The sequence below is a fragment of the Ovis aries genome, chromosome 1 (genome assembly GCF_016772045.2).
Source record: "Ovis aries strain OAR_USU_Benz2616 breed Rambouillet chromosome 1, ARS-UI_Ramb_v3.0, whole genome shotgun sequence".
Taxonomy (NCBI): Eukaryota; Metazoa; Chordata; class Mammalia; order Artiodactyla; family Bovidae; genus Ovis; species Ovis aries.
In genome coordinates this window covers 202054721-202126809 of record NC_056054.1, presented here as the reverse complement: position 1 = coordinate 202126809, position 72089 = coordinate 202054721, and the positions used below count along the sequence as shown (strand labels likewise).

Genomic DNA, 72089 nt, shown 5'->3' with positions numbered 1-72089 from the left:
GAGACGGGAACGGCTACCCACTCCAGTATTCTGGCCTGGAGAATTCCATGGATGATATAGTTCAGCTCAGTTCAGTTGCTCAGTCATGTCTGACTCTTTGTGACCCCCCATGGACTGCAGCACGCCAGGCTCCCTGTCCATCAGCAACTCCCAAGTTTACTCAAATTCATGTCCATTGATTCGGTGATAACATCCAACCACCTCATCCTCTGTCGTCCCCTTCTCCTCCTGCCTTCGATCTTTCCCAGCATCAGGATCTTTTTCAATGAGTCACCTCTTTGCATCAGGAGTTTCAGCTTCAGCATCAGTCCTTCCATGAATTCACGAATATTCAGTCCTTCCATGAATATTCACGACTGATTTCCTTTAGGATGGACTGGTTGGAACTCCTTGCAGTCCAAGGGACTCTCAAGAGTCTTCTCCAACACCACAGTTCAAAAGCATCATTCTTCATTGCTCAGCTTTCTTCACAGTCCAATTCTCACATCCATACATGACTACTGGAAAAACCATAGCCTTGACTAGATGGACCTTTGTTGACAAAGTAATGTCTCTGCTTTTTAATATGCTGTCTAGGTTGGTCATAACTTTTCTTCCAGGGAGCAAGTGTCTTTTAATTTCATGGCTGCAGTCACCATCTGCAGTGATCTTGGAGCCTAAAAAAATCAAGTTTGCCACTGTTAACACTGTTTCCCCATCTTTTTGCCTTGAAGTGATGAGACTGGATACCATGATCTTAGTTCTTTGAATGTTGAGCTTTAAGGCAGCTTTTTCACTCTCCTCTTCCACTTTCATCAAGAGGCTCTTCAGCTCTTCACTTTCTGTCATAAGGGTAGTGTCATCTGTATATCTGAGGTTATTGATATTTCTCCCAGCAATCTTGATTCCAGCTTGTGTTTCATCCAGCCCAACGTTTCTCATGATATACTCTGCATATAAGTTAAATAAGCACAGTTTCTTGACATACTCCTTTTCCTATCTGGAACCAGTCCATTGTTCCGTGTCCAGTTCTAACTGTTGCTTCCTGACCTGTATACAGATTTCTCAAGAGGCAGGTCAGGTGCCTCTGATATTCCCATCTCTTTCAGAATTTTCCACAGTTGATTGTGATCCACACAGTCAAAGGCTTTGGCATAGTCAATAAAGCAGAAGTAGATGTTTTTCTGGAACTCTCTTGCTTTTTCCATGATCCAGAGGATGTTGGCAATTTGATCTCTGGTTTCTCTGCCTTTTCTAAAACCAGCTTGAACATCTGGAAGTTCACGGTTCCCGTATTGCTGAAGCCTGGCTTGGAGAATTTTGAGCATTACTTTACTAGCGTGTGAGATGAGTGCAATTGTGTGGTAGTTTGAGCATGCTTTGGGATTGGAATGAAAACTGACCTTTTCCAGTCCTGTGGCCACTGCTGAGTTTTCCAAATTTGCTGGCATATTGAGTGCAGCACTTTCACAGCATCATCTTTCAGAATTTGAAATAGCTCAATTGGAATTCTATCACCTCCACTAGCTTTGTTCATAGTGATGCTTTCTAAGGCCCAGTTGACTTCCCATTCCAGGATGTCTGGCTCTAAGTGAGTGATCACACTATTGTGGTTATCTGGGTCATGAAGACCTTTTTTGTATAATTCTTCTGTGTATTCCTGCCATCTCTTCTTAATATCTTCTGCTTCTGTTAGGTCCATACCATTCCTGTCCTTTATTGAGCCCATCCTTGCATGAAATGTTCCCTTGGCATCTCTAATTTTCTTGAAGAGATCTCTAGTCTTTCCCATTCTGTTGTTTTCCTCTGTTTCTTTGCACTGATCACTGAGGAAGTCTTTCTTGTCTCTCCTCGCTATTCTTTGGAACTCTGCATTCAAATGAATACAGCTTTCCTTTTCTCCTTTGAGTCCATGGACTATATAGTCTTCTTTGGACTACAGTCTCCTTTCGGCTGTATAGTCCATGGATTGCAAAGAGTCGGACACAGCTGAGTGCCTCTCACTCATGCACTCACTCATAGTCAGAAAACATCTTCTCTATGATTTCAGTTCTTTGGAAATCATGGTACTTGAGGGTCTTTGTTAAGTTACGTATTTTTGCCAGTTTTCTATTCGTTCTACTGGTTACTGGGAGAAGAATGCTGAAGGCTTCAACTCTAGCTGTGGATTTGCCCAAATCTTCCTTCAATTTCATCGATTATAGCTTCTTTTATTTGAAACTCTATTGTTAAGTACATACCGCCTTTAGGATTGCTTTGTCTTCTCAGTGTATTGACTCTTTTATTATTATATAAAAAACCCCCCTTGCTTTGAAATCTATTTTGTGGGCTATTGATAAGGCTTCTCCAGCTTTCTTTTGACTATGTTAGCATCATAAATCTTTTTTCCATCTTTTACTTTTTACCTACCCATATCATTTTACTTAAAGTAAGTTTCTTACGGACAGTATATAGTTAAATTTTGTTATTTTATTCAATCTGACAATTCTGTCTTTTAATGACTGTGCTTAGACTATTTACATATAGTACAGTTTATTGATATATTCGATTTTAGGTCTACAGTTTTACTACTAATTTTCTTTTTGTGCCCACTTTTTGTTCCACTTTTGATTTATCTCTCCTACCTTTTCTTTTTTGATTTTTATTTTTTAGGATTCTACTTTAATTAAATTCATTGGATGTTTGGTTAAATTTCTTTATAGTCTTTTTAGTAGTTATTCTAGGGATTAACACAACATATCCCTAATTTTTCACAATATTGTTAGAATTAATATTTACTACTTCAAGTAGAATGGAGAAACTTTACCATCATATAAATCTCTACCCTTCCCACTTTATGATGTAGTTGTATATAATGCATTTATATGCACTGAAAACCCCACTCAACAATACTATAATTTTTGCTTCCAACTATCATGTGTACTTTAACAAAGTTAAGGGGAGAAAATACTCTACCAAGTTTATCCAGATTTACCATGTGTTTCATTCTTTCTCCATTCCTGAAATTTCAAATTTTCATCTAGTATCATCTCCTTACACCTAAAGAATGTCCTTTAGCATTTATTTTCTTTCTTTTTAGTTCTGCCTGTTTATTTCTACCAATCCATCTCCTTCCACCCCTACTCCTGCTTGCAGGCTCAGTTTTGTGACCCCCATGGACTGCATCCCACCAGGCTCTTCTGTCCATGGACTTGTCCAGGCGAGAATCCTGGAGCGGGTTGCCATTTTTCCCTCCTCCTTTAGCATTTCTTTTCGAGAAAGTCTGATGGCAGCAGATTTCAATTTTCTTTCACTAGTGAATTTCACCTTTATTCCTAAAGGGAATTTCTACTGGATATAGAATTTTAGTTTGATAGTTCTTTCCTTTCAGCACAGTAAAATCTTTGTATCAGCAACTTCTGGCCTCCATAGCTTTTGATAAGAAATCTGAAGTAATTCAAATCATTTTGTTTTCCTATATGTAATTCATTGTGGTTTTTTTTTTTTTTAAGAAGTATTGTTATTTTTTGACTGCACTGGGTCTTTGTTGCTGTGTGTGGGATTTCTCTTTCAAGAGGGAGGGCCTGTATGCCCATGGGCGATTCTTATTGGTTTATGGCACAGACCATCAAAAAAAATCTGTTTTAGTAAAAGTCATTTAATTTTAAAATTTCCTCCTAATCACTGCTTTAGCTGAATACTACAAATTTGACATGATGTATCATCAAGTTTGAAGTTTTCTAATTTTTGTTATAATTTTTATTTTGATCCATGTTAATTAAACATGTTGTTTAATTTCTGAATACTTGGAGATCTTCCAGATGCCTTTTGTTTGATTCTATTTTAGTTAAATTATAGTCAAGGAACATAGTCTATATCATTACTACTTTTTATTTATTTGTACCTTTATTTATTGTGCCTTATTCTATGGATCACTTGTGATGAATGGTCCATGTGCACATGGAAAGAGTGTATTCTGCAGTTGTTCAATGCAGTGTTCTATAAATGTGAAAAGATTGAGTTGATTGACAGTATTGTTCAAATATCTTATTTTTGCTGATTTTCTATTTGTTTTGTTCATTCTTGAGAGAGGAATGTTAATCCCCAAATATAATTAAGAATCTTAATTTTTTCTTTTGGTTCTACTGGTGTTTTTGTATGTGTATGTTGAAGCTGTTATTAATTGCACACACATTATGATTATATGTCTTCTTGATGAAGTGATCTTTTTTAAAATTAGTGTAATTTTGGCTGCGCTGGGTCTTCATTGCTGTGCAGCAGCTTTCTTTAGTTGTGGTGAGCAGGAGCTACTCTTCTTTGTGGTGTGCAGGCTTCTCATTGCAGCGTACAGGCTTCTCAGCGTGGTGACTTCTCTTGTTGTGGAGCACAGGTTCTGGGTGCATGGGATTCAATAGTTGCAGCACGTGGGCTCAGTAGTTGTAACTCACAGGCTCCAGAGCATGGGCTCAGGAGATGTGGAACGTGGGCTTAGTTGGTCTGTGGCAAGTGGAATCTTCCTGGACCAAGGGTTGAACCTGGGTCCCCTGCATTGGCAGCCAGATTCTTATCAACTGTGCCACCAGGGAAGTCTATTGATCCTATTATCATAAAATATAACTTTTATCTCTGGTAATCTCCCCCTGAAGTCTATTGTTTGATATTAACATAGACATTTCAATTTTCATAAGAATAAGAATCCGCATGCCAATTACGAGATGCAAGAGACACAGCTTCAATCCCTAGGTTGGGAAGATCCCCTGGAGTAGGAAGTGGCAACTGGTTCCAGTATTCTTGCCTGGAAAAATTCATGAACGGGGGAGCTTGGAGGGCTACAGCCCATGGGGTCACAAAGAGTCAGACATGACTGAGCAGCTAGCTCTAGATAACTACATAACTAAATTTTCATAAGATTAGTCTTTGCATGGTATATATGTTTCTGTCATACTTTTAATCTCTCTCAGTCATTTATTTATTCGGAATCTCTTAGATGGCATAAGTTTGTTCTTGTTTTTTAAACTCTAGTTTGACAACCTCTGTTATTTAATTAGAATATTTTATCATTTACAATTAATGTAAGTTTAGCTATGGCTTGTTTTAAACACACCATCTTGCTATGTTTTTCTATTTCTTTTTTATGTTCTTTGTTTTTGTCCTCCTCCATCCTTGCCTTTTCTGGATTATTATTTATTAGTGTTTTCCAGTATTCAACTTTGTCTCTATTATTTGATTATTTGCTATACATATTCTTTATCTTCTATTGTTAATGGTTCCTCTAGAATGTACATTGTTCATCTTTGAGTCATTATACTCTACCTTCAAATATTACAAATTCATATATAATTTTAAAAATTGTAATAGTTTATTTTCACTCCCCTGTATCCTTTCTGCTACTGTTCACATTCATTTTACATCTACATGCATCATAAACCTTGCAGTACATTGTTATTTTGTTTCTTCAAACAATTATTTTTTAGAAAATTAAAAAATAAGGAAGACAGTCTTTTACATTTGCTTCCATATTTACCATTTCTAGTACTCTTCATTTTTTAGCCCTTCATTTATTCATTTATATTACCACCTGACATCATTTCTTTCAGCCTCAGTTCAGTTTGGTTGTTCAGTCGTGTCCGAGTCTTTGCAACCCCATGAATTGCAGCACGCCAGGCCTTCCTGTACATCACCAACTCCCAGAGTTCACTCAAACTCATGTCCATCAAGTTGGTGATGCCATCCAACCGTCTCATCTTCTGTCATCCCCTTCTCCTCCTGCCCCCAATCCCTCCCAGCATCAGAGTCTTTTCCAACGAGTCAACTCTTCACATGAGGTGGCCAAAGTACTGGAGTTTCAGCTGGAGTAGCATCATTCCTTCCAATCAACACCCAGGACTGATCTCCTTTAGAATGGACAGGTTGGATCTCCTTGCAGTCCAAGGGACTCTCAAGAGTCTTCTCCAACACCGCAGTTCAAAAGCATCAATTATTTGGTGCTCAGCTTCCTTCACAGTCCAACTCTCACATCCATACATGACCATTAGAAAAACAAAAAGCTTTGACTAGATGGACCTTTGTTGGCCAAGTAATGTCTCTGCTTTTGAATATGCTATCTAGGTTGGTCATAACTTTTCTTCCAAGGAGTAAGCGTCTTTTAATTTCATGGCTGCAGTCACCATCTGCAGTGATCTTGGAGCCCCCCAAAATGAAGTCTGACACTGTTTCCACTGTTTCCCCATCTGTTTCCCATGAAGTGATGGGACAAGATGCCATGATCTTCGTTTTCTGAATGTTGAGCTTTAAGCCAACTTTTTTACTCTCCTCTTTCACTTTCATCAAGAGGCTTTTTAGTTCCTCTTCACTTTCTGCCATAAGGGTGGTGTCATCTGCATATCTGAGGTTATTGATATTTCTCCCAGCAATCTTGATTCCATCTTGTGCTTCTTCCAGCCCAGCATTTCTCATGATGAACTCTGCAAGGAAGTTAAATATGCAGGGTGACAGTATATAGCCTTGACTTACTCCTTTTCCTATTTGGAACCAGTCCGTTGTTCCATGTCCAGTTCCAACTGTTGCTTCCTGACCTGCATATAGGTTTCTCAAGAGGCAGGTCAGGTGGTCTGTATTCCCATCTCTTTCAGAATTTTCCAGTTTCTTGTGATCCACACAGTCAAAGGCTTTGGCATAGTCAATAAAGCAGAAGTAGATGTTTTTCTGGAACTCTCTTGCTTTCTCCGTGATCCAACAGATGTTGGCAATTTGATCTCTGGTTCCTCTGCCTTTTGTAAAACCAGTTTGAACATCTGGAAGTTCACAGTTCACGTATTGCTGAAGCCTGGCTTGGAGAATTTTGAGCATTACTTTAGTAGCAGGTGAGATGAGTGCAATTGTGTGGTAGTTTGAGCATTCTTTGGTATTGCCTTTCTTTGGGATTGGAATGAAAACTGACCTTTTCCAGTCCTGTGGCCACTGCTGAGTTTTCCAAATTTGCTGGCATATTGAGTGCAGCACTTTCACAGCATCATCTTTCAGGATTTGAAATAGCTCAACTGGAATTCCATCACCTCCACTAGCTTTGTTCATAGTGATGCTTCCTAAGGCCCACGTGACTTCACATTCCAGGATGTCTGGCTCTAAGTGAATGATCACACCATTGTAATTATCTTGGTCGTGAAGATCTCTTTTGTACAGTTCTTCTTCTTCTATTCTTGCCACCTGTCCTTAATATCTTCTGCTTCTGTTAGGTCCATACCATTTCTGTCCTTTATCAAGCCCGTCTTTGCATGAAATGTTCCCTTGGCATCTCTAATTTTCTTGAAGACATCTCTAGTCTTTCCCATTCTGTTGTTTGCCTCTATTTGCACTGATCGCTGAGGAAGGCTTTCTTATCTCTCCTTGCTATTCTTTGGAACTCTGCATTCAGCTGCTTATATCTTTACATTTCTCCTTTGCTTTTCACTTCTCTTCTTTTCACAGCTATTTGTAAGGCCTCCCCAGACAGCCTTTTTGCTTTTTTTCATTTCTTTTCCATGGGGATGGTCTTCATCCCTGTCTCCTCCGACCATAGTTCATCAGGCACTCTATCAGATAATTTCTTTTGCCATGTCTTCAAGTTCACTGGTCTTTCTTCTCTGTATCCCTGTCTGCTGTTAAATCTGTGCTAAGTGCTAGGTTGCTTGGGTGATGTCTAACTCTTTGCAACCTTATGGACTGTAGCCCAGCAGGCTCCTATGTCCATGGGATTCTTCAGGCAAGAATACTGGAGTGGATTGCCATGCCATCCTCCAGGGGATCTTCCCCACCCAGGGATGGAACCTGCATCTTTTTGTCTTCTGCCTTAGCAGGTGGGTTCTTCACCACTAGTGCCACCTGGGGAAGCCCACTATTAAATGTACCCAGTGAAATTTTTAATTCATATTTGTTTTTGGATCCCAGGATTTTTATTTGGTCCTGTTTGCAGTTTCCATTTTTTAAATTAAGATTTCCTAACTTTGCTTTGTTGTGTTGACCTGTTTCTTAATCTAGTTGACATGTTATAATAATTTAATAAATATAATACAACAGTTTATAATACTGTTTTAAATTCCTTGTTGATGTAACATCGTTTCCATCATTTTGGCGTGTATTTCTATTGATTAATTTTTCTTTGGGTTATAGATCATACTTTCCTTCTTCTTTCACATATCTAGCAATTTTTTATTATCTGATGGACATATAATGGGCACCTAGATTTTTATTTAACTTCTATGAAAGAGTTTTAGATTTTTTTCCATTTTGTCATGGAGTTAATTTGCTTAGGAATTAGCTTATTGCTTTGAGACTTACTTTGAAGTTTTGTAGCATGAGTCTAGAGAAACTTTTACTCTAGGGCTAAATTACTCCTTCTCCAAAGATGAAATCTTTCTGAATCCTCTATCAAGGCATCACTTTTTGTAAAGTGTTTTAACTCTGATCTCTCCTGGTCGCTCAGATGGTAAATAATCTGCCTGCAATGCAGGAGACCCAAGTTCTGTCCCTGAGTCAGGAAGACACCCTGGAGAAGGGAATGGCTTATTCTTGCCTGGAGAGTTCAATCTTAGTTTGCATTTGGACTTCTCCCATGGCCCAGATGGCAAAAAATCTGCCTGTAATACAGGAGACCCAGGCTCAATCCCTGGGTTAGGACAATCCCCTCGAGAAGGGCATGGTAACCCACTCCGGTATTGTTGCCTAGAGAATCCCATGGACAGAGGAGTCTGTCACAGAGAATCAGACATGACTTGACTATCTCCTAGTCCTGGATGAGTTCAGTAATCACTTAGCTTACAGTTGACTGATATCTGTTGATTCCCTGATGACTGCTCTCTGCCTGTCCTCTTGGAGTCTTGTCCCATGCGTGCATAGTTTAGTATTGGGCCAAAGACTCAAGAGAGTCCTGTGCAGACTTCTAGAGAAGCTTTTGGCTTCACTCCTTTATTTTTGGTACTTTTCCCCCATACATTCCAGGTAACTAAGTATTTCCGAGCTCTGATTTCTGTCTTGTAAAGTCAGGGAGACAGCTGTGCTCTTTTTAGACTACCGTTCCTTACACCACAGTCCAGAAATTAACTCCAGATAGAAAGAGAGACCATATGGGGCTCACCTTAATATTTTTCCTTCTCTCTAGCAATATCACAGTCTTGTATTTCCTGTTATGCAATATCTGAAAACAGTTATTTCATGTATTTTTTCAGTTTTTTAGTTGTTTACAGCAGGGGACTGGCTGAATATCAGTTCCTGTCATAAATCCTTGAAATATAATAAACATAATATATAGAAACATTAATCTTTGGCTCTCAGTTGATTTTATATTTTAAGTTTGAGAGGTAATAGAAATATTTTGCAATGATTTATATACAAAAAATGGTAAATTTTATTGTGTGTAAATAAAATTCAGAGAAAAGACAAAACAAAGACTTCTCAGTTAAAGTTATATTAGTAAGTATTTCAGGCACACAAAAATAGAGAATTATATAGGAAATGTCCCTATGGCTATCATTCTGATTATAAAATAAGACAACACAAATACCAGAAATTCCCTCTTTATCCTTTTCTCCCCTGCAAGGTTAATCACTATATTGAACATTGTGTTTATTATCCTAATAATGCTTGTTTTTATCATTTTGCTTCATATACATATATATAAATGTGGGTTTCCCTGCTGGCTCAGTGATAAAGAATCTGCCTGCCAATGCAGGAGACGTGAGTTTGATCCCTGGGTTGGGAAGATCCCCTGGAGATGGAAATGACTACCCACTCTACTGTTCTTGCCTGGGAAATCCCATGGACAGAGGAGGTTGGCGGACTACAGTTCATGGGGTCACAAAAGTGTCAGACACGACTTAGTGACTAAATAACAGCTGTGTGTATATATATATATATATATATATACACACACACACACATATATATATACACACGCATAATTACATTATATAAATATAATTATGTTATATAAAATATTATATAAATATAAATATGTATACATGCATACATGTGTGTCTGTGTGCATATACATATGTGTACCTATGTGTATGTATGTATACGTGTGTGTGCACACGTATATATATATATATATATATAATTTTACTTTGTATCTTAACAAATATGTTATTGTTTTCACTACTTTTAAACTTGACTAAATTTCATCCATCTAGCTGTTTTTAAATGATGTGATACTATATAGGCAAACCCACAGACATAATTATATTTATATAACATCTAACATTGGGGCTATACAGAAATGCACAGAGTTTACCAGACTCTACATTTGAACTAACTACTCTTCCCTCAAGAGAGAAAGCCAAGAAAATCACTGTCATTTATTCCTCTGTCCAGGGGTAGAAGATTAGTGAACACTCGCTCTTGGCAAATAGCATGAAAGGCAGTTTGCAAGGCTGGCCTTTTTCCAACAGCTGTAGTAAAGACTCATGTGTCGAGGGGTGATGAGAGTTTGGCCGCTCCCATTGCCCTGAGTCAGCAGGCCTACTGGTGCCTGGGGTCAGCATTTACTGGTTAGAGAGTGGCTGCTGGACACTCTGCTGCTTTCTGCTGGATGGTGTCCGGCAGAAAGTGAGTGTCTCAAGAAAACTGATTCTAGTGTTCAAATCCAGGCTGGACCATTACCTCTGTGAATATTATTAATTCCTTAATGATGGTCAGAAATACCTGTGATTCCTTCCCATATGACTCCTTTTTATGAGGTTCAGCCCACATCCTACCCATCCTTTGAGGCACAGGCACAAATGGCATCTTTCCTCATCCCAGACCCCATTCCCCAGTTCAAAATGATGGCTGCTGCTTTTGGCATTTATCTGTGCCTTTTTTATTGTTTTCTACATGTGCTGTATTTATTTCGGTATCTGTTTTGTTTCCTCTATGAGTCACCAACCTGCATATGCCAATTTCTCTTTATATCCGTCCATTTCCCTCTGACTCTTACTCTCACTCCCGAGTGAAAATTTTAACACAACTGTTTATTGAATGAATGACTTCAACAGATACTAATTTTTTGTTTCATTTTCTCACCATTAAAACTACAGAAATACACGGAAGCACTCTGTATACAACCACACGTTTGTATTCTCTAGTTTAATCTATAATTCCACACTTTTGGCTCAAGTAACTCCCCCCAAATAAGTCAATTCCTGTAATCACTAGCAAGACCACAGCTCATAAACACAGCCAGATTTTCCAGAATGAGTTTTATTTTCTCATAACCTTTGCTTATTCTAAGTAGAGTTTCGGTTCCTTTCTCATTATTCTTTTCAGCTATAACAACTCCCTCCTCTGTCCATTTCTTGATTTCCCAACAGGTCAGTTTTGATCACTAGTGAAAGAAAGAAAGTGAAGTTGCTCAGTCGTGCCCGACTCTTTGCGACCCCATGGACTGTAGCCTACCAGGCTCCTCTCTCCATGGGATTTTCCAGGCAAGAACACTGGAGTGGGCTGCCATTTCCTTTTCCAATCACTAGTAGAGTGGTTAAATTTCCTGAAATGCCACACGCTGAGCCAGAAGTTCTAAACAGAAACAAGAGGGACATCAAACAGAAGAGCCTGTTTTCAAAGTTCCCAGACCACATGAAATTCAGAAGCACTAACTTCTTTGCAGGTTAAGGAAAAATTCAATCAGAAAAAGTGATGAAAAGCATGTCTGCATTAGCACACAACCACACACAGTCATACTCACACATTTTTGCACATATATTTTTCTTTTTACTTAAAGCCAAGGATAATAAATTTCTGAATCATTCATGAAATCATTTCCTTCAGTTGGAATGTGTGGAATTCCCATTAATAAGTAAATAAGGAAGTAACATAATTTATTTATAATTTTTACTTTATAAAATAGATCTTGTCAAAATCCTTTTAAAATCACATAAAACTAAAATACGTATAAATAAAAACTCAGGAGTGTCTCCCTCTCTTCCTCTCTCAGTTCTTTTCCTCAGAGACAACCACCAACACCCCTTCTGATTTTTATTCAACTATTTCTTCTAGTTCCTACCTCTATTCTAAATATTAAACTTTTATTTTTATTTTCTACTTTCTCAGTTTCAGACATTATCCATTTCTTTTTGTATGGAAGTTGAAAACTTAGCGCGTTTATGCACATGCCGCTTTTCTTCCTCCGTATCCTCTCCGTATGGGTGTATCACAGATTTCAGTGTATTAATTTGCAGTGTTTGTCTTACTGTCAGCACTAGGTCAGTATTGTTCACTTCTGAGTCAAGTACTGTTTTATGAATGAGTTTATTTGCTGTCCTAACTTTTTCCAGCTTATGTGATGTAAAATTGACAAATTAAGTGTTGTATATATTTAAGGTGTACAACAAGATGCTTTGGTATATGTATTCATTTTGAAATGATTACCACAGTCTAGCTAGTTAACATACCAATTATCTCATATAGTTACCTTTATTTATTTATTTTTGGTGAGAGCCCCTGAGATCTATTTGTTGCTGTTCAGCCGCTAAGTCATGTCTGACTCTTTGCAACCCCATGGACTGTAGCATGCCAGGCTTCCCAGTCCTTCACCATCTCCCAGAGTTTGTTCAACTCTTGTCCATTGAGTCAGTGATGCCTTCCAACCATCTCATCCTCTGTCGCCCCTTTCTCCTCCTGCCCTCAATCTTTCCCAGCATCAGGGTCTTTTCAAATGAGTTGAATTTTCACATCAGGTGGCCAAAGTATTGTAGCTTCAGCATCAGTCCTTCCAATGAATATCTAGGACTGATTTCCCTTATGATTGACTAGTTTGATCTCCTTGCAGTCCAAGGGACTCCCAAGCGTCTTCTCCAGCACCACAATTTGAAAACATCAGTTCTTTGATGCTCAACCTTCTTTATGGTTCAACACTCACATCTTTACATGGCTACTGGAAAAACCATAGCTTTGACTATATGAACATTTGTTAGCAAAGTGATGTGTCTGCTTTTTAATACATTTTCTAGGTTTGTCATAGCTTTTCTTCCAAGGAGCAAGCATCTTTTAGTTAGCTTGGTGCAAAGGTAATTGTGGTTTTGGACCCTAAACTTTAAATCCTTATAACTAGGCTCAAACACATCTCTATTAAGCAAAATAGGAACCATTACAATCAATAGATTTTTGCCAATGAGAAATGTATATTTATTCCTATAGCATAAAAATCCTTGCTTTGGGATTCAATATACTCTTAGAAAGTATTTTCTGCATCCTGCTGGTTGTGGAAGCGTTTTCCCTGCAAAAAGTTGTTGAGATGCTTCAAGAAGTGGTAGTCAGTGAGAGGTCGGATGAATAGGGCAGATAAGGCAAAACTTCACACCCCAATTCCTTCAACTTCTGAAGCTTTGGTTGTACAAGGTGTGAGAAGAATTGAGTCCTTTCTGATGACCAGTGCCAGCTGTAGGTGTTGCAGTTTTCAGTGCATCTCATTGATTTGCTGAGCATACTTCTCAGATGAGATAGTTTTGCTGGGATTCAGAAAGCTGTAGTGGGTCAGGCGGGTAGCAGACCACCAAATAGTGACTGTGATCTTTTTCTGGTGCAAGTTTGGCTTTGGGAAGTGCTTTGGGGCTTCTTCTTGGTCCAACCACTGTGCTGGTATTGCTGATTGATGTGTAAAATCCATTTTTCATCACATATCACAATCCAATCAAGAAATGATTTGTTATTGTTGCATAGAATAAGACAAGACTTCAAAACAATTTTTTTGATTTGTGGTCAGCTCATGAGGCACCTGCTTATCGAGCTTTTTCACCCTTCCAATTTTCCTCAAATGCCTAATGAACATAGAATGGTCAGCGCTGAGTTCTTTGGCAGTTTCTCATGTAGGTGTCAGAGGATCAGCTTTGATTATTGCTATCCACTGGTCATTTGTTAACTTCTGATGGCTGGCCACTATGTTCCTCATATACGAGGCTCTCAACTGCTTTGCAAAACTTCTTGAACCACCAGTGCACTGTACGTTTATTAGCAGTTCCTGGGCCTAATGTGTTGTTGATGTTGCAAATTGTCCCTGCTGCTTTACGACCCATTTTAAATATGAATATGAAAATCACTCCAACTTACTTTTTGGCTTACATCATTTCCCTAGTCTAAAATAAATTTTAAATAAACAGCAAAAAATATAAAGTGAGAAATGGGAATTAAAATGATGTATAACATAACCACATTTATTTAAGAATGTATTCCAGTATCAAACGGCAAATATCAACAATGCAAAAACTGCTATTACATTTGCACAAAACTCATACTCTCTTAGCAAATTTCAAGTATTTACTACATTTTTAGCAATAGTTACCATGCTGTACATTAGGTCTCCAGAACTTGTTCATCTTATGTTTGAAAGTTTATACCCTTTGAGCAACATCTCCCCTTTCTCCCCTTCCCTCACCCACTTGTAATTACCATTTTATTCTCTGTTACCATGTTATTGCAAGTTGAGCATTTTAAGATTTCATGTATAAGTGATGCCATACAGTGTTTGTCTTCCTGTGTCTAGTTTATTTCACTTATCATGGTGTGCCCTGGGCTTATCCACGTTGTTACAAATGGCAGGATTTCTTTTTTATGGGTGGATAATATTCCATTATACACACACACACATATACATGCATATTACATTATATTTATTCATTCATTCATTAATGGACACGTGGATTGTTTCCAATCTTGGCTACTGTGAATAATGCTTCAGTGAACATGGGTGTGAAGATATCTCCTTTAGATGGTGATTTTATATCCTTTTAATAAATACCCAGGAGTAGGATTTGCTGGATCATAATTTTTTTGAGGAACCTCTACTCTGTTTTTCATGGTGCTTGTACCAATTTACATTCTCACCATTGGTGAATAGGGTTCCCTGTTCTCCACATCCTAACTGATACATGTTACTTCTTGACTTTTTGATAATAGCCATCTTAATAGATATGATATCTTATTATGATTTTGATTTTGATTTTCCTGATATTTAGAAATATTGAGCACCTTTTCATGAACCTTTTTGTTATTTGTATTCTTCTTTGAAGAAATGTCTGTTCAAGTCCTTTGCCCATTTTAAAATCAGGTTATTTTTCTATTAATTTGTATGAATTTCTTATATATTTTAGACATTAATACCTTATGGAATATATGACTTGCGAATATTCTCTCCTATTCTGTAGTCTGCCTTTTCACTTTTTTATTGTCTCTTTTGCTGTGCACAAGCTTTTTGCCTAGACGTAGGCCTGCTTGTTTATTTTTGCTTTTGTTACCCAAGCTTTTGTTGTCAAATCCAAAAAGATCACTGCCAAGACCAATATTAAGGAGCTTCTTCCCTATGTTTTCTTCCAGGAGTTTTATATCAGGTATTATGTTTCTGTCTTTACTCCATTTTGAGTTAATTTTTGTGAGCAGTGTAAGACTGGGGTCCAAGTTTTCTGCATATGGTCATCCAACTTACCTAGCACCATTAGTTGACAAGGCTATTCTTTCCCCATTGAGTGTTCTTGGCTCCCTTGTCAAATATTAACTGTTCATATATGCAGGGGCTTATTTCTGTTTATTCTGTCATTGGTCTATGTTTTTATATTTATGCCAGTATCATATTGTTGTAATTACTACAGCTTTGTACTATGCAGGGGCTTTCCTGGTGGCTCAGTGGTAAAGAATCTGCCTGCAGTGCAGGTGAGGCAGGTTCGATCCCTGGGTCAGGAAGATCCCTGAAGAATGAAATGGCAGCTCACTCCAGTATTCTTGCCTGAAGAATCCCATGGACAGAGGAGCCCGGTGGGCTACCATCCACCGGGTCTCACAGTCAGACACGACTGAAGCAACTGAGCACACTGAGGGTCTCTGACTTATAATTTTTCAAGTTTATGACAGTGCAAAAGCAATACTCATTCAGTAAAAACCACACTTCACATTTTGAATGTTTATATTTTCTAAGGCTAGGAATACGCAGTTCAATGCTTTCTCATAGTGCCAGGTATCAGTAAGCCACAGCTCCTATTCAGCCAGACAGTCTTGAGAGTAAACAAATGATATATCTGCAATCATTCTGTATTCATACAACTATTTTTTTTCACTTTCAGTATAGTATATAATAAATTACATGAGGTGTTCAACACTTTATTATGAAATAGACTTTGTGTTTGATGATTTTGCCCAACTATAGGCTAATGTGGGTTTCGCTGGTGACTCAGACAGTAAAGAATCTGCCCACATTGAGGGAGACCTGGGTTCAATCCCTGGGTCGGGAAGATCCCCTGGAAGAGAGAATGGCTACGCACTCCAGTATTCTTGCCTGGAGAATCCCATGGACAGAGGAGCCTGGCAGGCTTCACTCTATAGGGTTTCAAAGAGTTGGACACAACTGAGTGACTAACACACACACAGGCTACTTAAGTGTTCTGAGTATGTTTAAAGTAGGCTAGGCAAAGCTGTGATGTTCAGTAGGTTAGATGTATTAAATGCATTTTTGACTTATGATATTTTCTACTTACAGTGGGTTTATTGGAATGTGACCCATCATAAGTTGGGGAAGATCTGTAGTTTAAAACCAGAAACTGATGCGTCTGGTTTCATTCTTCTTCTTCATGATAGCTTTGACTATATTCAGGGTCTTTTATGACCCCATAAAAATCTTAGGATCATTTCTTCTATTTCTGTTAAAGATGCCATTGGAATTTTCATAGAGAATATGTTGAATCTGCAGTCCAGTTTGGGTAGTTTGGACATTTTTACAATATTCTTCTCATCCATGAACATATCTTGCCATTTGTTTGTGTCTTCTTCAATTTTTTTATGAAAGTCTTGTACAGTCATTGTACAGATCTTTCACTTTCTTGATTAAATTTATTCTTAAGTATATATATATTTTTGAAGCTATTGTTAATGAGATGGTTTCCTTTATTTCTTTTTCAGATAGTTTGTTTTGGTGTATAGAAGCACAACAGGTTTTGTATGTTGATTTTACACCTTCAAGTTTATTGCATTTGTTGATTGGTTACAATAGGTTTTTGGTTGAGTCTTTAGGATTTTTTAACGTAGAGTTATGTCACTGCAAATAATAGCAATTTTACTTTATTGTCTCCAATTTGTATGCTGTTGATTTATTTTTAGTGCCTATTTACTTTGGCTGTGGCTTTCAGTATGGTGTTGAATAAGAGTGCTGAGAATGAGGGATCTTAGAGCAGAAGCTTTCAATTTTTCACCATTAAGTGTAATGTTAGCTGTGGATTTGTCATATATGGCCTTTATTGTGTTGAGATATATTCCTTTCAAACCCAGTTTGTTGAGACTTTTTATTATGAAAGGCTTTTTCTGTATCTGTTGAGATGATACTGTGATTTTTATCTTTCATTCTATTTAACATGGTGAATCACATTTACTGACTTGAGTATGTTGTACCATACTTGCTGTTATGTTGAGTCTCTCAGTCCATGTCTGATTCATCGTAGCCCCAAGGATGGTAGCCTGCCAGGCACCTCTGTCCATGGAATTTTTTAAGAGAGAATACTGATGTGGGCTGCCATTTCCCTCTCCACAGGGATCCAGCCTGTGTTTCTTAAATCTCCTGCACTGGCAGGTGGATTGTTTACCACTAGTGCCACCTGATATCAAGATAAATCCCATTGGTCACGGTGTGTAATCCTTTAAATGTATTATTGAATTTGATTTGCTAATATTTTGTTGAGAATTTTTTTTGCAGTTTTTTTAAAATTTATTTAACTGGAGGCTAATTACTTTACAGTATTGTGGTGGTTTTTACCATACATTGACATGAATTTTTGCACCTATGATCATCAGGGAGAGTGGCCTACAGTTTTCTTTTTACCTAATGGCCTTTTCTGGCTTTGGTGTTAAGATGATGCTTATCTCAAACTGACTTTGGGAATGTTCCCTCCTCTTCAGCTTTTTCGAAGATTTTCAGAAGGATTGGCATTAATTCTTCTTTAAATATCTGGTAGAATTCACCAGTGAAGCCATCGACCCTGGGCTTTTCTTTGATTACTGATTCAGTCTCCTTATCCTTTCTACTTATGGTTTGTTCAGGTTTTCTTTCTTCATGATTCAGTCTTGGTAGATTGAATGTTTCTAGAAATTTATGGATTCCTTCTAGGTTATCTAGAAATTTATCCATTTCTTTTAGACTATTATGAGCAATTATATGCTCATAATATTTTATGAAATTATGCCCATAAAATTTTATGATTCTTTGTATTTCCATGGTATCAGTTCTTAATATCTCCTCTTTCATTTTGGATATTATTTGGGTCTTCTCTCTTTTTCCCTTAGGTAATCTAGCTAAAGACTTGCAAATTTTGTTTATCTCTTCAAAGTGCCTTCTGTCTTAGTTTATTGATCTTATCTATTGTTTTTGTAGTCCATGTTTATTTTTGCTCTGATCATTCTTTCTGCTCACTTTGAGTTTTCTTCTTCCTTTTCTAGTTCCATGAGATGTAAAATTGCTGTTTTAATTACTCTGGGATGAGATGGATGAAACTGGAGCCGATTATACAGAGTGAAGTAAGCCAGAAAGAAAAACACCAATACAGTATACTAACACATATATATGGAATTTAGGAACATGGCAATGACGACCCTGTATGCAAGACAGGGAAAGAGACACAGATGTGTATAACGGACTTTTGGACTCAGAGGGAGAGGGAGAGGGTGGGATGATTTGAGAGAATGACATTCTAACATGTATACTATCATTTGAATTGAATCGCCAGTCTATGTCTGACGCAGGATGCAGCATGCTTGGGGCTGGTTCATGGGGATGACCCAGAAAGATGTTATGGGGAGGGAGATGGGAGGGGGGTTCATGTTTGGGAATGCATGTAAGAATTAAAGATTTTAAAATTTAAAAAATAAAAATTAAAAAAAAAATCAAAAAAAAAAAATTAATTACTCTGGGAGTAATTACTCTAAAGTTTCCTTTTAGAACTACTTATGCTGCATTCCAGAAGTTTTGGTATATTGTTTCCCTTTTCATTTGTGTCAATATTTTTAAAAATCCCCTTTTGACTTCTTATTGAATCCATTGATTGTTCAGGAGTGTATTAATTTTTACATATTTTCAAAAGTTTGTTTTGTTCCTGTTATTTATTTCTAGTTTCACATATAATATTGCACATTGTGGTTGGAAAACTTACTTGATACAATTTCCAGTCTTCTTAAATTTGTTCAGATTTGTATGTGTCTTAACATATTATATATATATATATATGTATATATATATATATACACACACATATATGATATACTGGAGAATGTGCTGTGTGCAATTTAGAATATGTATTCCAGTGCTGTTGCATGTATGTCTATTATGTTCATTTGGTCTAAAGAATAGTTCAAGTCTAATTTTTCCATATTGATTTTCTGTCTGCATACTATACCTATTGTTGAAAGTAGGTTATTGACCTCCCTTTTGTTGTATTGCTGTCTGTTTCTTCCTTCAGACCTGTTAATACCTGCTTTGTATATTTAGATGCATTAATGTTGTTGTTCACTCACTCAGTCATGTCTGGCTCTTTGTGACCCCATGGACTGTAGCACACTGAGCTTCCCTGTCCTTCACTATCTCCTGGAGTTTGTTCAAACTCATGTCCATTGAGTCGATGATGCCATCTAAACATCTCATCCTCTGTCATCCCCTTCTCCTGCCCTCAATCTTTCCCAGCATCAGGGTCTTTTCCAGTGAGTCAGCTCTCTGCATCAGGTGGCCAAAGTATTGGAGCTTCAGCTTTAACACCAGTCCTTCCAATGAATATTCAGGACTGATTTCCTTTAGGATTGACAGGTTTGATCTTCTAGCAGTTCAAGGGACCCTCTCGAGTCTTCTCCAGTACTGCAGTTCGAAAGCATCAATTCTTCAGCACTCAGCCTTCTTTATGGTCCAACTCTCACATCCATACATGACTACTGGAAAAACCACAGCTTTGACTATAGGGACCCTTGTCGGCAAAGTGATGTCTCTTCTTTTTAATACACTGTCTTGGTTTGTTATAGCTTTTCTTCCAAGGAGCAAGTGTCTTTTAATTTCATGTCTGCAGTCACCATCCACAGTGGTTTTGGACCCCAAGAAAATAAAGTCTATCACTGTTTCCATTTTTTCCCCACCTATTTGCCATGAGGTGGCTCAGATGGTGAAGAATCCACCTGTAATGTGGGAGAACTGGGTTTGATCCCTGGGTTTGGATGATCCCCTGGAGGAGGGCATGGCAACCCACTCTGGTATTCTTGCCTGGAATCCCCAGAAAGAGAAGAGCCTGGTGGGCTACAGTCCATGGGGTCACAAAGAGTAGGACACTACTGAGCGACTAAGCACAGCAATGGGACCAGATGCCGTGATGTTATTTTTGGAATGTTGAGATTTAAGCCAGCTTTTTCCAGTCTCCTCATTCACCTTCTTTAAGAGGCTTTTTTGTTCCTCTTCACTTTCTGCCATTAGGATCGTGTCATCTGCATATCTGGGGTTATTGATATTTCTCCTGGCAATCTTGATTCCAGTTTGTGATTCATCCAGCCTGGTATTTCATATGATGTACTTTGCATACAAGTTAAATAAGCAGGGTAACAATATACAGCCTTGAGGTACTCCTTTCCCAATTTTAAACCAGTTCATTGTTCCATGTCTGGTTTTAACAGTTGCTTCTTTATTGCCTACAGCTTTCCCAGGAGGCAGGTCAAGTGGTCTGGTATTCCTGTCTCCAAAAATTTTCCAGTTTGTTTTGTATTGTTGTGTGCACTTATTTACACTGTTATACCCACTTGATGAATTCAATGAATGGCTTTTTTTAGTCAGTCCAGTTCAGTTCAGTTCAGTTGCTCAGTTGTGTCTGACTCATGGACTGCAGTATGCCAGGCTTTCCTGTCCATCACCAACTCCCAGAGTTTACTCAAACTCATGTCCATTGAGTCAGAGATGCCATCCAACCATCTCATCCTCTATCATCCCCTTTTCCTCCCACCTTTAATCATTCTCAGCATCATGGTCTTTTCAAATGAGTCAGTTCTTCACATCAGATGTCCAAAGTACTGGAGTTTCAGCTTTAGCATCATTCCTTCCAAAGAAATCCCAGGGCTGATCTCCTTCAGAAAGGACTGGTTGGATCTCCTTGCAGTCCAAGGGACTCTCAAGAGTCTTCTCCAACACCGCAGTTCAAAAGCATCAATTCTTCGGGGCTCAGCTTTCTTCACAGTCCAACTCTTACATCCATACGTGACCACAGGAAAAACCATAGCCTTGACTAGACGGACCTTTGTTGGCAAAGTAATGTCTCTGCTTTTGAATATGCTATCTAGGTTGGTCATAACTTTTCTTCCAAGGAGTAAACGTCTTTTAATTTCATGGCTGCAGTCACCATCTGCAGTGATTTTGGAGCCCCAAAATAAAAATCTGACACTGTTTCCACTGTTTCCCCATCTATTTGCCATGAAGTGATGGGACCAGATGCCATGATCTTCGTTTTCTGAATGTTGAGCTTTAAGCCAACTTTTTCACTCTCCTCTTTCACTCTCAGCAGTTGTTAATTATTTTTATGGCTATATAGTACCATATTATATAAATATATCATGACTTAATTATTCATTTCTTACTGACCTTTTGAATTGTTTCCAAGTTTATATCGTTATGAATAAAGCTATTATAAAAATTATAATAGATGTAAGCACTGAAGCACTCAGTTCTATGGAGTACATATTTAGGAGTGAAATGTAGATTATATAGTTTATGAAGGTTTAGCTTTAAAATATATTTTCAAATTGGCTATATCAATTTATACTCCTGCCAGCAATGTATGAAAGTTCCATTTGATCTGCAGCCTCATCAACACTTGTTACTGTCAATTTAAAATTTTTAGTCATTCCAGTGGGTATGTAGCAATATTTCATTGCAGTTTTTTTAATAAATTTATTTTTTATTGAAGGATAATTGCTTTACAGAATTTTGCTGTTTTCTCTCAAAACTCAACATGAATCAGCCACAGATATACATACTCATTGCAGTTTTAATTTGAATTCCCTTGCTAAGCTTATTCCGGAGAAGGCAATGACAACCCACTCCAGTACTCTTGCCTGGAAAATCCCATGGGCAGAGGAGCCTGGTAGACTGCAGTCCATGGGGTTGCTAAAAGTCGGACACGACTGAGCAACTTCACTTTCACTTTTCACTTTCATGCATTGGAGAAGGAAATGGCAACCCACTCCAGTGACACGACTGAAGCGACTTAGCAGCAGCAGCAGCTAAGCTTACTGTGCATGCTCAGTTGCTTCAGTTGTGTCCAACTCTTTGCAAGCCCATGGACTAGAAGCCCTCCAGGCTGCTCCGTTTATGGGAATCCTCCAGGCAAGAATACTGGAGTGGGTTACCATTTCCTTCTGCAGGGAATCTTCCTGACCCAGTGAGGATTGAACCCACATCTCTTATTTCTCCTGCATTGGCAGACATGTTCTTACCACTAGTGCTACCTGGAAGCTAAGCTTATTAGCTATTTGCATATCCTTTTTGTGCATGAAACCCTGTTTAACACTTGGCTCACTTTTAGAAAATTTGGTTATGTATTTTTTCTCTATTTTGAGTAACAAATTACCTCAAGACATACTGGTTGAAAACACCAGTAAACATATATTATCTCAAGCTCTATGAGTCAGAAATTCTGCTTATACTGGTGGTTCTGGCTTAGGAATTTTTCATGAAGTTAGCATCAAGAGGTTAACTGGGGCTGTAGTCATCTGCAGGCTTGAGTATAGTTGGAGGATCCATTTCCAAGATGGTGTATGAGGCTGACAAGTTAGTAGCAGCTGTTGGCAGGAAGCTGTAGTTCCTTGCCACATGGATCCTTCATGGGATGTTTTGACTTTCTTCACAGCCATATTGCTGGCCTTGCCCAAGGCAAGTAGCTCAATAGAGAGCAAGGCAGAAGCATCTACGTACCTTTAGCACATTCACAAAGTTACGTAATCATCACCACAGTCAGTGTTAGAATATTTTCATCATCCTTAAAGGAAATCCCACACCTATCACTAGTCACTACTCATTACTTCTGCAAGCTCCCAGCCCTAGAAAGCCACCAGTCTACCTTCTCTGGATATAAAATTGCCTGTTCTACAAATTTCATATGAATTAAATTCTATTCTTTTTTTGGATTCACTTCTTTCATTCAGCAAAATGTACTGAAGGATTATCAATGTTATAGCATGTGATAGTACTAGATTCCTTTTAATCTGTTATAAGGATATATCATTTTATTTACTCATTCAACAGTTGGAGGGTCATTTCAGATACTTCTACTATTTGGATATTATAAATAATGCTACTATGAATATCCATGTATAAATTTTTGTATGAACATGTTTTCAGTTATCTTGGATAAATACCTAGGAGTGGAATTGCTAGGATGTGTAACTCTATGTTTAACTTTAAAAAGTCTGTATTCTTTCAGAGAAGTTTTATGTTCATAGTAAAACTGAGACCAATGTACACAGATTTCTCATGTACCTCCTGTCCCTCACACGCATAGGCTCTCTCATTGTTCACATCCCCCAGCAAAGTGATGCATTTGTTACAATTAATGAATTTACATTGCCATATCATATCACTCAAGGTCCACAGTTTATATTACAGTTTACCCTTGGTACTGTATTGATACTTACTAAGGATTTCGAAAAATGTATAATGATGTGCATTTATTATTGTAGTATCATATAGAGTACTTTCGTTGTCCTAAAACTCCTCTGTGCTTAGCCTATTCATCCCTGTCCTTTGCCCACAACCCCTGGGAACTACTATATTTTTACTATCTTCATAGTTTTGCCTTTTCCAGAGTATCATATAGTAAGAATCATGCAGTATATAGCCTTTTCAAATTGGCTTCTTTCACTTAGTAATATGTATTTAAGCTTGCTCCATGCCTTTTCATGACTTGGTAACTCTTTAGTGGTAAACAGTATTGGGCTTCCTCAGTGGCTCAGCAATGCAAGAGATGCGGGTTGAATCATGGGTCGGGAAGATCCCCTAGCAACCCACTCCCGTATTTGTGCCTATAAAATCCCATGAACAGAGGGGCCTGGAGGGCTACAGTGAGGTCGCAAAAGATTTGGGTGTGACTTAGCAACTAAATAATATTCCATCGCGTGGATGGACCACAGTTTGTTTATCTGTTCATCCACTGAAAGATATCTTGGTTGCTTCCCAGAGTGGGAAATCATGAACAAAACTGCCATAAACAAGGATTTGTGTGGACCTAAGTTTTCAGCTTCATTAGATAAATATCAAGGAGTGTGATTGCTGGATTATATAAGAGTTTGTTTAGTTTAGTGTGATGCCTGGCGTGCTGCAGTCTATAGGGTTGCAAAGAGTCAGACACAACTGAGCAACTGAACTGACTGAACTGATGTTTAGTTTTCTAAGAAGCTGCCAAACGGCCTTCCAAAGAGGCTGTACATTTTGCATTCTTACCAGCAGTTCCTATTATTTTACATTCTCACCAGCATCTCATGTTATTGGTGTTCTGGATTTTAGTCATTCTAACAGATGTGTACTGACATCTTGTTTTAATTTGCATTCCCTGGTGACATATGATATGAGCATCTTTTCATTTCTTTATTTACCTTGTGTCTATTTTCCTTTTGGCAAGGCTGTCAAAGTCTTTGGCCCATTTTTTCATTGAGTTGTTCATTTTCTTATTGCTGAGTTTTAAGAGTTCTTTGTATGTTTCAGATAAGTCCTTTATGTCTTTTACTGGAGAAGGGAATGGCAAACCAAATAGGAAACCAAATAGGAAAAGGAATGTGTCAGAGCTGTGTATTGTCACCCTGCTTATTTAACTTACATGCAGAGTACATCATGAGAAACGCGGGGCTGGAAGAAGCACAAGCTGGAATCAACATTGCTGGGCGAAATATCAGTAACCTCAGATATGCAGATGACACCACCCTTATGGCAGAAAGTGAAGAGGAACTAAAAAGCCTCTTGATGAAAGTGAAAGAGGAGAGTGAAAAAGTTGGCCTAAAGCTCAACATTCAGAAAACGAAGATCATGGCTTCTGGTCCCATCACTTCATGGGAAATAGATGGGGAAACAGTGGAAACAGTGTCAGACTTTATTTTGGGGGGCTCCAAAATCACTGCAGATGGTGACTGCAGCCATGAAATTAAAAGATGCTTACTCCTTGGAAGGAAAGCTATGACCAACCTAGATAGCATATTCAAAAGCAGAGACATTACTTTGCCAACAAAGGTCCATCTAGTCAAGGCTGTGGTTTTTCCTGTGGTCATGTATGGATGTGAGAGTTGGACTATGAAGAAAGCTGAGCCCCGAAGAATTGATGCTTTTGAACTGTGGTGTTGGAGAAGACTCTTGAGAGTCCCTTGGACTGCAAGGAGATCCAACCAATCCATTCTGAAGGAAATCAGTCCTGGGTGTTCATTGGAAGGACTGATGCTAAAGCTGAAACTTTAATACTTTGGCCACCTCATGTGAAGAGTTGACTCCTTGGAAAAGACTCTGATGCTGGGAGGGATTGGGGGCAGGAGGAGAAGGGGACGACAGAGGATGAGATGGTTGGATGGCATCACCGACTTGATGGACATGAGTTTCAGTGAACTCCGAGAGTTGGTGATGGACAGGGAGGCCTGGCGTGCTGCGATTCATGGGGTCGCATAGAGTCGGACACGACTGAGCAACTGAACGCCTTTTGCAAATATTTTCTCTCAAGGTGTGGCATGTCTTCTCATTCTCTTGACATTATCTTTCACAAAGTAGTTTTAAATTTTTAAAGAGTCCAGATTATTGAAATCTTTCATGGATTATTTCTTTACTGTTATATTTAAAGAGTGACACTCATATCCAAGGTCATCTAAATTTTCCACTATGCTACCTTCTTTTTTCCACTATGCTACCTTCTAGAAGTCTTATAGCTTTGTGTTTTACATTTAGGTGCATGATCCATTGAGTTAATTTTTGTAAAAGGTGTAACATCCATGTCTACATTTTTTTTTTTTGCATGTGAATGTCCAGTTGTTTCAGCACTATTTGTTGAAAATACTATATTTTCTCCATTGTATTACCTTTGTTCCTTTGCTGGAAACCAGTTGACTATATTTATATTGGTCTGTTTTCTGGATTCTCTGTTCTACTGATCTCTGTCTATTCTTTCTCTAATATGACAGTGTCTTTATTACTATAGCTTTTAGTAAGTCTTGAAGGCACATGGTATCAGTCCCTCAAATTTATTCTTTTCCTTTTGTGTTGTGTTGATCATTGTGTTAATCATTCTGGGTCATTTGCCTCTTCATATAAAGTTTAGAATCACTTTGTCAATGTCCACAAAATAGCTTACTGGGATTTTGATTGGAATTGCATTGAATCTATAGATCAGTTTGGAAAGAAATTACATCTTGACAATATTGAATCTCCTTTTCCATGAACATGGAACACCTCTTCACTTATTTTTTCTTGGGTTTGGTTCATAAGAGTTTTGTAGTTTTCCTCATATAGTTCTTACACATATTTTTTTAGATTTTACTTATTTCAACTTTGGGGGTGGTATGTAAATAGCATTGTTTTTTAATTTAAAATTCAACTTGTTAATTGCTGGTATATAGGAATGTGTTGGCCTTTGTATCCTGCAACCTTGCTATAATTGCTTATTAGTTCCAAGAAAGTTTTTTGGTCAATTCTTTCAGATTTTCTACATAGAAAATCATACCATCTGTGAGTAAAAAGTTTGATTCCTTCCTTCTCAATCTGTATACCCTTTTCTTTTCTTTTCTTAATTTAATTTCGTTTTCTTCTGTGATTGCCCTAGCTAGGATTCTGCGTGTAATATTTATTGAAAAGGAGTCGTGGGAGGAGACATCCTTGTCTTAAGCTTGGTGGGGAAGTTTCTAGTTTCTCTAGTAAAGTATTAGCTATAACTTACTTTATAGATTTTTTTAAAAGCATGCTGAAGAAGTTCCCTTCTATTTTTAGTTGGGAGTTTATCATGGATAAATGTTCCAATTTTATCAAATGCCTTTTCTGAATGTATTGATATGATCATATGATTTTTTTTCTCTCCTTTACCCTGTGAATGTAATGGTTTACATTAATTGATTTTTGAATTCTGAACCATTGTTGCATAACTGGAATAAATCTCACATTATCATGGTGTATATTTCTTTTTTACAGTGTTGGATTTGATTTACTAATATTTTGTTGAAGACTTTTGCATGTGTTTTCATGAGAGATATTGGTCTATAGTTTTCTTGTATTTGTCTGGTTTAGAACTGGATATGGAACAATAGACTGGTTCCAAATTGGGAAAGGAGTACATCCAGGCTGTATAGTGTCACCCTGCTTATTTTACTTATATGCAGAGTACATCTTGCAACATGCCGGGTGGGATGAAGCACAAGCTGGAATCAAGATTGGCGGGAGAAATATCAACCTCAGATATGAAGATGATACCACCCTAATGTCGGAAAGTGAAGAGGAACTAAAGAGTCTCTTGATAAAGGTGAAAGAGGAGAGTGAAAAAGCTGGCCTCAAACTCAGCATTCAAAGAACGAAGATCATGGCATCTGCATGCATCACTTCATGGTAAATAGATGGGGGAAAATGGGAACTGTGGCACACTCTTTTTCCTTGGGCTCCAAAATCACTGCAGACAGTGACTGCAGCCACAAAATTAAAAGATGTTTACCCCATGGAAGAAAAGCTATGACCAACCTAGGCAGCATATTAAAAAGCAGAGGCATCACTTTGCCGACAAGTTCCGTCTAGTCAAAGCTAAGGTTTTTCCAGTGGTCATGTACGGATATGAGAGTTGGACCATAAAGAAGACTGAGTACAGGAGAACTGATGCTTTTGAACTGTGGTGATGGAGAAGACTCTTGAGAGTCCCTTGGACAGCAAGATCAAACCAGTCAATCCTAAAGGAAATCAACTGTGAATATTCACTGGAAGGACTGATGCTGAAGCTGAAGCTCCAATACTTTGGCCATCTGATGTGAAGAGCCAACTCATTGGAAAAGACCCTGAGGTTTGGAAAGATTGAAAACAGAAGGAGAAGGTAAAGAAAAAGAAGATGACAGAGGATGAGATGGTTGAATAGCATCATCGACTCAATGGACATGAGTTCTAGCAAACTCCTGGAGATAGTGAAGGATAGGGAAGCCTGGCATACTGCAGTCCATGGGGTCTCAAAGAATCAGACATGACTTAGGGAATGAACAACAACATTAGGGTAATGCTGTTGTAGAATAAGTTAGGCAGCATTGCTTTTGCTTCTGTCTTCTGAAAAAGACTAAAGAGAATGGATATAATCTCTTCCCTCAACGTTTAGTAGAATTCACCAGTGAATTCATCTGAGTCTGGTGCTGTTTTGGAAGGTTATTCATTAGCAATTCAAATTCTTTCAGAAGTATTAGTTCAGTTCAGTTCATTCGCTCAGTCGTGTCTGACTCTTTGCCACCCCATGAATCACAGCATGCCAGGCCTCCCTGTCCATCACCAACTCCTGGAGTTCACTCAAACTCTCATCCATCGAGTCAGTGAGGCCATCCAGCCATCTCATCCTCCGTCATCCCCTTTCCCTCCTGCCCCCAATCCCTCCCAGCATCAGAGTCTTTTCCAATGAGTCAACTCTTCGCATGAGGTAGCCAAAGTATTGGAGTTTCAGCTTTAGCATCATTCCTTCCAAAGAACACCCAGGGCTGATCTCCTTTAGAATGGACTGGTTAGATCTCCTTGCAGTCCAAGGTACTCTCAATAGTCTTCTCCAACACCACAGTTCAAAAGCATCAATTCTTCAGCACTCAGCTTTCTTCACAGTCCAATTCTCAGATCCATACATGACCGCTGGAAAAACCATATCTTGACTAGATGGACCTTTGTTGGCAAAGTAATATCTCTGCTTTTGAATATGCTATCTAGGTTGGTCATAACTTTCCTTCCAAGGAGTAAGCATCTTTTAATTTCATGACCTTCAGTCACCATCTGCAGTGATTTTGGAGCCCAAGAAAATAAAGTCTGACACTGTTTCCCCATCTATTTGCCATGAAGTGATGGACCAGATGCCATGATCTTAGTTTTCTGAATGTTGAGCTTTAAGCCAACTTTTTCACTCTCCTCTTTCACTTTCATCAAGAGGCTTTTAGTTCCTCTTCACTTTCTGCCATATGGGTGGTATCATAGGCCTATTCAAATAGTCTCTTTTTTCTTTTGTGGGTTTTGGCAGATTGTGTCTTTTAGAAATTGGTCCATTGCATCTAGGTTATCAAATATGTGGGGATAGAGTTGTTTATAGTATTCCTTAATTATCCTTTTTTAATGCCCATGGGTCTGAGATGATGTTCCTTTTTTTCATTTATGATATTAGTGATTTGTGTCCCCTCTTTTTTTAAAGTTTGCCTTGCTAGAGGTTTATCAATTTTACTGAACTTTTCAAAGAACAAGCTTTTTGTTCTTTATTGATTTCCTATTTTCAATTGGTTTCTTCTCTAATTTTTCTTTTCTTCTGCTTACTTTGGATTTAATTTCCTCTCCTTTTTCTAATTTCCTAAGATGTCCTTTTCATTATAGGGGACTGGAATGCAAAAGTAGGAAGTCAAGAAACACCTGGAGTAACAGACAAATTTGGCCTCGGAATATGGAATGAAGCAGGGCAAAGACTAATAGAGTTTTGCCAAGAAAATGCACTGGTAATAGCAAACACCCTCTTCCAACAACACAAGGGAAGACTCTACCCATGAACATCACCAGATGGTCAACACCAAAATCAGACTGATTATATTCTATGCAGCCAAAGATGGAGAAGCTCTATACAGTCAACAAAAAAAAGACCAGGAGCTGACTGTGGCTCAGATCATGAACTCCTTATTGCCAAATTCAGACTTAAGTTGAAGAAAGTAGGGAAAACCGCTAGACCATTCAGGTATGACCTAAATCAAATCCCTTATGATTATACAGTGGAAGTGAGAAATAGATTTAAGGGCCTAGATCTGATAGATAGAGCGCCTGGTGAACTATGGAATGAGGTTCGTGACACTGTACAGAGACAGGGATCAAGACCATCCCCATGGAAAAGAAATGAAAAAAAGCAAAATGGCTGTCTAGGGAGGCCTAACAAATAGCTGTGAAAAGAAGACAAGTGAAAAGCAAAGGAGAAAAGGAAAGATATAAGTATCTGAATGCAGAGTTCCAAAGAATAGCAAGAAGAGATAAGAAAGCCTTCTTCAGCGATCAATGCAAAGAAACAGAGGAAAACAACAGAATGGGAAAGACTAGAGATCTCTTCAAGAAACTTAGAGATACCAAGGGAACATTTCATGCAAAGATGGCCTCGATAAAGGACAGAAATGGTATGGACTTAATAGAAGCAGAAGATATTAAGAAAAGGTGGCAAGAATACACAGAAGAACTGTACATAAAAGATCTTCACGACCCAGATAATCATGATGATGTGATCACTAATCTAGAGCCAGACATCTTGGAATGTGAAGTCAAGTGGGCCTTAGAAAGCATCACTACGAACAAAGCTAGTGGAGGTGATGGAATTCCAGTTGAGCTGTTTCAAATTCTGAAAGATGATTCTGTGAAAGTGCTGCACTCAATATGCCAGCAAATTTGGAAAACTCAGCCGTGGCCACAGGACTGGAAAAAGTCAGTTTTCATTCCAATCCCAAAGAAAGGCAATGCCAAAGAATGCTCAAACTCCCGCACAATTGCACTCATCTCACACGCTAGTAAAGTAATGCTCAAAATTCTCCAAGCCAGGCTTCAGCAATATGGGAACCGTGAACTTCCAGATGTTCAAGCTGGTTTTAGAAAAGGCAGAAGAACCAGAGATCAAATTGCCAACATCCGCTGGATCATGGATAAAGCAAGAGAGTTCCAGAAAAGCATCTATTTCTGCTTTATTGACTATGCCAAAGCCTTTGACTGTGTGGATCACAATCAACTGTGGAAAATTCTGAAAGAGATGGGAATACAGACCACCTGACCTGCCTCTTGAGAAATCTGTATGCAGGTCAGGAAGAAAGAGTTAAAACTGGACATGGAACAACAGACTGGTTCCAAATAGGAAAAGGAGTGCGTCAAGGCTGTATATTGTCACCCTGCTTATTTAACTTCTATGCAGAGTACATCATGAGAAGTGCTGGGCTGGAAGAAACACAAGCTGGAATCAAGATTGCCAGGAGAAATCTCAATAACCTCAGATATGCAGATGACACCACCCTTATGGCGGAAAGTGAAGAGGAACTAAAAAGCCTCTTGATGAAAGTGAAAGAGGTGAGCAAAAAAGTTGGCTTAAAGCTCAACATTCAGAAAATGCTCTTGGCATCTGGTCCCATCACTTCATGGGAAATAGATGGGGAAACAGTGGAAACTGTCAGATTTTATTTTGGGGGGCTCCAAATCACTGCAGATGGTGATTGCAGCATTCTTATTCCTTGGAAGAAAAGTTATGACTAACCTAGATAGTATATTCAAAAGTAGAGACCTTATTTTGCCGACTAACGTCCGTCTAGTCAAAGCTATGGTTTTTCCTGTGGTCATGTATGGATGTGCGAGTTGGACTGTGAAGAAGGCTGAGTGCCAAAGAATTGATGCTTTTGAACTGTGGTGTTGGAGAAGACTCTTGAGAAGTCCCTTGACTGCAAGGAGATCCAACCAGTCCATTCTGAAGGAGATCAACCCTGGGATTTCTTTGGAAGGAATGATGCTAAAGCTGAAGCTCCAGTACTTTGGCCACCTCATGTGAAGAGTTGACTCATTGGAAAAGACTGATGCTGGGAGGGACTGGGGGCAGGAGGAGAAGGGGACGACAGAGGATGAGATGGCCAGATGGCATCACGGACTCGATGGACATGAGTCTGAGTCAACTCCGGGAGATGGTGATGGACAGGGAGGCCTTGTGTGCTGCGATTCATGCGGTCTCAAAGAGTTGGACAAGACTGAGCGACTGAACTGAACTGAAGGTCGAAGCTTAGTGGACTGATTTTAGACCTTTCTTCTTTTCAAAAAAATTTGGTTTCACCACACAGCATATGGGATCTTAATTCTCTGACCAGGGATCGAACCCGTGCCCCTGCACTAAAAGTGCAGAGTCCTAACCACTGGCCCACTAGGGAAGTCCTCTGACCTTTCTTCTTTTCCAATATTTGCACTCTATGCTATGCATTTGCCTCTCAAAGTTTCTAAAATATTTTCAATTAAAAATTGTGAGTTGCTGTGTAAACAGTGCTTAGATTTTCTCAATGACCCGTGTGTTATTTAGAAGTGTACTGTTTAATCTTCAATTAGTTGGAGATTTTTCCAGTTGTTCTTTTGTCATTGACTTCTAGTTTATTTCTATTTTGACCTAAGAGGAGGCATTGAACAGTTTCTATTTTTTAAGAAATTACTTTTAATTGGAGGTTCAGTTCAGTTCATTTCAGTTGGTCTGTTGTGTCTGACTCTTTGCAACCCCATGGACTGCAGTGTGCCAAGCTTTCCTGTCCATTACCAACACCTGGAGCTTGCTCAAACTCATGTCCATCAAGTTGGTGATGCCATCCAACTATCTAATCCTCTGTCATCCCCTTCTCCTCCTGCTTTCAATCTTTCCCAGCCTCAAGGTCTTTTCCAATAAGCCAGTTTTTCGAGCCAGGTTGCCAAAGTATTGGAGCTTCAGCATCAGTCCTTCCAATGAATATTCATTCATAGAGGATAATTGCTTTACAATATTGTGTTTCCTGCTATATATCAACACGAATCAGCCAAAGGTATACATACGTCCCCTCCCTCTTGAACTTTTTCACCTCCCACTGCTCTAAGTTTTTACAGAGCATCTGATTTGAGCTCTGTGTATCATACAGCAAATTTCTGCTGGCTATTATTGATTTCTAGTTTAATTCCATTTTGGTCTGAGAACAAGCTTTGGATGTTTTTAAAATTTTAGTTTTTTAAAAATTTGCTTCCCTGGTGGCTCAGGTGGTAAAGAATCTGCCTATAGTGCAGGAGACTTGGGTTTGATCCCTGGGTTGGGAAGATCCCCTGGAGGTCATGGCAAACCACTCCAGTATTCTTGCCTGGAGAACCCCCATGGATGGAGAGTCTGGTTGGCTACAGTCCACGGTGCGGCAAAGAATCGGACTCTTTAAAATTAGTTTTATGGCCAGAATGTATCTTTCTAGGTGAACTTGAGAAAAATTTATATTCTGATGTTGGCATGCATCAATCTATAGATGTCCACTTACATCCAGTTGATTGTTGGTGCTGTTGAGTTCAGTCGTCCTTACTGATTTTCTGCCTGTTGGATTTTGTTCATTTCTGAAAGGGGAGTTGAAGTTTCTATCCAAACAAGTGGATTTATCTGTTTCTTCTTGCAGTTAAGTTTGTGCTACACGTATTTCGATGCTCTGTTGTTAGGTGCAAATTCTTGTCTTCTTGAAGAACTGACCCCTTTATCATTATGCATTGCCTCTTTTTAAGCCTGGTAATTTTCCTTGCTCTGAAGTCTGCTCTGTCTGAAATTATTTAAGAGTACTCCTGCTGTTTTTCCATTAGTACTGGCATGGTGTATCTTTGTTATTTTTTTGTATTTGATTGTGCTGGATCTTAGACGTGGCACACGGGATCATGGAATGTTAGATCTTCACTGTGGCATGTGAACTCTAGTTGCAGCTTGTGGGATCCAGTTCCCTCACCAGGGACTGAATCTGTGCCCCCAACACTGGGAGCTCGGAGGCCTAGCCACTAAACCACCCGGGAAGGCCCCATCCATTTACTTTTAATCTATGTATGTGTTTAGGGTAGATAATATTTGGGTTATGATCCACTTTGACATTTTCTGTCTTTTAATGTATTCGTACCACTGGTCTTCCCTGGTGGCTCAGCGGCCTGTGGGATTATAGAATCAATCCCTGGGTGGGGGGATCCCCTGGAGGAGGGCACAATAACCCACTCCAGTATTCTTGCCTAGAGAATCTCAAGGCCAGAGGAGCCTGGTGGGCCACAGTCCATGCAGTTGCAAAGAGACACAACTGATATAGTTCAATTAATACCTTCCATATTTGTTACTATTTTTTGTTATACTTGTTCTTTGTTCCTATTTTTGTTCTTTCTGTGGCTTTGAGACTTTTTATATTTGCATTCTTTCCTTTCTTAGCATACCAGTTATACTTGTTATTCTTGTTTGCAATATACATTTACAACAAATCTAAGTCCACTTGAAAATACCACTACTGCTCCACCAGTACTGTGAGCACTTTACTTTTTAATAAAGTAATTCTAATTACTGTAGCACCGCTTATCATTCCTGTCATTCCATTTTTATAAGCATATGTAAATATATGACATATATAAGCATACATAATCACATTACTGTTAGTCAAACAGTACTATTGCTATTATTTTCAACAAAATGTTGTGTTCACTCAGTAAAAGAAAAAAAAAATTACCTTTCCTTAATCCCTCTTTGATGCTTTTCCTTTATGTAGATCTGAGTTTCTAATCTATTTTCCTTTTCTCTCTGGAGCTTATCTTGCTAGGCAGGCGTACTAGCAACAAATTTGCTCTATTTTGATAGTCTTTATTGTTCACTTTTGCAAGATAATTTCATGAGGCAGAGAATTCTAAGTTGGGGGGGTTCTCTCAACATTTTAAATGTTACACCACTCTCTTCTTGCTTTCATGGTTTCTGAGAAGTCAGATTAATTCTTACCTGTGCTCCTTTATAGGTAAGATGTATTTTTCCTCTGGCTCCTTTCTGGATTTTTAATCTTCAGTTATCTGTGCTTTAAAAATGACATGCCTTGGTGTAGTTGGGGGCATTTACCGTTTGTTGTTGAGTTTCTCAGATCTGTGGTCTGGCATCCAGCCTGTTCTAGCCAGAGTATCATAAACTCGGTGGCTTATCAACAACAGGAATTTATTTCTCACAATTCTGGAGGTTGGGAAATTCAAGATGCAGCCACTGGCAGACTGATGAGGATCTACTTCCTGATTCAGTCATCTTTTCACTGTGTGCTTACATGGTGCAGAGGGGGAGCTCTCTGGTGTCTATTCCATATGACTCCTCCCATTTATGAAGGCCCCATTATCATGGCCTGATTACCTCCCAGAGGCCCAACACTCCAAGTAACATTACATCAGGGATTAAGCTTCAATTTACTGAAGGCACACAAACATTCAGTCACAGCAGTCTGTTCACAGACATTAACACGGGGGAAACTGTCACTACCGTTTCAAACATTTCTTCTGCTCTCCATCTAGTACTGCCATGACATGAGCCATGCCTTTTCCAATTACCGCATATATATATTTTTTTGTTTGTTTGGCAGTTTCTATAAATTCCTTACGCTCAGTGATTATTTCCTCAGCTATGTCCTGTGAGACTGGTAAGGGCATTCTTTATTTCTAATGTTTTTTCTCTTAGCATTTTTTGGATTTCTTAGAATTTCCATGTCTCTGCTTGCATTGCCCATCTGTTCCTGCATGCTGTTTACTTTTACCCATCACAGTTCTTTGCATGCTGATCACAGTTAAATTCCCAGTCTGTTAATTCCAGCATCCCTGCCATATCCCTGTCTGGTTCTAATGCTTATTCTCTTCAAACTGTCAATTTTGCTTTTAATATGCCTTGTTATTTTTTCTTGGGGTTAGCTGGACAGAATACACTCAGAAATTACTGTTAAGCTTTTAGTAATGTGCGCATCAGCTATGGGTAAGGTCTATATTCAAACTTTTTAAGTGCTTCTGGGCATCATCCTCCCCCCGTCAACTCCTTCCCTTTAGGTGGGACAAGATGGCTAGTAAGCTAGAGTTTATTTCCCTGTTCCAGGTCAGTGAGACTCTGATAAAATCCTAGCATGTTGGGCACTGGTTAGTTTCTCCGGGGACCGGATCTTATGAGGTACAGCTCTGGTGGACTCTCATGGTGGTTCCTTTTACTCTCCTTCTGACAGCACAACAGGACTTCTCAACATTCACTGAAAAATTAGTTGAGCTGGCAAAGCTCACGGAACTGTGAGAATTCCCTTATGGCCATAGTACTTTTTTCTTTCCCCCAGATTTGTACTTGTGGGTTTCTGCTCCAGAATGTTGAGATTTTATTTGCCTGTCTCCAGTCTGGGGGACAGCAGTTTGCCCCATGACCTTACCTCTCTCTTATGAATCTAAAAACAGCTGTTGACTTTTTGTTGTTTAGCCTTTTGTTAGGATGGAAAGGTACCCTCCAAGCTCCTATGTGCTAAACTAAAAACCAGAAATCATTTGATAACCTTTCAATTCAAATAGCACATTTAGACTGAAGCAGAGCTTTTTTTTAACAATTATCAGATAATTATTACCTAAAGGGACAATGTTCTGCAGGGAGAGAATCTTACGAACTTGGTGACTTCTAGTTTTAATAACCTATATATCCATTGTATTGAAAAAGTAAATCAACTTGAAGTAAGTGGCTTTACTTTACAAAATTTAAAATATTTTTGAATGAAGAATTTTAAGGTGCTGACATTTTAAAGCAAGCTTTAAATTGTATCATGATTACAATAGTCAAGCAGGCAATAAGCCAAATAAAAATTAGGGGAATTAGCCCCAAGTCTGACAAGTAACATAATAGGTACTTAGTTCCAAGTTTTGTCTTCATCTTGCCTCCTCCTTTTTCCTCTCTTCAGTGAGTTTATTGTTGGAACTTCTATTCCAATTTACTAAAGCTGAGGAAGTTCCTGTTTCTAGTATGGAAAAGAAAAACAGGGAGATGCGGTTGCAGACCCAGTGGGTTGTGTGGTTACACAGTGAAGGTCTTTGCAGGTCACTAAAAAGTTTGAATTTATATTTAAATCCAAAATGAAGGATTTTAAAGCAAAAGGATTATGTGATCTTATTAACCTGTTAAAAACATTCACTTTCACTGCATAAGTGAAGAATGTATTGGGAATATGAATTGAGACTACAGAGATGGTACCAATTAGGCATCACAAATGACAAGGAGTGTTTGTCAAGACTTGACTGTAAACAAAAAATGCCAGATGACAAGCAGACAATTTTGGGGGGTCCATTTTTAAGAACATTTGAAGCTTGTAGACTGTAGGAGCAAAGAACCGAGCTATAAAGGAAGTTTAACAGCCAAAGCCACACCAGAAGTCAGTTCAGTGAGATCACCACCACTGTCAAACCCTGGACACCAGCCTATTTCACTGCTATCAACACTAGTCAAGGAATCTCAGCTAGAGACAGAACCACCTCTCCACTCCTCAGGTCTACCCCTGCACCCATTTCACACATTGCTGACATCTTTATGCACTCTTTATCACCTACCCACTCAATTTGCTACTGCCCCTGCTTCTTGGGGTTAAGGGTTACCGATTAAAGTGTTGTACAAGCACTTTTTGCTGAAATACTAATGCAAAGGATGGCTAAAGAAGTATTTGGGATTTAGGCCGTCTATGTTATGTCATGTAGTTGCTAAATTGTGTCCAACTCTTTTGCAACCCCATGGACTGGGGCCTGCTAGGCTCCTCTGTCCATAGGATTTCCCAGGTAAAAATACTGGAGTGGGTTGCCATTTCCTTCTCCAGGGGATCTTCCCAACCCAGGGATTGAAACTGCATTGAATGATTCTTTACCACTGAGCCACCAGGGAAGCCTCAATATTCATTGGAAAGACTGATGCTGATCCCAGTACTTGGACCACCTGATGCAAGAACCAGCTCATTGCAAAAGACCTTGTTGATGGTAAAGACTAAAGACAAAAGGACAGGGGGGCTCCATGGACATGAATTTGCACACGCTCGAGTTAGTGGAGGACAGAGAAGTCTGGATTGCTGCAGTCCACCAGGTCTAGGTCTCAGGTGGATACAACTCAGCAATGAACAACGTTAGGTGGGCTCTACCTCTCGGCAGGACTCTGCGTAATATCCTGCTGCCGAATATCCTTCTGCTGCTGGGATATATTCGCAGCATGTCTGTGTGCTGGGAAGCTGAGAAACATGACACATATACCAGTATGGCAAATTGCTTTTGCCTATAGGATGTTAATACAAAAGCTTGAAAGGTACTTGATTTTTGTGTTTCCACATCATAGTGGGAGGAACATGTTGTGGTTTGTCTACTTCAAGGAGGCTGAGCCATGTGAAACAGATCCACAAATCGGCAGTGTGAAGCGAACCTGTCTCTGCAGTCCATCAGTCAACCTCAGCTGTCCTACAGATGAGAGCGAGCCTAGCTGAGAACAGCAGCGAAGTCCTTGTAGCATACCTGAGTCTTAATGATTATGCAGCAATAGCTTTTCAGATAACAGCTATTGTTTCTGACACTTGGAAAGTATTCTGAGGAGCTCCAAAGGGGACAAAAGGTTGGCAATTAGGTGCAAAAGTTTTAATTATAGGAACAAAACTTACATGTTGTAAATAGTTTAAGTCTTAAAGAGATGTGTCTGTACTAAATTCTGTGACTATCTGGCTTCCATGTGCAGTCTTCACATGCTTATACAGTTTTATGGCTTTTATAAAACTTTTTGCAAACAAGATGACCACCATAATACACCAAGATTTACTACTTGCTATCCCAGAACAGGATTCTCACCACTCTTCAGCCCATCTCACCCTGCACCAATATTTTTCATCTGGTTACCCAGATTAAATGACATCATGATTAACAGCACAGACTACAGATTGAGACTGGTCAAGTTCAGATCCTGGCATTGGTATTTTAATTGCTGTCTGACCTAAGGTAATTTACTACACATTATGATTGATGCAGCCTAAGCATATTGTGCTTAGTCACTTTAGTCGTGTCTAGACTCTTTGCTATCCCATGGACTGTCGTCTTCCAAGCTTCTCTGTACATGGGATTCTCCAGGCAAGAATACTGGAGTGGGTTGCCATGCCCTTCAAGTACACGGGACAGAGTATTTACAAATAGAAGGGTCAGCAGGCTAACAAACTTATTTACTTGCCTAGAATTGACCATGAAAATATCCTAGAAAAATACTCATTTCGGGCATCTTCAGGGCAAGTGTGGAGAATATTTTAATATAATACCATCCCCAAGTAGAGATGTTCATTCCAAGACCTGGTTACTTACTTTAAATGTATTTTCCAGGAATACAAAATTTACCTATTTAAAACAATTTTAACAACAGAATACATTTCAGTCCAAGGAATACTGTATAAAGGACTAAAAACTATAAAAGAACTGTATGTAGCAAGGTTAAAACAAAATCTCTATAAACTTTTTACCAGCCTTTTTACTCTTTTCATTTGCGTTTATTTAAACACAGTTCTCAAAACATTTGAGTGAAATTGGGCCTCCTTTGGTAAGCAAAGGACCTGAAAGTAATATTTAAAAAATGAACAGGCAAAGTCTTCAGATCATCCACAACACAGGTGTAGTGTTCCCTTCTTTTTTCTCAAAACTCTGAAGCACCCAGTTTTTCCATATAGTCTTAAAAGCTAGAAGAACAAGAGTACATTTGTGGTGGAATGTTATTGTCACTTGCTGATAACTAATTGAAATACCATTATCCCCTTCTAACAGCTTTAAGAAATAGCCTTTTTAAGGCATACATTGTGTAACTCATCTTATTCCCTGCTATATATAATACAGATTACATAAAGGCTGACAAATTCACATTTATATAAGCATTAAGCATTTGCTGTATTGAAAGATCTTTAGTTTTTAACACTAGCAGTATAGAGTTACAGAGCGTAATTTTTATCACTTAACTGCAGGTATATTAAGTATGGTATGTTTCATGGACTCAAGGAAAACGGGCATTTTTGTCTTTAATTTACTACTGACAATCTAATCTGAACAGTTCTGCTAAGCATTGATATGTTAGAAAGAAAAGTAAAAACCAAACTTTATTGTTGCTTTTTGCCATTTGGTAGCATTTTACACACAGGCTTCGATCTTCAGAATACCCTGGATTCAGTAGAAAAACCATTTAAATGAAGTTCTGTACAATAGAAACTTCTCAGCAGTCAAAATTTTAGACTGTAAAAAAATACATGCAAAACATACTTTTCTGAAAACACTTAACTTTGAACAAAGCACCGAACTACACAAATGCAGAATGAAAACAGCATTTCAACTCCACCAAAAGTAGTCATCATAAAAGGTGTAAAAGTCACCTAACTTCACTAGGCACTGTTCACTTTTTAAACAGGAGACAATAAAAAATATTGTCCACAAACAATATCCCAACTCTAGGGCAGGTTTCAGAAAGTCTTCAACTTCATGCTTTAATAGCGACCTAGAAAAAAAGGAAATAAATACACTTCAATACTCAAGTGCATACATTTAACGTTGAGAATTTTAAACTTTTCTGTCATCTGGAAATTCCTATGTACCAGATTCTCTTGTGAAAACCTTCACATAGTGCAGAACCAATGTTAAACAGAAATAGCTGGGAGTTTATCTAACTCAATCTGAAAGCTAAGGTTTATTAAGTCACTCAAAAATGTTTCTAAGCTGTAAAAAATTTTTTAACAATTCCTAAAAAAAAAAAAAAAAAAAGCCACAAATGGTGACAGAACACACATTATTTTAATTAGCAACAAGAGTAAGATCCAAGGGTTGTTTCCATATACTTCCTTGAACCCTACAGAAAAATTGAGGAAATACTAATTAAATCAACCCGTTATCTGCTGTGGTTTCCATAAGTCATAGCAAGTCACACTATTATAACAAAATTATGTCAAAATAAAAACTTACGAGGTGAGTATGATCGAGATCTGGAACGTGATCTGTATCCTCCACGACTATAGTAGGGAGAAGGTGACCGTCTTCTGTAAAAAAATATCAAGACCATCTAAGACTCCATAGATCACAGATTAAAGTGACTGATCCCTTTATCAGTTTCCAAAACTAAAAGACCCTCAGCTGACCTTGAAAAACACTGCAGTAATAAGGTCTGTTTTAGTCCTGAGAATGAAACACATTATCAGGCCCAGTACCAAAAATTCCTAACTATCAAAGAGGTTGAATCTGATCATCTGCTAGTTAACATTATATCTAAAAAATTTAAACTGGGTTAGAGAAGAAAAAAATCATTACCACTAATTTTAACCACACCCTATGAATGAACACCCAAAATTTCATTCATAGTGCTTCAGTGATTTAGTTTTGTGTTAAGATAAACTTAAATAATTACTTGCTTATTCTGAAATGCCTATAACAAGCTAATGAAACCATTAAGGATAAATAAGATTAAAATATTATGGATTCTTAGTTTATGCCATCATCTCTCATATTAAGGTATAAAATGGAACCACTGAGTGATAAGTATAAGCCCAATCTCTATAAACACAAATTAAGCCATGTACATTGTCATTTGAGTTCAGTTACAGTATTTTTAAATTTCTCATGTATAAAATTTTGTGAATGCCATTTATAATTTATCAAAATATGAATAACAAATACCTTTATGTGAGCCATTCTACTATTGTACAGATTTAAATCTTTCCCTGGCCAGTGCATACATTTAATGTTGAGAATTTTAAACTTTTCTGTCGTCAGGAAATTCCTATGTACCAGATTCTCTTGTGAAAACTTTCATATAGTGCAGAACCCAATGTTAAACAGAAATCTTTTCCTGTACCTGTATATCTGATCCCTGTCTTGAGCAGCTCTCCATCCTCCTCCTCCTCCTCCTCCTCCTCTGTGAAGGCAGAAAACAAACATTATAAATAGTTTTAAAAATGCACAATTCATACAATAAAATTAAAACAGAAGTGAAAGCTAGTTTCCTTTAAGCAATAAAGAGTTGCTTTTGCCACCCCTTTACAAACTGACATAGAGCTCTCCCTGGTGGTTAAAATGAGTATCATATTAAGGACTCAAGACTAATCTTTGCAGCCTGCACAAATAGAATCCCCTACACGTCAGTACAGAAATGCCACTTACGAAACTTTGTTAGTGCTACATGTCAGAGGACTGTCAACTTTCTATATTTACTACACAATTTACATTTTGACAAGATCTAGATTACCTGCTGTTGCTTAAATAGAGAACTTTACTTCATTTTTACTTTCCAAAGTATTCCTAGTATCATGAGCATTTCCCTATCAACCCCCAAAAAATGTTCAATATTGTTAGTATAATAATAAATCTTACCATTGTTATAGCAAACTAATCCTTAAATAATTATTTCTTTGGATTTTTCCAAGAATCAATTTGCCCTGCCCTTCAACACAATTTCTCAGCTACCAAAAAATTGCTTTATAAAGCAATTATATTCAAAATCAGTTCATGAAACTCACTTTAAAAAACAAAAAGGGGGGGTTCATATATAATTTTATTGTCCCATTGGTTTACAACTTGGTGCTTGCAATCCACATGCTGAAGAGTTGCCCCCAGAGGAGTGCATGGCAACCTACTCCAGTCTTCTTGCCTGGAGAATCCCAAGGACAGAGGAGCATGGCAGGCTACAGTGCATAGGGTTGCAAAGAGTTATAAACAACTGAAGCATCTTAGCATGCCTTGAGTTGCAGCCAAAAAAAAAAAAAAATCCAGTTTAATCTCTGTATCTCCAATTTATTAAAGGTAAATACCTTTATCAAAGGCTAAAACAGTGCTGCTTTATGTTGCAACTGAACCATAAGAGCTGATTTGTCTTTCAACAACTTAAAACTTTTTATTTTGGTTAACATACCTGTACGATCTGCTGTAATAGTCCCGATCATCATAGCCTCGATCATATCCTCTGTCATAGTAATCTCGACGGCGTGAGCTGCCACTGTGAATAAGATTTATACAAACTTGGTTTTACCTACATTAATACTTAATAGTTACCAGTGTGGGAAAACTGGTCTGGTGAGAATCATTTAATTACCCAGCAATGTCAAATATATGGCATTTCTTTATGATAAAAGTAGGATGTGATTAATCTATTACATGTCATCAGAATTTATGGTACTAACCGAATGCTTCTACTGAATATATTTATATTGAATTTAACTTTGAGTCAGCTGCCAAAAGCCTCCCTGTGCCCTGAAGTGAACTGTCAATATTTGAGAACCTTGAAAACAAACTTACTAGGTAGGTCTCCCCATGTAAATTCCTGGTGTTGGAGTATGTGGTCTTTTCGTTATGGAGAAGTCAACTCTGATCCTACGTCCATCAAGCTCCATTCCATTGGCACGCTCTTTTGCCTTCAAAAGATATGTGAGTTGTTATATACATCATGAACGAAGTCCCAAATTAACTATTATCTATAAATAAAACCCAACTACATGTTTCAGTTAGGCCAGAGCATTATATCTGACAATTAGTTTTTCTGCCTATCAAATCTTTACTTACAAAAGATAGCCTAGAAAAGTTCATTAAAAAAAAAAAAGGCCACCCATGAGCGCCAACTTAAGCCATGAAATATTTTAAATTACTGTACCAACTATAGATTTGACAGTACCTGTAGGTCTATAAAATAGTACACAGTTGGCAAACTATACCCATGAGCTAAGAATTTGAACAGGTGTGTGTGGGGGGGATGAAAGTAGTATTTCATCAGAAATGAAACTCAAAATTAAGTGACCATGACTGAAACAAAGCCCCACTCATTAATTTGCCTTTTATATGGCTTTTACATTACAGTGGCAAGGTTGAAAAGCTGTCATTGAGCTCTGATAGCTCCCAAAGCCCAAAATATTTACTGTCTAATCCTTTACACAAATTTGAGGACCCCTGCTATGGAAGCAAAGAGCTAGGATGAAAGCTTGAATTACATATAGTTTCAAACATTAAAATGAAAATATACTGTACCTAAGAAAAATAATACCCCATCCCAAAGACATAGCCATTTATTCACAATTTAAAGAAACACCTCTCTAAATAGAATTTAGATTTCTAATTGCAATTATGCTATTTTCTAGTTTGATTGTTTTAAGCCTCAAGGCAGTTTTTGGCATTACTGATTTAGATACAAAATATACTGTCTTTCAGAAAGGGAACTGCGGTTCTGTGGAACACACACACAAAAAGTAGAGAAACGAAGAAGCCGATCCCATAAGTAACCTTGGACAAATATTGTTAACATTTTCCACATCAATTATTACCAAAATGAAGTTGAATGACATCTTAAAGCATTTCTTAAATCTCTTAAATTATAACCACTTGCATTTAGCTTTTAATTCTTCCTTTAGCAGACGGGCTTACTCTATTCATTTAATTTTATTTAGAGCTCAAAATTATTAATCTCAATATTAACCTCAGATGGCTTGAAATTAAGTTTCTCAAGATTCTCCCCTCCTTATACTGTCCTTGAAGATGACTTTAGCTATCATCCCCATGTATCTGAAGTTCAAATTTCTTAAATGGGCCAGGAGTCACACATTGAATTTTTATTTTTGTCTCTGTAAAAAAAATTTTTAGGGAGGTCCCGGGAGGTCCAATATTTAGGACTTGGTGCTTTCACTGCCGTGGCCCAGGTTCAATCCCTGGTTGGAAAACCAAGATCCCATAAGCCTCAAGGCCAAAAACAAAGTTTCTTCCTATGTTTTACCTCAACATCCAAAACATAAAGTCACTTGCCAGTATACAATCAAAACCAGTTCCTTTCTCTTGAATCATAGCTTTTATCACTTTTTAATATTTTCTTTCATTTTAGAAAGTAACCTGATGTAAACACTCATTAAATATTCCAAACTGGACTATTAATATTCTTCTATTTTAGAAATATGTGTATCTAGGCACACATCTGGAAACAGTTGACTATATTTGAATTTACTTCAAATAAAATGGTGGAAGAGACTGAGTTGGAATTTAGAACCCAACTGTCACTTTGCTGTTAGGCTACAAATCTTTGAAATTTCCACATTACAAGATTTTTAAGTTCCAATTATAGACTTTAGTATATATTCCCAGAAGAATGCATTCATTCAGATCAAGCTATATATAGATACTAAAAAGGCTTCCCTAGTAGCTCTCCAGCTCGTCAAGAACCCATCTGCAACGCAGGAGACCCCAGTTCGATTCCTGGGTCCCCCGGAGAAGGGAACAGCTACTCACTTCAATATTCTGGCCTGGAGAATTCCAGGGACTGCATAGTCCATGGGACTGCAAATCAGTCTGACATGACTGATCGACTTACTAAAGCCAAAATCATCCAAGGAAGAATAGTTAAAAGACTCTGTGTGTGTGTGTGTGTAAAAGTGAAAGCGTGTGCATATACTTTTTTTTACACAAAGGTACAAGACTTTTACTTACTTCCTTGGCATCATCTACATTTTCAAAGTACACAAAGGCAAATCCTCTTGAACGTCTAGACTGCTGGTCATATACAATAGATACATCAGCAATTGGGCCATATTTAGAGAACACTTCTCTTAGATCTCTTTCTGTAGTGTACAAGCTCAATCCAAATACTCCAAGACAACAGTTAGGATCAGGATTTGCCTAGAAATAGAAAAATAGATTAAAAAAAAAAAACACTTTTAAAAAGCATCACAGATCAATCTTCCCCCCAAAGAACTGTCACTAATATGAAAAGATAACAATGAAATAAAAGTATTTTAAAAGTAATGTTACATTAGCACCACAAGCACGTATGCAGAGAACTACTGTCTCTATAAGCCGGGGCAAGAGGAGAGGTAAAACTTCAAGATGGTGAACTAAGATATACCATGCACACAATAGGAGGCTCTAAACTGCCAACGAGATACAGAAGTACATTTAGCTTCATTTCTATAGAAAAATCATAAGTGTTCAAATATACGTACTAGTGAAGCCACAGATGGATACCAAACTTTTAAAAAACATATTAAGCAGCGTTAACTATTATAAACTGAATAAATTTTATTTATAAACTAAATGTTGCTAACATCCCAGTTGCCGTTGAGTTTGCTTAAAGGTTTCACTACTTCACACATACATTTTATAGTTAAATTCCACCCCACTTTCAAAAACATACACTCCCTATAGGTCTACTTGTATATTATTCAATAAACCCACAATAGGAACACACTAAATGCCATCTCATTTGTAACTTCTCATGGAAGACAAGCAAAGCTTTAAAACTGGAAAGCAACTTGCTTAAAACTAAATGGGAAAATCATAGCGTATTTTAAAGCATATTAAACCCAGATAACTTGAACAATAGTATGGAACATAGATATATGATCTAACTATATTAACCGTAATGCAAAGAATTTATTTGATGTGCTGTTAATGTGACAGTATCTCAAATGTGATCAACAGCTCAAATGTAGACCATATGTGGGAAATAACTTTTAAAAAGAAAAAAATCTCCCAACACTGAAAAGGCTCTAGAGAAAAATCAGGCTAAAGCTCCACCATCAAAAGTTATCAGTTTTAGATAATTACAGAACAAAACACCAAAAGCAGAGGGGAATATATTATGCGTTAATTATAAAGTGGCTTCATACAGTGTTCACTGCTTCAGAAACAAGTGTTTTCATCTTACCCGATTCCCAACATGACGCCGTCGAGTAGACATGGGAGAATGACTGTGGCTATGCCGTCTTCGATAATCTCTGCTGTAAGATCTGCTGCGAGATCTTCTATGGGACCGGGACCGAGATCGTGACCTTGTATAATGCCTCCGAGAACTTCTTCTGGATCTAGACCTGAAAGACAAAGGCTTCAAGGTTATGACTGAATAGCTGACAGCAGGATATGGCTTTTAATTCTTTCAATACTTTATTCTAAAGTTAAGCTTCCAAAGGTAAAACACACAATCCAGGTATATAGTGGGATCAATACCTTTCTTTTGTATATTGTCATTTCTGTGCTAGGAAGAGTTCCAAAACCACCACTAACTAAAGCTCCCTTCCATCATATCTTAAATAATTAAGAGATTAAACAGCAGTATCTATTAAAAATCATAAAACATGCAACATTCCATACTAGCCTGATTTGTGCCCACCTTTACCCTTGACAATACCATCCTTCATTTTTAAGCTTCTTACATTATGCCCATTATTGACTTATGATAACATCATCATTACAAGCAGTATTCTCCAGCAGTGTTTTAAAATCAACCAGTTGCTCTTAACTACAGTGATCATATGAACTATCATCTAACCCAGGAAGAATACAGTGTGAGAGAGAAAAGGGGCACTGTTAATTATGCCTGACAGTAGGCATCGAGCTGGGGCTGACCTGGGCAAACCAGGATATATAGCCTACACTTGAACATTTAAAAAAAAAAAAAAAAGTGCTGTGTTAAGGTTTTTTAATAGTACATCTGTCATACTAGACTACACCTATTTATCAGGAATTGCAGTTACTAAAAGCCAATGCTCTGCAGTTTTTGCCATGCTAATAAGGAGTTCACGTAAACTCTGAATCCTCACAACAATTCTGAAGAACTGGTACTATTGCTAATTCATCTTTTATAGATAAGGAAGTTAAGATTGAAAAGGTTAAGTAATCTGCCCAAGCCAGAAAAAAACAGAGGTAAGATATGAACCCTAACACCAAAAGCCCAGGCTCTTAGCCACTTCGTCTTCTATCTCCCAGAACTTAACAATTAAGTTCATTTCTAGTACCAATATTAAATAAGCCAACAAATGATCTAACCCTCTCTATCTTCCTAGTTTACAAAAGCACACACCAGTTTGAAAGCTAAGAGTAACAAGAAAATCCCAAGACAGTCTTTCTTACCTAGATTCAGATCTGGACCTGGACTTTGATCTGGAACGCCTGGAATCTTCCTTGGAGCGAGACCTTGCAGGGGTATGCCTTGCAGATTTCCCAGATCCATGAGCACTTCCACTTCTGGAAGCAGAACGGGATTCCTACACGTAGATGTCAAAAGTTTAATTTGTATACTTTCTGGGCAACTTTAAAAACAAATAAGCTGTGGTGAGATAAATGGTGAGGGAAAGCAATCCCCTTCCAAGATAAGAAAACATAGGTAAGGGCAGAACTGAATATACCTGGTATAATAGTTACGTTGCTCCAATTGACATAAGCCAATTAACTTGAACTTCCACCTTTCTTGGGGAGCAGGGATAAGAGTTAACTGACCCCACTCTCTTCAGAAATGGGTGCCAAAGCCAAGCAGTTAAGGGAACTGCCCAAGGATTGTTTTGGGAATGTTACTCCGTAAAGACTGGGGTGAGAAAGAACCTTATTAACTATGACACCTATACTTCATACCTATTATTTCAGTCAAACTGCCATCAATTAAAAAAAAAAAACCCTATGAAATTTGTAAAATTTACTTTATTTTCAACATTTATTGCTGAGTGGAGGAAAAAGGACAGTACTGTTTCAAGTCATAGAGGAAGACAGAAACCTAGAGAACAAGGAGCAGCTTGAAGGAGACTAGATCTGTAGACCCTGTCCATCCAACTATGTAGGAAGCCCTTATGGATCTCAAAGCAACCAGATGAAGCTACAGTCGAAAGACGGTGAATGAACTGCAGAGGTAAGAATTAAGAGGGTACCAGAGATTTTCCTCAGCTAAGTGTAGATGAGCCAGGGCCAATCGATGGGAAACTGGGAATAAGCAGTTAGAAAAGTTACGTACAAAAAGGACATATTAAAACTGAAACAGTTTAGATCACAAGCTCTTAATCTAGGTTCAGGAAGGGAAGTTCAGGAACTGTATGTAAAAAACAAAATCTAGATATATACTTTATACCTAAGCTTTCGCCTATCCTAACTGTGACTAGCTGGTAGGTAGGCTGTACAAAAACAAAATCTCTCAAAGGAAATAGCAAAGAAATGGGTAAACAGGATAACTAGTTTGGTGAACCAAAGACATATAATTAGAGAAAAAAGCTAAAGGAATGCTCTGCCAAGACACCAAAATAGAAATGGTGGAAAAGACAACAATTAACTCACTCTGACAGCTAACCAAGATATCAAACAAAACAACATTTCAGGTTATCCACCTTCATCAAATTTAAAAACATTAATCTCATGAATCTTCCTGCCCAACACAATTAAAAATGCTAGACTCAAAAGGAATCAACATTACAGTTAAGTCACTGTAGGGGTAACAATCAATGTTGAAGTGGCATAAAACTTTATCACAAGAGACCTCCCTTTGTGGCAGACTTTCAGAATAAAACACTCCAGCCATTCTTAAAAAGATAAAGGTAGAAAATTCATCTAAAACACAGCCCAAAACATTTTGGAATACGTTCTGTGACTTAAGAGAACAGTGGAGAAAATTTGGAAGATCTTTCCTATGATGCTTAAAGACAAAACTTACATGCAATACAGAAGAAACAAGGCTTAAAGTAACTCAGTGGGCAAAATGAATTCTGGTCTCTATACCCCAAATGACTAAATTTCAAAGTCACACATGGTATGAACTGGCATGAAACATGGCTACTCTCCCTTCCTGCTATGAGTTAATAAAGAGAGTCAAAGTAAAAGATGACACCCGTAATTATTAGTGAAAATAACTACTTTTATCCTCAAGGAATGATGAAAGCACTATGGCTTTGCTTTGAGGACCCCAACTAACAATCCCTTGACTTTCTCTGGCAAATATTCTGGACATTTAAAAGCACAATTCTCTTCTCCTGGGATAAAGAGGTTCTCAAATTGGGGATGCAGTTTCTGCAATCATTCAACAGGCAAAAACTAATCTAGAAGATAAGGTAGAAAGAGGAACTCTAACACCTTTGTTTATTCCAATGCTAGAAAGATGACTTTATGGGAAGACTATGACCTTTAGTGGAAACAAAAGAAAGCAATCTGCTCTAGCAGGGAGAGAATATGGGTGCCTCACAGTAAGAGTTAAAAGATTACCGATAAAATAACTATAGTTATCAGAAATCAGTTCCGTCTAGGGATCTGGAAAAAAAAGAGTAGAAAGTCAAGATCCTCTTTTAAGCCTCTTGCTTCAGTAAAACAGAAAAATCTTATTCTAAGCTAAGGTGCTTTACCAATCTGTTTACCAAGAAGGTAAAGAAAGTCCTTATAGCCTCAGAATAAACTTTAATGAGGTTTCTAGCAGATCAAGGGTCAAAAATAACAGTATTTGTGAAATTATAAGACTTTTCACTCAACCTCTAAAACTAATTGGCTATATGCAGATGTATTTTATGAACAATCATTTCTCAGAACAGTAATGAGAAACCACTGGAACACTAAGTCTTCTGTACTGACAGCTGTTAGGCTAACACAGAAACACTATCTCTACCACCTACCTTTCATATCAGATAGTCTTAAAGTTAAATAAACCCTTTTGCAATTATGGTGGCTATTAATTGGTTTGGAAATATATGCAAGGCTATTTAGCCTGTCTAGAAGGCCAAATCTAAAAGCATAAAGTCAGCTTTAAACCTTGGTCCATGGTTACATCTGTAAAATCAGCTAGAAAAGCCCCTAAACACGAAAAAAATTCAAAGACCACTTTCAGGGCTCACAACTCTTCAATGCTAACACATTAAAACCCTACCAATACCTCAAGGGAAAGGATCATAAATGTAAAGTTAGCATGAACAACACAACCAAAATTTCCCTGAAAACCACACAGGGAATCATTCTTACAAACGGAATCTTAGTCATGCACTAATCAATGGGGAACACATCAGGTAGAAACAAACTCAGCCTTCCAACATAATACCAGCCAGTATCTCCCTATTCTGAGAATGACAGAATCTTAAAAAAAACTTTTTGAAAGAGATGAAAGAAGTAGGAATAACCATCCAATTGCTAGGTTTCTCACATATTAAGGTTTCTCACATATTTTAAAAACTAGATGCAATAAAGTAGATCTTCAACAAAGGCTCTTACAGATATATATTAAGTCTACTGAGCATTTAAAAATAGATCCCCAACTAGAGCTTATTTTAGTAGGTCTGGAGTTGGGCATCTGCATTTCTTAAAAAACACCATACATATTTGTGATACTTATTTAAGTCTCACTGACTAATTTCAAGTTTTATGCTCATTTGTTTCTTTCAACATTTTCCTGAAACCCTGTTTTCTGTCACCTTCTCTGCCCCCACCTCCCCACCCTGTCATTTATTAGCCATCCTGAGGGCATGTATCTTACGCTTGCCCCAGGACAAGAGGTCTGTTTCCAGCTACTATGCAGGCAGGAGGTGGAGAGAGGCACACTCATACTCAAAGATGCTTTGGCCAAAGGGGGGGCAGAAACCGGAATGGATGAGATGGGCCACTAGCATCAATGTTTACTTTTGCTTTACACCTTTCCAGCTTTTGCCATATAAACAAACTCCGAAATGCTTCTTCCCCTTACAAGACTAACAGATACTTTGTCTTTCAGACGCCAAGGACTTTTCAGGTCTCCTGATAAAGAATCGATGAGCTTGAATAAAGACACAATATCCATTCACATCACTTGCCTCCGCCTAATCTGTAAGTAATTCAGAATGCAAAACTAACACTACCAATTTAGTGTTATTAGTTTATACGTGGCATATTCTACAAAGTAATTATCAGGGCAAATGATGGAAACTATAAATGGGTGTAATCTTCTGCTTGCAAGATACAGAATTGAAAAAGCACAAATTTGACACAAATAGGCCCTGAAGAATCAGAAAATGAATCCCTCTAAAAAGTCATTTAAGACACTGCCCCAAGAGTTATGAGGTTCAAAAACTCTCTAATTTTAGGCTATCTTAATTTCAGGGAAAAGTGATAGCCTTAGTTTTCCTGATAGAGTAGAAGCTATCTGTTGGTTGCCTACTACTGGGTATTATTTTGACACATGAACTTTCCCCATCCAACTGAAAGTAACAACACTGCACCAATCATTTGACTCTTCTGTTCAGTTAAAACAAGCATACAGAAAAGGGAAATGACAGAACTTTTGGGTCTATTTTTCCAGTAAGTGGTAGGAGTAGAGAACCAGAAACAAAGCTACTTTATGATCTGTTATCTCTCACACCATTTTAACAGTTAATAGCAGAAATTGAGAAAAGGGAATAAGGCACTTACTGTTACTGCCACTGTTGAGTTAGGTATCCTGTTCACTTATATGACCTGTCTCATTCTAAGGGAAGCCCCTACAACTTTTTAGCAGTAACCCCAGTCATTCAGCTGGAATAAGCATTAAACAAAGAATTAAGAATCATCTTGTGAATTTAGCACACATGCATCTTAAAGTTAGGGCCTAAATGGTCATAGTTTTCCACTATTGCCATATAAAAAGAAATTCATTTTTTCATAAATGCCAAAAGGATCCTGTCCAATGGATTTTGGGGGTTTGGTTCTATAACCATCCTGGTAACATTCTTTAGGAAAACTTTGACAAACTTACAACATTCTCCTTATACTGAGCTGTACTGAAGGATAGGGGTCAGTACATTGAGTCCAGAGAGGGTGGCCTAGACCACCTACTTCAATTCTGGAAGTACTCACGCCCCAGGACCAGCAATGTCAGAGATGAAAAATCCAGGAGACAACATGAAGCCGGCTGTTACCCAAATCGGAGAGCTCATTCCTGCCTCCTATTTGACTACAAAGGGTTATTTTTTTAAAAGTTGCATTTCAGTCAGTTCACTAAGAAGTTAAAATTAGAATTACCTAATTTAAACGTTTCCCCTGGAAGGCACTTCTTTACCCTGTATATATTTCTTCTATTAAACAAATAATGCATGCATGTTTAGCAAAATATACAGGGACACATAAACAGACTAGTAATTACTTAGCGTAGTGCTTTCTGATTCCAGATTACTTCTTATCTTAACTTCATTTTTATTTCTTTTCTTCATTCTTCCGTTTCAAATTCTGACTTCTTTCATCTTCCCCACTTCACACAAATTGCTCAATATTCTACAAGTGGGACTTCTGGTCTGATAATTAGCATGCATTCTTTCTTTTATTTTTTCAAATTTCAGCTTCACTTATTCCTGAGCTTCAAATACTCATTTATAAAACTTGTCAAATGACGACTTCCGCATTTTCCTTCTTCAACATTAACCTTAATAGAAAAAGAACAGGATGAAGAATATTTTAAAACTCCAGGATAAAAGCCAGTGCCAAAACTGAAACTAGAAAAAAAAAATCCCTCTTGCTTTGGATTTTTTAGAAAAACTAAAATATGCAGCTCAAAAATCTGAAACTAGTTTCCTGCTGGTTCTAAAATATAGTCAATCTCATTTGTGTACTCCATGTAGATTTATCATGCTTAAGCTGAAATGTGAAGTGCGCAACTGAACATTTACTGTTCATCTAACATTAAGAACTATAATTACATTTCACACTTCTTACTCATTGTATTCATCAATAGAAAGTATGTTAAGTGTCCAAAGCACATCTCTAGTCAAAAAATGACACATTAATACAAAAGTGCAAGAAAGGAAAAGCACGGACAATTCATTTGCACACTTATGACAAGGCTCAGGGTTGAAGAGGTCTACAAACTGTGACTAAGGTCAAGATATGTTATTTAATGTCACACTTTTTAACTGAAAAAGTAGCCTGTAGAAAAACAATGTCAGGGAATTTGAAAATTTGGACTAATGTTTAACCCACCCCTAGAAAGCTGCCCTAGTGAGATTTTAATATGAATGGCCCAACTTACTAACTTAAAACTAAAGCATAAAAAGACCAAATCAAGTCAACCAACTATTCTATGCAAGGAGCTGTGAAGGAAGCAGAGCAAACTTGAATCCAACTGCGGAGTTTTCGAAGAATTTTTGGTAAATGCAGCCCCCAATGATTATTAAAATCTTCCGCAGTCTGAAGGAGCAACTCTACTTTTAAAGGTGGCAATGTTGTGGATAAAACTGCAGCTCACCTCCTGAAATTATTAAAAAGACTCAGTATCACTTAAAAAATCAATAAGTTGAAGTGTCTGTTGAACATCTTAAACAAAATAACGCTCTACTGAAACATCCTAGTTTTCTTGTACTTCACACTTTATGATCCTTCACTGTCAACTTCCTCTCCTAGTTTTTTCCTGAAAATAAAACTTTCCTTAGGAAAAGGAAAAAAAAAGAGAGAAGTCCTTTATACCTATCTGATCACAAAGACAACCATGCATGGCTGTGATGGAAATGTTATGATGTCTTTTTTAAGAGGGTAAGCATAATCTTCAGTCTCGTTTTTCAAAGTCAATTATTGCTTATTTAATCCAGGAAAAAAAACATTTTTTAAGCTTTTTACTTAAGGGAGTCACAGTAATTGTTTTCTCTTAATATCCATCACTAAAATGTAATGGGAAATGTTTACTGGCAGCACAATTGTAATCGTGGAATCAGAATGCCCAAGCAGGTTTCCTTTAAGGCCTCCTAAACTTTAAATATATATACAGGGCTTAGGTTCAGAAAATGCTGAAGAGGCCAAAGCTCTAGATATGACAATTTTTCAATATGAATGCCTTCCTGCTGTTATTTCACTACCCCTTCCCAATCTTCTTTATATTTGAAGAACAAAATAAGTTGCTAGATAATACAAGCATTAGATTTCTTCAAACTCAGCTAAGTTGAGGTGGCCACTCAATAAAACCAGAAGACCAACTACTGGGCTAATGTTAAACACATATTAAGAGGTCCTACTTAGAAATAAGCAGAAATTTGTCTCACCACCAACACAATTTTTGTTAAAATCATTCTAACGGTTATAACTGGAATTTATGCAACATTAATAAGTGCAAACTCATTAGGTTGAATAGATAGTATTTTAATAACTGGGATGGGCTAAGGAAAACTCATGATTATGCCATAAAAAAAAAAAAATCAATGCTCATATCAACATTAAGGACTATTTTCTTTCTGCAGCTAAACTCTCCAGAAGTTTGGAGAGAAAAATCCTCAGACTGAGAATATGTTCTGAAAAAACTATCATGACAAGCCTAAATCAGCTCTAACCCCATGCTTTTAAAAGATCCCTTGCAAAAACAGTAGGCTCTGAATTTACATTCATAAATGTTCAGTACTTTCCAGCAGAAATGCCAAGTATGTTTTATTACTACTTTTAAGTCTATTATCTCAGCACAAAAATCATTGCCAAAAAAAAGGGTCCTCATCCATGCTGTCATATTCAGCAATTGTATTGATAAAAATCAGAATATAACCTCCAAAACCCAATTCAAAGCAAAGATTTTTGAGAATCTGAAAACTAATTTTCTGTAATGAAGAATTCCTCCCCCGCTTAAAAACAAGACTAAATGACAATACCTAATTCTGTTCTGTGTGACCCACCCCCCTCAAAAAAGCAAAACACTTAAAATTACCCAACTTCAACCACCACCTCATCACTGTATTTTATGAGGAAATAAAGCAATTATGTGTTAAAAAAAAAAAAGACAAATATAACACACATGCTAAGGCTCAAAAGATATACACAGCTGTAGCCCTGTCCTCTTGGGCGAAATGTAAAAAAAAATGTAAATAAACTATGAAAGTACTAGTATTTATCATTTAGGTTTGGGATTTTATTGGAGATAAAGAATGGACAAGGCTGTACAAAGCAAATTCCATTTAACATTATCTTTCATCATCTGATTTCTTGTTCAATCTCGACAAAACCAGTACTTACCTTGCAACCACTTGTATTTTCAGTTTCAAAGTGCCACCTTCTAATTCTGGACCATATCCACAATATTAAATCATTCTTAATTAAAACCACCAAAAATATTCTTCAACTTGGTTTCAAGAGACTTGTTGCCTTACCAGACTCAAACTGAAACAAAACTATTTCCTCCCACTCAACATTAATTCTCTATTTAAGGAACTTGGTGCAATGGCTACAACCCTTTGGGAAGAAAAAGGCTGAGTTGTTTCAGCTTTAAAAATTACTAAAAATTCAAAAAGACAACCCCAAGATTAAGCAGAAGAGGAGAAACTGCAGAGTATGAAAGGCAGTTTGATGGGATGGTATACAAATGCCATTCATCTCTACAAAGAAGACTAAAAGTAATATACCTACATTGTAAACCCATTACTTCCCCCAAAATAAGCAATACTCTACCAGTGTATGTATCATAATCTTGACAGGCAGCAAGAAAAATTAAAAAAACTCGGTCTTTTAAGTATTTACAATACTTACAATTTTTTTTTTTTACCAATTTACAATATTTACAATACTGCTTCCTCACTTAATTACTGGTTTCTGTAGGTAAAGACCCAATTGTAGAAAAAAAAGAAGTTACAGTTATGAGGGTAGAGCATCAAACCAGTGCCAAGGCCAAACTTCACCACACCCTAAACTGTGAACACAATTAAGCCATAGGATTTATCACCTCCCTTCCCATTACCATACACCTCTACACTTGGCTACAGGACCCTATCATGTTCTTATTCTCCCAAATCTTGACAGAACAGATCTAAGACCATCTCTTCTTTCCAAAGGTGCTAGCCAACTTCTCTGCAAAAAAACATGAGAAATTTTGGGGAATTACTGGAAAGAACTTGCATTCGAATGAGTAATATCTTACTTTAACGTGGGTTTGGCCAGATCAGGGAAGTCAGCTCTAACCAGAAACATTTTAATTGAAGTCTACTAACCAAGACATGAAAAATCCCGATACGGATAAAAGATAGTCTGCAGTAACTGAAAGTGTTCAACAAACCACAAAAATTCAGGAATGCACCCTAGCTGCACATTTCAAACAAAGAAACACAAAAAAAAGTGTCACTATTCACCCAATAAGTAAACATGCTATAAACAACCGAACTGAAGGTGATTTATTGCTTTCACCTCCTCTACTCCGGTCTGGTTAGGACTAAAAGAGAGGAGAAAAAACATTTCTAAAGTGGCAGCAAGGCCACGAGGAGGTGTTGGTGATGAGTGACCTCAGCTGGTAAGATTTTAATATTACATTATCACTAACTGATTAGATTAATAGGTGTTAGTGATTTACACTAATAATTTGTAAGGTCTGAAAAAAAAGTGTCACTCAATCGTATCCGACTCTCTGCAACCCCATGGACTGTGTAGTCTCCCAGACTCCTCTGTCCATGGTGGGTTGCCATTCCCTTTTTTAGGGCATCTTTCCAACCCAGGGATCGAACCGAGTCTCCCGCATGGCAGAAAGTTTAGAGTGGAATCAAAGTAATTTTTCAGGCTCTTGATAAGCTATTCATAGCAGCCAAGTACAAGATCACTACCCTGCACGCAACAATTTTCCCGCTGTTTTCAGGCACTTCCAAAAGAAGTTTTTAGCCAATCAGACCTGAGTGGTCTACCTAATGCTTTTTGTGGCACTGTATTTAAACTATTTCATTGAGCTTTACGGTTTTGCCAAGCATTCTTTGGGAGTCCCAGTGTTTGTTTTAGGTCTAGTCTAACCACTTCAGGTTCCAATAAACCAACTGGAAAGCAATCTACGGACAAAACAAAGGCCAAAGAAAACAATGTGGAAGTACTCCACATCGTCGAAGGTCAGAGATCTCTTCCAAGTCAAGACGCTTAAGTAAGACATAACATCAATCTGTAACATGTACCTTTATTATTTCTCTTCCTCCGTAAGAGTGTGTTGAATAACCCTATGTAACAACATTGTGAGGTTAACCAGGATGTATATTCTACTAACAGAAAGAAAATACCAATTCAAAAGCTTGGTTAGTGGGACGATAATGTCTCTTGAGCTGTCTCAAACCAGGACCCAATCCCTGCAATTGTTTCCTCTCACGAACTTCCACAACTTACTCAGGCTTATTTAACTGAGAGCTCCTCCACCAAAACCAGCCAATTTTTATTCTCAAAACGTACCCAATAATTGTTTAAATACCTGAAGACTGAAATTACACTTGCCTTCCAGTCCAAACACGGACACCTAGTTTCCACAGTTATTTTCAACTGGCGGAAACCATAACCCACATTTTTAACAACTTGGGAGCTTGATCCAAGCTTTCTCACCAAAGAGCTTAAAACGATAGTCACACACATACTGCTGACTGGAAATTAATCGTCTTTAGAATAAAAAAGCCAATATTCATCTGCATAGGTAAAGGCGAGAACTGATTGGTTCAAATCGATCAGATTTGGCCCCAAAGTTACACCATAAATTAAGATTCCAAGAGCTAAGATCTTTCCTTTCAAAAACGCCCTAATGAAATCAGCTAGAATTTGTTTCATAAGTTTGCAAAAATATTCGAATAGGTTTACCTAATAAAAAGATTCTGGCAAGACTGACATTTCTGCGTCTTAGTACTCATGGACCCGCGACCAAGCTTTATATTATGCTTTTTCTAAGCCCGGGAACTTTATTTCTGCAGTTTATTCAGTCCTCACCAAATTCCACATTTTGGGGTGGAAACTTTAAAAAGCGCACAAACACAATTCGTGGTTCACAAAATAGGTATGGTTCAAAACAAAGAAAACAACGGCGCCAAAAACTGTTGCCCGCCAATTTCTCCTTCACCATCCCGTGGAAAAAAGATCTACTCGATCCGCAAGAAAACCTCAGCGACCTCATAATCTACTCGGTTACCGATAACTATTTGCGGTTTAACAGCCCTTTTGGCATCCAAGTAAAGCACGCCATTTAGGCCGAACACAAAGCTCGCGCGCAATCGCCTCTAACGGGCCCAGAACTTAAAGTCTACGTCAGACTAGCTTGCCATCTTTAAAGAAGCCAAAAACACCTCAGATGCACATCTTTTCGGGGTCCAAAATGATCCTGTCTTAACCTAAATGCTGAGCATAAACCCTGAAGAACACTGCTCTTTGCGCCCCCCGTCCCCCGCCCGCGGCCTGGAAGCTGTCGCGCGGCGCCTCCGCCATTTTGTGCCTCTGGCAGTGCGCCCAGCCCGCCAGCCCAAGATGGCTGCGGCGAGGCTTCGCAGGAGAGCAACGGCGAAACGCGATACCGCTCCCCTCCCCCACCACCGAGGGGACGCAGCGGCCATTTTTAATCTTTCCCTCCCGATAACGGAAAAAACCGCCGTTTCGAGTACCGGACAACCTAAACCCGTCGGCGGCCTCCTTCATGGATAAGGGTAATACTACCAGAGCTTCTTAACCCGACTCGCATCCCCTCTCGGTCTCAGACTTCAGAGGCAAAAATCGCCCCAGTCTCCCGGCCCGAGGCCGATGGGCCTGGAAAGAGATGCAAGAAGCTGGGACCACACAGCCGCCCCCTGCACCACCGATACCTACCCGCTCGCCGTAGTTCTGCTCGCCGCTGTCGCTCATGACTTCCACCGCTGTCGCCGCTCGATGTGCTTCAATCGAAGCTGCCAACCTCTCGCGCCTTCAGTGTAGAGGCTCCGCCGCAGCCTCACACCACACACCGGTTCCCCAGCCGCTGAGAACCGAAACGCTCCGCGCCGCCTCCGCTCGGGCTCTAAGTCTCCCGGACGTGACGCGGCGCTCTTTTACCCGGCCCCACCCCCTCCCAGAGGGCGCGCTTTCTTGGCTCCGCCCCTCGGCGTTAGGCCTTCGCTTTCCAGCTGTGGCGCGTCCCCAGCCGGATGTGACGTAAGCCCCGCCCCTCGCGCGGCGCTAGACCCATCCCGAGTCTCTTTGAGGCGGGAAAGTGAGCGCAGTGGGTCGTTTGTGTGGTGGTCGCCGCGGGGGTTAGTGATGTCACTCTCCACGCCTGACTCCTTTCTGTAATTTCACAGGAAAACTGTCGTGGACGGTGGGGGATGGAGAGAGGAGATGCCCACCTTTTCTCCCATCCTTCTTGCTTCCGCTCTATTCATTCTTTGTGTCTTTATTTGGTTGCGGAGGGCAGATATTCGTATACAGGGTTCTGTGCATTACTTAGGTTTTTTGTAACTTCAATTGTGGATCATTCCTACCTGAAATCCATTCATGTGAGCATCTGTCAAATAGCAAATCACGTTACCAGATCCTGATGCACTGAAATCAAGCACGATCCGTAACCCGAGGAAGTCAGTGGTTTAATAAGGGAGAACTGTTAAACAGACATTTGAAAGCTGATTTGGTTAGACGTACAACTGTAGTGGTGTCTCGGGGTAAACATTAATTATGCCATCATCCAACAGCATGATAAAGAGCTCAAACTTGGAAGTTCAGACATCTCTCTGTGCCTGCTGTTTCCCTTAAAAAAAATGTGTGTGTGTGGTACCCGGCTGGTGAGGTACACATATAAAGGGCCGTTTGACTTTTTAAAACAGTTTTCTTGAGATATAATTCACATACCATGCAATACTCTTATTTAAAATGTACAATTCGTTTTTGTATTTGCAGAGTTGTGCAACCTTCACAGTTTTAGGACCAATTCATCACTCCCCCAAAAGAAACCTGTCATTAATAGTTACGTTTCCTCTTCTCTCCAGCTTCCCCCCACCAATTCTCCTAGTTCTAAGGAATTTAAAATCTATTTTATCTGTAGTTTTTCAAATTCTGAATATTTCTTATAAATGGAATCACATGTAATATGGAGTCTTTTGTGACTGGCTTCAGTTTTCAAGGTTCATCCATCCTGTAGCATGCATCAGTTATTTCATTCCTTTTTATTGATGAATAATATTCCATTGTATAAATGTATCACATTTTAATTATCCATTCATCAGTTGGTAGACTTTTGGGTGATTTTCACCTTTTAGCTATTATGAATAATGCTAATATGAACATTCTGATACTGGTTTTTGTATGAACATGTTTTCAGTTCTTTGGGGAATATAGCTAGTAATGTAATTGCTGGGTCATGAAGGTAATGCTGTTTAACTTTTTAAGGAACTGCCATTTAATTACAGATACCCTAGTGGATGTGAAGTGGTATGCTATTGTGGTTTTGATTTGCCTATTCCTAAGAATAACGATGAGCATCTTTTCATGTGTTTATTGGCCATTTGTAGGTTTTCTTTGGGAAAATATTCAGATAATTTGCCCACTATTACTTTTTATCATTGAGTTGTAAGAACTGGCAATTTGATTCTTGCTTGATTTAAAATAGTCATCTGGAACAGCATTAGAACTTAAGGTACCTGAGATCCAGAGATTTTGTGATGACTCAAGGTAACAATTGTCCTCTCTTTTTACATGTTCTTCAGAGTCAACTTCATTGCTTTCATAGCTTAAGTCAGGAACCTATATGATTATGGTTTCCAAATCTATATTTACTTCAACACCCACCCCCTACAGTTCCATGTTTAAATTCTAGGTGCTTACTGGAATATTTACCTGGATATTTCAGAGGCTTATAAAAATTAGCATAACCATTTTAATAATATGCCCTAGAAACATCTGTGATAAAATTTTCTTCTCTCTTTCCCTCATTTAATTAGTTAATACTTCTCATTAACTCTACTTTTCATATATTTTTAAAATTTATCTTTTTTTTCTCCATTCCTCTTGCCACCATTTGTCGGCTTCATCAACTCACTTATCTGATGAAGTGCAAATTATCTTAGACACTTTAGTGGAGTTTTTACCTTTTGTGGCATTTTTACCTCTTTAAACACTATATCTCAGGTTCTAATAAGAGAAAATCATGTTATAAAAAATTCAAAAATATTACCTTATCATTTCAAAATTAAAATGATACAGCATGTACCTGAAAAAACAACTCTAATACACTTTTTCCCAATAATTGTGCTTGGAGTTTTGTGACGATCCCTTGTGCTTTTGTGTATTTAATGATTTCTAATCACTGTATCAGGGAGGCTCCTGGTGGCTCAGCCTTAAATAATCCACCAGCAATGCAGGAGACTTGAGAGACATGGGTTTGATCCCTGGGTCAGGAAGATCTCCTACAGGAGGAAATGGATACTCTAGTATCCTTGCCTGGGAAATTTCATGGACAGAGGAGCTTGGCTGACTACAGTCCATTGGGTTGCAAAAAGTCAGATATAACTGAGCACCACACCAAATCAATGTATCAGCTAGACTGTACTGTTTCTAAACTTTTTTCTGTTCTCCCTGTTGCTGCTGCTGCTAAGTCGCTTCAGTCGTGTCCGCCTCTGCGACCCCATAGACGGCTTCCTGTCCCTGGGATTCTCCAGGCAAGAACACTGGAGTGGGTTGCCGTTTCCTTCTCCAATGCATGAAAGTAAAAAGTGAAAGTGAAGTCGCTCAGTCGTGTCCTATTCTCCCTAGGATGAAGAAATTAAATTTATTTCCTCCTTTTTAACACCTGCATACCTTTCTGTGTGATGTAATTTAAAAATTTAAGTCAGGAGTAAAATGTTAGTAGTAAAATCTTTGTAAGTCAACAATATGGGTGTGCATTGTACAGTCCTCTCTCTGAATATTTTCATAATAAACTGTTGAGAGAAAGAAAAATGTAAGTCAGGCCATGGTATCACATGCTTTGAAACCTTCAGTGGCTTCTCATAACTTTTAGAAGAAGTTCAAAAACCTTAATACAATCTGCAAGTCTCTGCATGGTTTGTTCCTTACCTGCCACTGTTTTCCTTGTTTTCTATGCAGTAGGCACACAGCTTCTCACACTCCATGTATCATCAAAGCTATACCTTTGAATGAACTGTTCCCTCTTCCTGGGGCATTTAACAACTACCTTCCTCCCAACACACATCTAAACCTGGGCTCCAACTCAGATCTCTGGTCTTGTCTTGCTTTAGAATAGATTAGATACCTTGTTTATATACTCTTATAAGCACCCCTCATATCATTCATAATAAATGTAACTAAGCAATAGTACTTATGGACTTCCCTGGTGGTCCAGTGCTAAGACTCCAAGCTTCCACTGCAGGGGGCACAGGTGTGATCTCTGGTTGGGGAATTAAGATTCTGCATGCTATACTGCATGGGCCCCCAAACCAAATAATAATAATTATTATTATATAATTATTCCTGTGATTTTGGCTTTTATGTCTGTCTTCCCCACTTTAGCCATAGTACCAGTGCCTGGCACATAGTAACCCTTCAGTAACATTTGTTGAGTAAGTGAAAGAAAGCAAAGTATGAATTTAAAATTTACTGAGTAGACAACAGCATGCCATTATAGGTTCCTGAGAAGGGAACTGACTTGCTGAAAGCAGGAAAGATTGTCCTCGCAAAGACATGGACATCAGGCTGGAAGGTTTATATATCCGTTCATGTCTGTATCTTCAGCACCTTGCATAGTGCCGGGCTGTTGAATGAGTGGCCTTGTGGAACATGGTCCCTGTACTATGTTCCATATACCCATGAGGTGAGGAGGACTGGACCCTCATGACAGCAAGAATGAAGAGTAAACAGTGGGTGAGAAGACTCTGGAAGGGTGGGCCTGACTGGTCTTGATGATGGGAATATGAGGATACAGTGAAAAAAAGATGGTAAAAAATGACCATAAAAAGTTTATACCTTGGTAGGGGAGATATATAGGGGCTTCCCTGGTGGCTCAGTGGTAAAAAATCTGCTTGCCAATGCAGGAGACATGGGTTTGATCCCTGGGTTGGGAAGATCCCCTGGAGAAGGAAAAAGCAACCCATTTCAATATTCTTGCCTGGGAAATCCCCTGGACAGAGGTGACTGGTGGGCTACAGTTCATGGCATTGCAAAAGAGTCAGACATGATTTAGTGACTAAACAACAACAGGGGAGATATATATATATATATATATATATATATATATATGTATATGTCCACACACACACACAGAGACACACGTACATGAGTAAATAATGTTCCCACTTGGTGTACTCTCTAAATGAGGCTTATTCTATCACTTATGGGAAAGATTGAAGGCAGCAGGAGAAGGGGCAGAGGATGAGTTGGTTGGATGGCATCACCAACTCAATGGACATGAGTCTGAATAAGCTCCAGGAGTTGGTGATGGACAGGGAAGCCTGGCAAGGAGTTGGACACAACTGAGCAACTGAACTGAACTACAGGAAAATCAGAGGCTGGCCCCAAATTTAATTATTATATCTCTTTATAGAACTGAGGCCCTCTCCCCCAATATATTTTTATATTAAACTTTCTCTATTCATATTACTTGGAGTAGGAAATGGTAGCCCACTCTAGTATTCTTGCCTGGAAAATTCCATGAACAGAAGAACATGGCAGTCTACTCTCCATGGGGTTGCAAAGAGTTGGACATGACTGTGAAACTGAGCATGCACTTACTCTTATTACTGCGTGATTGGACTTTAACTGGTTCAGAATTGTTCTCAGGAGAGGTCTCCCAAGATACTACAGAGATGTGAAAGTGAAGGAAAGAGAATAACTAGACCAACTTCTGGGTTCTGGCTTGGGTGACCAGGTGAAGGACAATGGTACCATGAACTAAGGGGAAATGAGGGAAGGTGGGGCAGAAAGATGACTTCAATTTAGGACATCCAAATGAAGGTATCTAGTGAGTACTGGTTATAACAGTCTGGGGCTTAGGGAAGGTGTGAGTGGAATATACATCCTGAACTAGAATTACCCGGTGTAGAGATGGTCAGGAAAACCTTTCACTGAATAAACAAGATGCTCAAAGGAGTGATGTCCTCATGTAACAGAAAACAGCAAACGTGAGTCCATACTGAGTTTATTCTCTTAGTTCTAACCTTTGTGCTCTGTTGCTTGTGCTTTGTCATGCTGGCTTTGTACCTTAATTTTTTTCTTTTTTTTCAGATTTATTGAATTTAATGAAAAATATTTCTCAGAACAATGTACCCTAATTTAAAAGAATGTTGCCTAGAGCCTGAAATACACATGATAGCCCTTTCTCAAGGCTCTGCCTCCCAGGCTTGACCTTTAGAGCCATTAACACTTTTCATTCACATGAAGATAAAAAGTTGTAGATCATTCGTACAGAGATAAAAAGTTGTAGTACAGGAAATAACATTTGTCCTTTTGGAGGTGTACAGGAACATAGTGACAGGACCTACATGGACACCTACAAGATTAAAGCATTGTCACATGCTCTCTGGAGTCTGGTCGGCACCAGGAAGTCTGTGACAACCAGTCACACCCCCTTCCCTTTTAGTATCAGTTCAGTTCAGTTCACTTGCTCAGTAGTGCCTGACTTTGTGACCCCCTGGACTGCAGCATTCTAGGCTTCCCTGTCCATCACCAACTCCCAGAGCTTGTTCAAACTCATGTCCATCAAGTTGGTGATGCCATCCAACCATCTCATGCTCTGTTATCCCTTTCTCCTCCTGCCTTCAATCTTTCCCAGCATCAGGGTCTTTTTAATAAGTCAGCTCTTCCCATCAGGTGGCCAAAGTATTGGAGCTTCAGCTTCAGCATCAGTCCTTCCAATGAATATTCAGGACTCAGCTTTCTTTATGGTCCAACTCTCACATCCATACGTGACTACTAGAAAAACCATAGCTTTAACTATATAGACCTTTGTCGGCAAAGTACTGTCTCTGCTTTCTAATATGCTGTCTAGGTTGGTCATAGCTTTTCTTCCAAGGAGCATGTGTCTTTTAATTTCATAGCTGCAGAACAGTTCTATGAAGACCTACAAGATCTTCTAGAATTAACGCCCCCCCCGCCCCCCCCCAAAAAAGATGTCCCTTTTCATATAAAAGAAGCCTAAATTCTGATTTGGGTAAGATGATTCTTTGCGATACTAGTCTGCCATCTTCTCTGTCTGCTGGATTTCTGAATAAAGTTGCTATTTCTTGGCTCAACACTTTGTGTCTTGATTTATTGGCCTGTCATGCATTGATCAGTATGAGCTTGGACTCAGTAACACTCAGAGAACCAATAGCAGATAAAGTGACTGAAAGGACATGAGTTTGAGCAAGCTCCAGGAGATGGGGAAGGACAGGAAAGCCTGGTATGCTACAGCCCATGGGGTCACAAAGGATCGGACAGGCCTGAGCAACTGAACAACAACAACAAAGTGGCTGAACACTTGATCATTGCTTGGAAACATGAGCATGGAAATCAAAAGTTGGCGACTTAGTTAAGGCTGATTTTCATGAACCAGCTTAGAGCTCAGAGGCAATTAGGAAAACATTTAGTTAGTAATGATGGCTATGGCTGCATAATGTAAATAATTGTGGTGAAACAGCCAATCATTTTGAAGTATTGTGAACACTAAAGAAAAGCTCAGCCTATAAAAAAATTAAAGAATTAAATTAGGCATCTTTTCTAGCTACCTAGAGAAAACTGGGAAAGGGATAAAAGTAGCAAAAATTAGAATACCAGATGACAAAATTTAGCAATCAGACATTTACATATAAAGAAAATATTTGCCTTAGAATTATTATTATATTACTAATGTAGTCTGGGAATAAAAATATTCAAACAAGAACTGTACAATGTAGAAAGTGAAAGTCCTTTTTCTTACTCTTTTTTTTCCATCTCACTCCTCAGAGGTAACCTCAGTTAAAAATTTAATGTCTGAACCTTTAGACTTTTGATAGGTAGACAAATTTATTAATATCATGCTATACATATTCTTTTATTTTAATATACTATCCTATAGGTTGGCTTTTTTTCACTTACCAATCTAAAATGCACTAAATTCCATATTAGTACATATACATTCAGTTCATATTTTAAAACTAGTTGCATGGTATTCCACTGTAAGTATGTGCCATCATCTATTTTATTATTCCTCTTTTACACAGATGAGAAGCAGCAGCTATTTAAAGAGAAGTAGAAACCGTGTCTCTGGGAGGGTCAGGCCAGGGCACAAATGCATTAATATAAGGACAGTTGGTCAGTCTCCAGGAGCCTAGTGACCAGACCACGGGATCCCCGTGAGCACAGCTAAGAATTGGAGGGGGCTAGTGGTGCTAAGAGCAGGGTCTAGACCACCTGGGGTTGAACTCTGTTTCCACCATTACTGAGAGCCCTTAGGCAAATTTAACCTCTGTGCCTCATTTGCCTTGTCTGTAAATTAGAAATTACGAGAACGCCTACTTCACAGGCTTTGTTAAAATTCCTTGAGTTAGTAAATATAAAACATTTAGGATAATTGTCCAGCCCATGCTGCTGCTACTAAGTTGCTTCAGTCGTGTCCGACTCTGTGCGACCCCATAGACGGCAGCCCACCAGGCTCCCCTGTCCCTGGGATTCTCCAGGCAAGAACACTGGAGTGGTTTGCCATTTCCTTCTCCAATGCATGAAAGTGAAAAGTGAAAGTGAAGTCGCTCAGCCGTGTCTGACTCTTAGCGACCCCTAGCCCATAATAAGTTATCAATTATTATGTAGGTCATAGAAGGGTGTTGAATGTTATGTAAATACAGTGGAAAGCCATTGAAATGTTTTCAGTAGGGGAAGAGTTGACTCAGTTTTTATTTTTATATGATCACATTCTCCATTGGATAGAGAATGAGTTGGAGGGAGGTGGAAACTAGACCACTCACTTATGAAGCTATTGCATTGGTCCAGGAGAGAAAGACCATTGCTATACAGTGGTGACAAAGGAGACAGAGAGACATGAGCAGATCTTAGATCTATTTTGAAGACAGAATTGAATGGACTTGGAGAAGGGTGAGGGGATGGAGACATCAAGAAGCTCTCAAAATAGGCTGTGGTGTGCCAGACTGGGGAAGCCTGAAAGGGAAAGAGTTAAAAACTGGGAGGGGATTAGGGTTTGATTTTGAACTCAGTAAGTTTGAGATGTTATGAAATATGGAAGCAGACGTTGTCAAGTAGGCAGTTCCATCTACAAATACAAAATTAGATATATGTTAAAATCTTATGATGCATCTAGGCTTCATTAATCTTATTTGTTGTCAATCATGAATTTGTATTCAACAAGTAGTTATTAAGCAGCAAATTATGCATTGAATGCTAACATATTTTATTGGCAGTGGAACATTTTAATTGGATTCTTTCCTCTAACTAGAAAAGCACTATATCTTGCACGTGCACTGTTGGCTGTATACTATTCTACCATATGGCTATACATAATTTAATCATTTTGTTTTTTCTAATTTTTTGACATTTGAAATAATACTTCACTGAATATTTTTTTTGTTCATAAATCTACATCTGAGCTTTTAAAGTAATTTTTGAGGGGGTTTAGCATAGGTTTGTAGAAACAATTCTTTGTCAACAAACATGATCTTTTTTAGGATTCTTTTTTTAGTAAAATATTATTGTCTATATTCATTATACTGTGTACTAGATCTCTTTTTTAGGACTTTGGAAACATACTGTCAACTCAGTTTCCAAAAAAGTTGTATTAATTTACACTCTTGGTCACAATCTATGAATGTTCACCATACCATGGGGGTCAAAATTAAAAACTTTTGCTAATCTAAAGTGAAGTGAAGTGAAGTCACTCAGTCGTGTCTGAGTCTTTGCGACGCCATGGACTGTAGCCTATCAGGCTCCTCAGTCCGTGGGATTTTCCAGGCAAGAGTACTGGAGTGGGTTGCCATTTCCCTCTCCAGAGGATCTTCCCCACCCAGGGATCAAACCCGGTTTCCCACAGTGTAGGCAGACCCTTTACCCTCTGAGCCAGGAATCTAATAGAAAAGGTTGAAAGTGAAAGTGAAGTCACTCAGTCGTGTCCGACTCTTTGCGACCCCAGGGACTGTAGCCTACCAGGCTCCTCTGTCCATGGGATTTTCCAGGCAATAGTACTGGAGTGGGTTGCCATTTCCTTCTGCAGGGGATCTTCCCCACCCAGTGATCTAACCTGGGTCTCCTGCATTGTAGGCAGACGCTTTACCATCTGAGTCATCAGGGAAGTCCAATAAAAGGTTAGTTGTTTAATTTGCATTTCTTTAACAACCAGTGATAGGATTATCTCTGCTAATCTCCTATTGCTCTTAGCACTGACAGAAGGTGTGGTTCTCCTTACCTGCAGTCTTCTCTCTGCCCTCATTATCCCTTTCACCTGGTTTGTGTTTAGTCGCTCAGTCATGTCTAACTCTTTGTGACCCCATGTACTGTAGCCTGCCAGGCCCCTCCGTCCATATGATTTTTCAGCAAGAATACTGAAGTGGGTTGTCATTTCCTCCTCCAGGGGATCTTCCCAACCCAGGGCTCCGATCCCATCTACTCTGTCTCCTGCATTGCAGGCAGATTCTTTACCCACTGAGGCATTGGGGAAGTCCCAATGGTTTATTTGACCCAATGCTTCACCTTTTATCTCCAGTGACACTCCTTCCATCCTCACTGCGCTCCTCCCTACTTCTCAGTTCAGTTCAATCACTCAGTCGTGTCCGACTCTTTGCAACTCCATGAATTGCAGCACGCCAGGCCTCCCTGTCCATCACCAACTCCTGGAGTTCACTCAGACTCACGTCCATTGAGTCGGTGATGCCATCCAGCCATCTCATACTCTGTCATCCCCTTCTCCTCCTGGCCCCAATCCCTCCCAGCATCAGGGTCTTTTCCAATGAGTCAACTCTTCACATGAGGTGGCCAAAGTACTGGAGTTTCAGCTTTAGCATCATTCCTTCCAAAGAAATCCCAGGGCTGATCATCAGAATGGACGGGTTAGATCTCCTTGCAGTCCAAGGGACTCTCAAGAGTCTTCTCCAACACCACAGTTCAAAAGCATCAATTCTTCAGCACTCAGCCTTCTTCACAGTCCAGCTCTCACATCCATACATGACCACAGGAAAAACCATAGCCTTGACTAGACGGACTTTAGTCAGCAAAGTAATGTCTCTGCTTTTGAATATGTTATCTAGGTTGGCAATAACTTTTCTTCCAAGGAGTAAGCATCTTTTAATTTCATGGCTGCAGTCACCATCTGCTATGATTTTGGAGCCCAAAAAATAAAGTCTGACACTGTTTCCACTGTTTCCCCATCCATTTCCCATGAAGTGATGGGACCGGATGCCGTGATCTTCGGAATGTTGAGCTTTAAGCCACACTCTCCTCTTTCACTTTCATCAAGAGGCTTTTTAGTTCCTCTTCACTTTCTGCCATACGGGTGGTGTCATCTGCATATCTGAGGTTATTGAGATTTCTCCCGGCAATCTTGATTCCATCTTGTGCTTCTTCCAGTCCAGCATTTCTCATGATGTACTCTGCATATAAGTTAAACAAGCACGGTGACAATATACAGCCTTGACGTACTCCTTTTCCTATTTGGAACCAGTCTGTTGTTCCATGTCCAGTTTTAAGTGTTGCTTCCTGACCTGCATACAGATTTCTCAAGACACAGGTCAGGTGGTCTGGTATTCCCATCTCTTTCAGAACTTTCCACAGTTGATTGTGATCCACACAGTCAAAGGCTTTGGCATAGTCAGTAAAGCAGAAATAGATGCTTTTCTGGAACTCTCTTGCTTTTCGATGATCCAGCGGATGTTGGCAATTCAGGAATCCCTCAGAAGAAATGGAGTAGCCATCATGGACAACAAAAGAGTCCGAAATGCAGTACTTGGATCCAATCTCAAAAACGACAGAATGATCTCTGTTCATTTCCAAGGCAAACCATTCAATATCACAGTAATCCAAGTCTATGCCCCAACCAGTAACGCTGAAGAAGCTGAAGTTGAATGGTTCTATGAAGACCTACAAGACCTTCTAGAACTAACACCCAAAAAAGATGTCCTTTTCATTATAAGGGACTGGAATGCAAAAGTAGGAAGTCAAGAAACACCTGGAGTAACAGGCAAATTTGGCCTTGGAATATGGAATGAAGCAGGGCAAAGACTAATAGAGTTTTGCCAAGAACATGCACTGGTCATAGCAAACACCCTCTTCCAACAACACAAGAGAAGACTCTACAGATGGACATCACCAGATGGTCAACACCGAAATCAGATTGATTATATTCTTTGCAGCCAAAGATGGAGAAGCTCTATACAGTCAACAAAAACAAGACCAGGAGCTGACTGTGGCTCAGATTATGAACTTCTTATTACCAAATTCAGACTTAAATTGAAGAAAGTAGGGAAAACCGCTAGACCATTCAGGTATGACCTAAATCAATCCCTTATGATTATACAGTGGAAGTGAGAAATAGATTTAAGGGCCTAGATCTGATAGACAGAGTGCCTGATGAACTATGGAATGAGGTTCGTGACATTGTACAGGAGACAGGGATCAAGACCATCCTCATGGAAAAGCAAAAAAGCAAAATGGCTGTCTGGAGAGGCCTTACAAATTTCTGTTTATAATTATGTGTTTATTAGCATAAGTGTTTGATTAATGCTTATTTCTCCCTAAATCCAAAGCTTCAAGAAAATACCAGAATATTTTGTTCATCATTGAATCCAGAAACAGTTATGGAATGAATTAATAGACAAAAAAATGAATAGGAAGTGGGAACAGAGAGACACTATAATTGGCTAGCCTAGGTTACATGCCTCTGCTGGGAGGCAGGTCTATTACCGAGAAAAGAAGCAATGGAACAAAAACGGTCAATGGGAAATTAGTATGAGCTGGGCAGCTATCCCAGTTTGTATCGACCACAAGACACTCTAAATTTTCATGTAGACAGAGCTGCAGATTTTCTTTGTTAGGAATTTCTTTATCACATATAGACTGAAAAAGTCCTCATCCTGAGTGAAATTAATGTATCTTTACATTTTCCTCTAGGTGTTTTCTTTTTATTGTTTCCTTTAATCATTTGCTAGTAGTTGGACAGGTGTCATTGTGAAAATGTAGAAGAAGACACAGAAAACAAAGTGTGGCATACAGGAAGACATCTTCTGAACTGGACAGATGTGAAAGAAAGGAAAACTTTGTCTTCTGATACACATCACATCAGACTTTCTTTGGGGGGTGCTGTGTGTCTCAGGAGAAAGTTAGTTCCCTAAATAAGGGTTAGAACCAGAGCCCTCTGCTTGGAAGCACAGAGTCCTAACCACTGGACCACCAGAGAATTTTCTGATATGATTTTCTTTTGCTGGTTTGGTAGGGTAAAATGGAATATCTTAATGTTAATATTGTCCTCATCAGAATATTCATAGGGCCAGCATCATTAAAAGAAGACTCAATGAGTCAGACACAACTAAGCAACTAACACACACACACACACACACACACACACACAAACACACACACACACAGAGTGGACTGAGTTTTCTGATATGGATCGAAAGACACCTGTAGATTACATTTGGTAGTATGGCCATTTTAACTTTATTAATTCTTCCAGTTTGAGAGCATGGACTATCTTTCCATTTCTTTGAGTCATCTTCAGTTTCCTCTATTAAATGTTTAGTAGTTCTCGGCATAAAAGTCTTTTACCTCTTTGATCAGGTTTATTCCTAAGTATTTTTTAATGCAATTTAAAAAGGGATTTTATTTTTGTTTTGACATTTCCTTTCTGATATTTCATTGTTAGTATAAAGAAATGCAACGCATTTCTGTATGTTGATCTTGTATGCTGCTACCTTGCTGAATGACTGAGCTTTTTAAGCGTAACACAGATCTTCTCAGACCACATCAGCATGCCAAAGTGAGAAGCTGAATGAGTGATTACAAAACAGTATTTGATGCTCAACCAGCTAAATTTCCCGAATCCTCTCCCCATGCCCAGCCAGCCCCAATTCCTCCTGATAAT

The 72089-nt window shown here is 38.6% G+C and overlaps 1 protein-coding gene across 3 annotated transcripts; it reads right to left on the bottom strand.

The window, feature by feature from the left end:
• Positions 1 to 39149: 39149 nt before the first annotated feature.
• On the bottom strand, positions 39150 to 59092 carry TRA2B (transformer 2 beta homolog). 3 transcript variants are annotated; one of them, XM_060410082.1, is made up of 10 exons: positions 58904 to 59092; positions 53427 to 53600; positions 52503 to 52778; positions 47528 to 47661; positions 46326 to 46488; positions 45110 to 45298; positions 42944 to 43059; positions 42561 to 42644; positions 41508 to 41567; positions 39150 to 40695 (listed from the first exon to the last, which is right to left on the bottom strand). In XM_060410082.1, exons 5-10 carry the CDS (start codon positions 46356 to 46358, stop codon positions 40605 to 40607), a joined length of 573 nt encoding a protein of 190 aa, XP_060266065.1. In that variant the 5' UTR covers positions 46359 to 46488; positions 47528 to 47661; positions 52503 to 52778; positions 53427 to 53600; positions 58904 to 59092; the 3' UTR covers positions 39150 to 40604.
• Between the last annotated feature and the right edge of the window lie 12997 nt (positions 59093 to 72089).

Excerpts from the sequence above, each read along its gene's own strand:
- TRA2B (XM_060410020.1), bottom strand. The coding sequence starts at position 58,939 with ATGAGCGACAGCGGCGAGCAGAACTACGGCGAGCGG. Across the intron at positions 42,645-42,943 it reads TACATGGGGAGACCTACCTA|TGGCAGCTCACGCCGTCGAG; the intron begins GTAAGTTTGTTT and ends TCTTATTCACAG. Across the intron at positions 40,696-41,507 it reads GACAGGGATCAGATATACAG|AAGACGGTCACCTTCTCCCT; the intron begins GTACAGGAAAAG and ends ATTTTTTTACAG.